At 37.3% G+C, this 72,089-nt stretch overlaps 4 protein-coding genes and 3 long non-coding RNA genes across 9 annotated transcripts; 5 read left to right on the top strand and 2 right to left on the bottom strand.

Moving 5' to 3' along the window:
* The first annotated feature begins 2,317 nt into the window (after positions 1 to 2,317).
* On the top strand, positions 2,318 to 3,757 carry LOC116162882 (NAD(P)H-hydrate epimerase-like). Its single transcript, XM_031476642.1, has 3 exons — positions 2,318 to 2,533; positions 2,584 to 3,092; positions 3,408 to 3,757. Exons 1-3 carry the CDS (start codon positions 2,498 to 2,500, stop codon positions 3,640 to 3,642), a joined length of 780 nt encoding a protein of 259 aa, XP_031332502.1. The 5' UTR covers positions 2,318 to 2,497; the 3' UTR covers positions 3,643 to 3,757.
* Positions 3,758 to 11,718: 7,961 nt separating this feature from the next.
* Positions 11,719 to 13,898, top strand: LOC116162884. 3 transcript variants are annotated; one of them, XR_004143636.1, is made up of 5 exons: positions 11,719 to 12,316; positions 12,379 to 12,614; positions 12,687 to 12,982; positions 13,039 to 13,349; positions 13,404 to 13,898. It is a non-coding gene; the product is annotated as an uncharacterized LOC116162884 (long non-coding RNA). The 3 variants fall into 3 exon arrangements; XR_004143638.1 differs by having other exon boundaries at positions 13,039 to 13,353; XR_004143637.1 differs by having other exon boundaries at positions 12,671 to 12,982.
* A 428-nt stretch (positions 13,899 to 14,326) lies between these two features.
* On the top strand, positions 14,327 to 15,174 carry LOC116162883. Its single transcript, XR_004143635.1, has 3 exons — positions 14,327 to 14,905; positions 14,949 to 15,065; positions 15,121 to 15,174. It is a non-coding gene; the product is annotated as an uncharacterized LOC116162883 (long non-coding RNA).
* Positions 15,175 to 22,753: 7,579 nt separating this feature from the next.
* Positions 22,754 to 24,253, top strand: LOC116162886. The gene is made up of 2 exons (XR_004143639.1): positions 22,754 to 23,791; positions 23,858 to 24,253. It is a non-coding gene; the product is annotated as an uncharacterized LOC116162886 (long non-coding RNA).
* On the bottom strand, positions 24,209 to 52,752 carry LOC116162881 (lipid storage droplets surface-binding protein 1-like). The gene is made up of 8 exons (XM_031476641.1): positions 52,656 to 52,752; positions 27,189 to 27,316; positions 26,954 to 27,139; positions 26,550 to 26,763; positions 26,320 to 26,498; positions 24,708 to 24,953; positions 24,516 to 24,626; positions 24,209 to 24,465 (listed from the first exon to the last, which is right to left on the bottom strand). Coding segments are annotated over exons 1-8 (1,212 nt in total). The 5' UTR covers positions 52,657 to 52,752; the 3' UTR covers positions 24,209 to 24,318.
* A 2,532-nt stretch (positions 52,753 to 55,284) lies between these two features.
* Positions 55,285 to 55,965, top strand: LOC116163144. The gene has a single exon (XM_031476992.1). The coding sequence runs from the start codon at positions 55,285 to 55,287 to the stop codon at positions 55,963 to 55,965; it is 681 nt and encodes a 226-aa protein (XP_031332852.1).
* Positions 55,966 to 69,785: 13,820 nt separating this feature from the next.
* On the bottom strand, positions 69,786 to 71,369 carry LOC116163142. The gene is made up of 4 exons (XM_031476991.1): positions 71,134 to 71,369; positions 70,715 to 70,885; positions 70,592 to 70,670; positions 69,786 to 70,181 (listed from the first exon to the last, which is right to left on the bottom strand). Exons 1-4 carry the CDS (start codon positions 71,367 to 71,369, stop codon positions 70,155 to 70,157), a joined length of 513 nt encoding a protein of 170 aa, XP_031332851.1. The 3' UTR covers positions 69,786 to 70,154.
* Positions 71,370 to 72,089: the final 720 nt, after the last annotated feature.

Genomic DNA, 72,089 nt, shown 5'->3' with positions numbered 1-72,089 from the left:
GACACGTAAACATGACCTAAAGTCACTAAATATAGAAAGTACCGCAATCCATTGGGCTCGTGTGTTAGAGAGAGAACGTATGATTTTTGCCCAAAAATGGCGGAAGTTACCTGATTCTAGTAACTTTAATGTTAGGGATTGTTCCATCTGTTTGGAGATATCTGTATATATTTTTATAAAACATGACAGTACTATGAACTTAGGTTATAAAAAATTACAGCTATTCAGATTTTATTTGTCAATTTTTTTAAGTTGGCAGCAAATTTGCCCAAAAATGGCGGATGATTGCGGTACTTTCTATATCTAGTGACTTTAACATGACCTACTGAACATTCTTCACGTTCATTATGATAAAATTACATGTGTATACGTGGGCGTCATTCAGGAAAAGATAGGTCCTGTTCCAGATAGGACGTTAAAATGAAAAACATAATTTGTGAGGTTTTACACATTCCCTTTGTATTTTTTTAACTAACGCCAACCAATACATTTTCCAAATTTTTCAGATGAAATTAATATTTGCAAAAGTCTTTTTTCTTAGCATAATTTTGTCAAAGTTTTAGTTTCAGGTACCTACGATACATCTAAGACGCTTTCTTTCGATGATCAAAACGCGTTTGGATTGTCAAATCACGTTCTTTTGAAGTGTGATCTTATGATCATGATTGCTAAAATCGTGAACAAACTGAACATAAAAGTTTTATGATCACAAATTCCTAACCTATAAATGCAAGGATATTTATACATATATGATATTTTTGCTCAAATGTTATAGGTTAGTCAATATTTGTAACATAATCGTGCAAGTACTTCCACTTGTATTTAAATTATTTTTATAATCCAAACACAAAATACGTAATTCGAATGCAAATGTGTACTACGTAAACTTAACCATACTTTGATTTGAATTCGCGCGTTCTTTCGTAAAACGTGACCCTACGAATCACGATCTCGAAATCATGATTGCCAAGTAGCCGAAAGAAAGCGCCTCCAATTTAGATTTGTTGTAATTAAACATTTTGTGATTGGAGTAAACGAGATCCCGCTTAAGTCTCCTACATAATAAAATTGTGTCGAGGATATCGAGTCGGAATTTGCTGAAATCGATCACATTGAACGTAATTGGTTTAATAGGTAATAAATATAATACAAACGCCTCCGCGATTCTTTTTGAAATCAGTCTGGAGGGGGGGGGATTATTGATTTTATCTTTCAAGGTATTTTAATTAAAGGTCTCAACGAAAGGAACTGTTTTCTACCCCCTTCTCCCTTCCCACATATCAAAAATGGGGGGGGGGATGACTTTATTCTTTATGGTACCTACCCTAATGTAAGGTCTCAACAAAAGAAAGTCTGCACAATTTGTACTTGTTTTTAATACGTCAGTACAGTTTGTACTTTTATTTCATAAACATTAACAACTCAAAATTTTAAGTAGGGCAACTCCGTTACGGCGTTACTCCGCTTGAGCACCCACGTCACTGTATTGCGTTTTTAAATGGACGTTTCCCGAGCCGCGCCAAAGCATGACTTACCTATTGATATCTCTTTTTGGTGCATGTATTTCCATTTAAAATTCCTTTAACGTAGAGCGTCCTTCTTATAGCGTTTTCGATTGGCAAAACTCACTGCACGAGTGTTGCACGAGAAACTGAAGAAATCCATGTGAAAATTGCTCTCAATGGAACATAAATGTTCTTAAATATTTGCTGTCATTTGTCCATAACCTCATTTTAGATTTGTATTTATACAATGATTTAGGTAATCGACAAATCTGTATTCTAAAAAACGACTGAAACGATTTCACTATTATTTATGATAAACAATGAGGAATATAAATTTGAAATTCCTGTAAAGAACCAATTTTTGGCGTTCACTTTAAAGAGTAAATGCAACTTTTTGTAAAGTAGAAGTTATATGGCTAGTTCATCATCTTCGCTGTCGCTAGATGACAACAAAAAACTCTCCAACGCAAGAAACAAGAAAATTGCCCTAAAATTACCAATAGAACGTAAAAATTGCACTCGTGCAGCACGAATTTTGCCAATCGAAAACGCTATTAGTTCACCACCCGAGGTGACAAAACTGGCTACCCACTTGCCTTCTACCACAACATTATTATGTGTTAGAACGACAAAGATATATAAACTGATGGCGTGCGTTAATTAAGCGCTAATCCGAAATCGAAACTTACTCATTTTACAGACTTTATACAATATACAATATACTGTGCCGTTGGCCTACTTCTAATAAATATGCATTGGGTACGTCTATGGCAACGTCCTTTACGCAGTTTATCCTTTTTCTGAATGTAGTTCCGTGCGCCACTGCCAAACATTGTTTTTTCCATCTTTAACCTCAAACTTTGTTTATTTTGAATTTTAATTGTTATACTATTATTATACTTATTATTGAAATTGTTGCTATGTGGTTATGCAGTAGCGGTTAGAGATAAAATTGCTTTCCGCTATTTTTTATATAATATTGATCAGTGCAAATGCAAGTACATTGCTGTCGGACAGCGGTAAGGCAGGTACATTTTATTTTATATCATAACTATACAATTTCTAAACTATGAAATAGATTTTACAGACACTCTCTAAATCATCAGTGATCAATATGCCACCTAAATACCTAACTCAACAAGAGGCGATAAATGTGGACGTGGATTTGTTTAATGAGTATAAATACAGTGTCGATCAGTTAATGGAATTGGCCGGCTTGAGTTGTGCAACAGCGATAGCCCAATGTTATAAGCCTGAAAAAATTAATTGCAAATCAGTATTGGTTTGTTGTGGCCCTGGAAATAATGGAGGTGATGGTTTAGTATGTGCAAGACATTTAAAACTATTCAATTACAATGTCTCGGTTTATTATCCCAAACGTACCGATAAAGACCTTTACAATAATCTAACGCACCAATGTGAAGCAATGGATATTCCTTTGTTGTCAGAATTGCCCATTTCCAATGAAATAAATAAATATGGTTTAATTGTAGATGCTCTGTTTGGATTTAGTTTCAAACCACCTGTACGTGCTGCATTTGTGCCTATTATTGAATTAATGAAAACTACTACGGTACCCGTAGCTAGGTGAGTAAAATCCAATTTATATAAATCGACCGATACACGAAAACCTTTTTGCTTCTTTATTGATTGAGGGTTGAAATCTCATTTGTCTAACTTATAGAAGCTACAATAGCTCGTACAATAGCCTTCAGATCAGTTGACTGAATGAGTGAAGAATTTTTATTAAGTAGTTAAAAATCAAAAATTATCTAATTTCTTAATTGCACCAGTCAACTGAATTGGGGTTGATCGATCCTAAATGAACCATCCCTAACAATGACGGGAATGGAATAATCATTTGCTGCAAGTTATTAAATTTAAAGGAAACTATTTTTACAGTATTGATATTCCAAGTGGATGGGATGTGGAGAATGGAGAACCTCCTGAAGGTGGAGTCAAACCAGAGTTACTTATATCTTTAACAGCACCGAAGCTGTGTGCAAATAAGTTTAATGGGAAATACCATTATTTAGGAGGACGGTTTGTTCCGCCGTCACTTGAGAGTAAATATAATCTTTCGTTACCTAAGTATCCAGGAACAGAATGTTGCATTTTATTAAATTCTAGCTTATAGATTATTCAGATTTATGCTGCCAGATAGGCGATGATGCAATTGTTTATGGGAAGACTACTTATAGAATTATACCATACTATTTTAATTAAATAAACCACATATGTTACTAATTAAACATGTACTTTTTTCCTTATCTACCCATCGCCATTAGGTTGAAGTTGCTCCTGGAAGTTGGACCAATTGTGTCAATTTGCAATGTATGTTAGTTTTTAGTTGCGCCATTGACTAATACCATAAGCATTGATTATACACACCATGTATAATCATAAGGAAACGCAAGAGTTGCAAACAAATACGATAAACTGGCATTGCTAATTTCGGTCAGGATATGCTGTCATTAAATAACCGTAAAAATAGAAAATCATACGTTCATTAGCGTCCCCTTGTTCTGAGATGGCGCTATTTAGTCGGGGAGCGCCTAGAACGCGCCGCCGGAGTGGTAGCTAGGGATCAAACAAGCCTTTAGATTTTTGTACAATTTTTAAAAACCGTTTGTTGTATCAGCCTAATTCTTTTTTTATATTAATCAGCACGGACCAGCACAGGAGGTAACGAATTTTCATCGATATACATTAGCTACAAATAGGTTAATTAAATTTTTGAAAATGAGCAATTTTAATTTTTTATGAAATCAAATCTCCATGAATTTCGTTATTGCCTTCTTCCTTCGGGTCATTACATAGATAACGCTTAAGTTTCTAGTCATTTTATGGTCACTTAAGGCTGGACAGTACATACAGAACGGAGTATGTAAAGTTGCCTATTGTCAATCCCCAAATTTGGTTATTTATAATATTAATTTGTGTTCGATGGTAAAAACATAAACTTAGTCCAATTATAATGCATATTTTCTATCTGTATAAAACCAGCCACGCGGCGGAAGCTATCTTTTCGCGCTTTTGAGGAAAACTTTTAAGTTGTTTTTCCAAGATAACTTATCTATAAATGAAGTTGGAACAATTTCCAAAATTAAGATACGTTCGTAAACTTAATATCTAGGCAATAACGCCAGGAAAATTTATTTCCTTTTTTCTTTTCCAAAATATGACACCCTAACAGCCCTCGACGTTGCCCTTAAAAAAAAAGCTTATTTTAAAGCATTTTAGTAAACCCCGGCGTTATTGTCTAGCTAAAGCATTCACCTTTCACAGGAATATTCGACCCCTTCTTCATCTTCACTCAGAATTAAGATATCGTGGATCAAGTATTTTCGGGCAACGGAACGGGTGTACTGTCCAGCCTTAAAGGAAATTTTTACTAAAATTCTTCATTACCTATAGCATAGGCAACATACTACAGACGGTCAATGCAATTGTATAGAAATAAACGCAACACCTAATAGTGTACGGTTAGTGTGTTGTCTACCTTGAAGCAGTCGAAATAAATTGTGGTAAAATGTGGTAGACGCACAGAAAACTGTTGTGTGTGGTAAAAGTGTGTAATAGATGGAGTCATTTTTGTAAAATTAAAATACATATACTCAAACCATTGAATAAAAAAATTTTTTATTCAATGCTCAAACCTTATTTCCTCGGCTTCAACGCCGGCCTTTACTTAGATAAGATAAGTGCTCACTTGTATAACATCATAAATTACATGAAATAGGATACATTTTAATTCTTCATTTTTCTCTTTTCTAAACATTTAAAAAATTGATGGAGCGGGTTGGTTATACAAGGGCGGGAAACTAAATTTGCCCTCCACATATAAAATTATGAGGTTGGACAAGAAAAGATTTTATTAGAATAATAAACAATTTTTGTTTTTCCATAATAAATATACTATTATACCGGGTGGTGACTTGAACAACGCACCATAGGAATTGCAATAGTAATTTTTTCATTTCTGATTATTGACTTCTCTAATTATTTTAGAGAGAAAGTCTATTTAGGTTTTTTGTAGAGAAAAAAATTACGAATCCATGCATACTATAGCTTTTAATTTTCTGAACTTTGAATCCAAGAAATTGGATAACTAAAAACTGGCGCTTTTAAGAAAATCAGTGGTGCCATGGCAATTTGAGATCAAACATGGCAAATGCAGGCGCTTTTGTTTGATTTCCTAACTCCATGAAATTACCGACTTTACAAACGCGACAGTTTTTAATTTTTAAATTTTTACTGATTCTGAGTTTATAAAATACGAAACAAGAGTATGTACGGATTCGTTTATATAATTCGAGGTAAATCTTTCACTCACGCCTTTGACGCTCCCGACTAAGGCGACGACGGGCGACTTCAGCGCCCCCCAGACTTGGCGTCCAGGGCCTGGGCCCCCCTCCCCCTCGCCCCTCCCCCTCGCACGGCCTTGCCTACCTTACCTATATGTATCTGTGATGATACCCCATCACAAAATTTTTTGATTAGGGGAGGGCCGAGGGAGCACTTAACGAACTTTATTTTATGTCAATGTGTAGGGTCAACATAGTCCAGTCAAATTAGCTCCAAAAGTATTCTAAACTGGATGTTGGCATTTCACACAACAAAACCAAGTGTATTCTATGTAGTTCCCTGCCCGGAAGTTCTCGGAACATATTGCTATACACAAAAAAACCAAGAAAAAATGGAAAAATGCAGTTATCTCGTCAACTATTGCTCGAGCTCATAGAAATGAATTTGTTTAGAATCGAATTTTCAGTTGGTACAGAACCGTTCATTTTTAAATGTTATTGTTTTTTCTGGAAAAATACAAAAAAAGTAATCCCAAAAATTAACATTTGTTTTTGTTGATACGCCCTTCTCGATGCTTTGTCTTTCAAACTGGATGACTCCCAGAGCGTTTTCAATATTTTTATGGATGGTGGAACCGTAAAACAACCTATTCCAACAATTGTCTGTTGTCCCGATGAGTTTTGCAAATCGACGGACTGTGGAATTAGTTTAGTGGAAACCCCAGAAATAGACCAAGAAAGTAACTTTATAATAGGCCCTTGGCACTCTGTTTAATAAAAATCATACCAACTGTACCTATCTGATAGAAAAATCGATTCTAAACAAATCGTTCTCTTCATTTTTTCCGTAAGAGGAATAGTTAACGAGATACCTAATGAAGTCAAATGCAAAAAAACGATATTTTCCCATTTTTTCTTCGTTTTCTTCTGTATAGCAATATGTTCCCGGAGTTTCCGGTCAGCTAGACTGCCATTTACAGATTCAGGGGATTTTTTGCATACAATACACATGGTTTCGTTGAGTGAAGTGACAACACACTAAACCGGCAGACAGTAATAGATACAAAGCTATAAACCATCTCGAGGATCGCTATTAAAACTTTGCTTTGTGACAATTTTCGTAGGTAATTGCACAAGTCCATCAAAATGCTCTTTTAACAAATTATGAAAATAACCGAATGCAGTTTTTTACTGATAAGATACTTGAATAAACAAGTAAAAAGGTTTTCGCCCTATAGGCAAGTAACTGCGGCGCATTTTCCATAAATTGATCAATACTTCCCCAAAGGCCATACCTATGTGCGCTAAGTTTTTCATTACTACACGCATATATGGTTAAAATTTTAAAGAAATATCTTCATAAATAAAGAAGTTGACACTTACTGCGCTTATTAATCTGATATTTACAATATGCAATACGTTTGATTTTATTATAAGTATCTTTGGTTAAAATTTCAAAGAAATATCTCCATAAATAAGAAAGTTTGCATTGCGCAGTCTGCGCATGCGCACATCTGATTTTGACTATATGCGATATGTTTGCCTTTACTACAAGTATCTGTGATTAAAATTTCAACAAAATATATTAATAAATAAAAAAGTTAACATTGCGCAGCCTGCGCATGCGCAGTTCAATCGTCAATATTTTCTTTGACTCAGGTGCCAGAGCGATACGCTACCGAATGCAAAAAGAACGAACTAAATATCTTGAAAACTGTAGGAGTAGTTAAGGCCTCGGACAGACGGACGGACAGAGAAAGTGGCTGCAATAGCGCACGCAACTTCGTTGGAAAATGCGCTAAAAATTATCAGATTTATTTTGATGCACGAGTGTAATTCCCGAATAAACATTACACTCACCTTACCTACTTATAAAATTGTTAAGTGTATTCAGAGCATATTTTAAGGGATTTCCACTGGGCGACAAGGACCTGTACTGAGTGTACTCACCGGGGGGTCTGCGATACCCCCCAGGAGAGAGGGGGGTCCGGGGCCCCCCCGGAAAATGTTTGCACAAATTAAAGGGAAAATCACAGATTTTTACGTGTCTTTTAATGAAATAGAACTTGGCGTTGGCGTAGGTTTAGTTTTAAAAGTAAATAATTAATAAGTAAATAATTGATTACATGTACTATGTAGGTAGGCTACTATAAAATACCTTATTAATAACGAAGAATTAACCTGGAATATCCGTTAGTCAGTCACTGGTCAGTTAGTTGGAGTCGAGTCGACCGACAACATTCCCCCAACACAGTGCACTCTCGACTGGCGGCATTCGGCAAGCCGGCAAAATCGGAGCGCTAGCGTCGACTTAGCTGCGCATGCGCTACTGACATACTTTCAAACTGCGCGCCTTTTCTCATGTGTTCTACACTTGTACCGTGTACGGTTGGGATTTTTGGCCCAAAAGAAGTATATGAATAATGACTCTCGACTCTCCCCGACTCATTTTAAGTCAGAAATCGCATATTATGTTATCAAAAATCTCTAAACCTTCCCCATATAGTTTTATTCGTTGAAGTTTTTTAAAAATAAAAAAAACTTCAACGAATAAAACTATATGGGGAAGGTTTAGAGATTTTTGATAACATAATATATTTCAACCCCCATTTCGAGGAACGATGGATCCAACTCAAAAAAAAAAAAAATCAGAAATCGCAGTTCCATTGTTACTCGCTTGTTTACTAAACGGAAACTGAGAATATTCTAAAATATTTACTCAATGTCTGTCATTTTTTAAATACTTTTAAAATTCCGATAAATGTAAAATGTGAATTATTAAATTATTAAAAAATATAAATTTGCCGGCACCACCCATAGCCACTGGGCGACAAAATCTCAACACTGGGCGACACAAGTGTCACCCAGTTAACATGTTATTTTATGCCCTGAGTGTATTCCCATGCAGGTGCAATTATCGCAGGGCTCTTTCGTTTTCTGCAATGCAATTACCGCTGTAATTGACCGATAATTGCACACCTCATATGGGATTTATTACATATGAGGCAAATATTCATACGAAAATTTGCTTACGTTTAGGTTTTCTTTATCCAAGTAAAATGAAGTTAAATTGCTGATTGCAAGATTTATTCCACAAACGGAGAGACAAGTAGGTATATAAATATAAACAAACACGGAGATTACACTTTTTTCGAGAATTCGAAAAGTGGTGCAAGTTATATCGTTTCTTATGCACCCAAAGACAACGAGTAATACGTAATTGCGAATATGAAGTGATATTTGCTTTGTATGTGTACCTGCAAAGATTATCAGCACTTCGCCCAGATGTAAATATGGGGATTTCTTGCGAGAGTGGGACAGCTTTCTAAAAATAAAGTATCAATACTTCTTTCCCTAGACAATTTGCAAAACCATTCCAAAATAAGAAATCTGTAGAAGAACCAACACATTGTTGTATGCGCTAATAGATGGAGCAAAATAGAGGGATAGCAGGTTTTTAAATAAGGGGACATTTGAAACAAAACTTGGCGTGCTTTTTCCCCTTAAAGGTTGATTCTCACTATACATAACGTTTCCATACCATATCCTTTCCATAACCATTCCGTAAATTATTATATCTATGAAATTGACCTTTAAGCAATAGATAGCCAGCGTATATGCAAGAGTTGTTTCGCGTTTAAGTAGTTCCATAAAAATATTTATAGGGGGCTTTCAAAGTTAAGAACGTAACTGATTCATCCGAAGCCGTCTTCGTACGAGTTCGAATCATATCATAAATACAAAGAGTGATTATTGTCTAAACACGAGACACATAAACATGACCTACTGAACACTCCTCACTATCATTGGGATAAAATTACATTTGTAAGTGGGCGTCATTCAAGACGAGGTAGATTCTATTACAGTCAGGACGTTACAATGAAAGAAATAATTTGAAAGTTGTACACAATATTCCCTTTGCTTTTTTTTAACCAGCGCTAACCAATACATTTTCCAGATTTTCGGATTAAATTAATAATTGCAAAAGCGTCTTTTTTCTTAGCATAATTTCTGAAAACTTTTAGTTTCACGTACCTATCTACGATACTTTAGCAAATCTTCAAATATAATATCACAGATTTAAATATACTATAAATCTGTGATAATATGCACCTACTTATCCAGGCATATTTACATTGTAACCACACATTTATCTAATTTAGATTTGTTGTAATTAAGCATTTTATGATTGGGATAAACGAGATATCCCGCTTAGCCTCCTACATAATAAAATTGTGTCCAGCTAAAGTGAGTCGGAACTAGAAGCGTCTGTGGTTAAAATTTCAAAGAAATATCTCCATAAGTATGAAAGTTGGCATTGCACAGTCTGCGCAAAATATGGAAAATACGAAACTGATCGAAATGGGCAAATATAGACCATAACGGCTATCAATTAGCGTAAACCCGAAGTCTCTAGGTGGCCCAGGGGCCGAGATCTCGATGGAACGGATGGACGGACGGACGGACAGATGGAAACACGAGCACATAAGCTTTACCTCACTTCGTTGTGTTACGATAAAAAATTTAATTTAAAACAAGATGTGAGTATTCGGTATTTTAATTTACAGTAAGGTAACCAGATAAAAACATCTATAACACCCACACAAGGTTGCGCTTAAGAATGACACCGATATCCCATACAATAGCCCTTTATTCTAAAAATAACTGTGCTTTGCCATTTCGCGCGTCTTCTTACCCCGCCAGGTAGTTTGTACTATTCTCATAAAAACATAGCCGCTGGAGGACGCAGTCGACTTATTTGGCGGGACGAATTATGAGAGTCTAAAATTTATACAGCGCTGTCTATCTAGTGTAGTATGATCTTTGCTTTAAGTGATATGTGCGTAAGACATTCAGCCGCGCGCTAATACACATTCTCCTTTCCGTTCACATATGGAAGGCGAATGTGTATTAGCGCGCGACTGAATGTCTTACGCACATATCACTTAAAGGTCAATTTCGTAGCTTATAATAATTTACGGAATGGTTATGGAATGGATATGGTATGGAAACGTTATGTATAGTGAGAATCAGCCTTAAGATTGACCGTCTGTAGTATATGTTGTCTGTGCCTTGCCTATAGTGTCCCTAGAGGTGTTTCGCACTATATTTACATCGAAAGCTAAACGTTAGTTCAGCGGTTCGTCTATAGATGGCGCAGAAACATATACAGGACCACGGTACTCGGCAGTCACTATCTCGAATATACCGCTCTCGTTCGTTCATAAGGCAAAAAGAACTCGCGACCCTGTAGGAGGTCAGAGTAAATGTATAGATTTTGGTTTTTTCAGTAGGCAGGGACGAACGGGGCGGTTTCTTAAAGGGGGGAATGCTTTTCCAACTTTCGAAATTCAAATGCTTAGACTATTGGTATTCTTTTGAATTACGCCAAATAGAATTTTGCACTCACACTGTACACTGTAGGTACCTTGTAGCGCCTTGCGATATGTTGCCCTTAGAGGCCTTAGATCATACATTATACCGGGTGGTGCCTAGGGCAACGCAGCATAGGGATTTCAATGGTAATTTCTTTATAGCCAATTTTTTTTTTTGGACAGGTGGGAAAATGCATTACGCACACTCCGGCTGGGAACCCGGAATAGTGTGGGACTCCCCTATAACCCCACCTGAGGCGTCGGCTACTGCGGCCATTAGCCTATAGTTTGCAGAAAACTAATTTTTAAATTGAACTTTATAGTAAATATGCACAACAAACAATTAAACCAGATCACATCAATATACAAAACAACCATAATATAGATATTAAAATTTTAACAAAACATTCATTATTATTACTATCCTCACCATTACCACCATTTTCATTATTTTTATTTTTGACGATCATCTATAGTTTATCAAGCATTCCAATGCACCGCATGTAGGTAATTGTCCTCTCACACTCTTCCCTTCCCTTAAAATTTTCGGCCCAGTTCCTGTTAATCTTAAAGGTGGCACGCTGAACATCAAACTTCACGCAAGTACAGAGTATATGTTCCACCGTCAATGCTACATTACATCTCTCACATACTGGAGCATTCTCACCTTTCAGCAAGTATCCATGTGTGAGAGCAGTGTGCCCTATCCTCAGCCTGTATAGTTTGGTATGGTTATATCGTCCCACCTTCATGTGGAACAGCGGACCTGGGCTTGGTTTGACCCTTCTAAGCCTAGTTTCCGTCTCCGTCCACGCTTCCCTCCATTTCTCCATCAACTGACTCATCACAATCGACCGTCTTGATCTTTTCGTCGAGTCTGCGAAATCAGTCTCGCCCAATCCCAGTTCATCCAATACCTATACCTCTCCAGATCGTATGCCTAACGGTCTACATGCTCTTAATCGCGCAGTTCTTGTTCTATCTGTAAGTATTTGGTGGTTTGGATGGTTTTCCTGCAGCGATATGTTCAGACAATACTGAGTGATGATCTGCTTTCTTCGCAGAGCCAGCGGGTGAACGTTTGCCTCGACGTGGAGGGCATCAGTCGGACTTGTTGGAAAAGCTCCAAGTGAGTATCGAATCGCGAGATTCTGAACTTCATCAAGTTCCTTGAGCTGAGTTTTACTACAGGTGGAGTGGACGTTACAGCCGTAGTCGAGCTTTGAAAGTATCAGAGCCTTATAAACGTCAAGAAGCGTTTTTGGATCGGCTCCCCACTTGTGATGTGCGAGTACTCTGATAATGTTTAACAATTTTCGACAAGACGTTACCAGCCCTTCGACATGTCGTTTCCACCTCAGCTCGCTATCGAAAACCAGACCTAAAAATCTGACCTCCTGGGGCACAACTATCATTCGGCCATTCAGGTATAGTACAGGATCGTAGTGTGGCCTGCGAAGCCGACAAAAATGTAATGCCTTAGTTTTTTCTTCTGACAGCTCGAAACCCACTTCCTTCGTGTTCGTAGATATGGAGTCGATCGCGTCTTGGAGTTTGCGCGTCGCACCACCGACAGTTTCATTCGCGCAAGCTATCATTAGGTCGTCCACGTACAGGCGTTTATCGATCTCGTGCGTGACACCTCGTGTAATCTCGTTTATCGCTATTGCGAAAAGCGAACAATTCAACGTCGAACCCTGCGGGACACCGTTCTCCAAGACGCGTTCTTTGGAGTAAACGTCGCCAATCCTAACGGTAAAACTTCGTCCCTCGAGGAACGACCGGACAAATTTGGGTAAGTTTCCACGTAGATCGTATTTGTGCATCTTTTCTATAATTCCGTGTCGCCAGGTCATGTCGTACGCGCCTCTAATGTCGAAGAGAGTTGCTACCAGGTGTTTGCGCTCGTCGAATGCCCGCAGGATATTATCGCCGAGCCCGACAAGATGGTCAGTCGTCGATCGCTCCTTGCGAAACCCGGCCTGATATGGTACCAGCACTCCGCTACTCTCCAAGTAAAACTGGAGTCGCACGTTAACCATTTTTTCGAGCAGCTTTCCCAAACACGACGTCAGGCTGATTGGGCGGTAGTTCTTCGAGAAGAGTGGGTCCTTTCCCGGCTTCGGAATCGGGACCACAATGGCCTTTTTCCATTCCCGGGGGTAAGTATGTGTTTGCCAGCAAACGTTATAATATTTTAATATGATCCTTTTCAGGTCATCGGTGCAATGACGAAGCATCTCATTGTGGATACCATCTTGCGGATTCTCCAATATCGTGTCGTCAGTACCGCGAAGGAAATTGGGATGCCTGGTACGAGACGAGATCGACCAGATATGGCCCCGATCTTCCCCCATACCTCATTCGATGTAGCGTCCGGTGTGATAGTAGACACGTAACGCTGCCAAGACGTTCTTTGGGCATTGAGAATCGCTCGTCGACACTGCTCTCTTCTTTTTAAACTCGACCAAGTTTTCGTTACTAGGACGACGTTTAAATTGCCTCAAGGCCTGTTTTTTAACATTTATTTTTTGTTTTATTTCAGGTGTCCACCACGGAACCCTGCGTTTGATGACACAGGACCTCGATCTTGGGATGCATTCTTCCGCCGCTTTCAAGATGGAGTCGGTAAGTGATTTTACATTTGGGTTTCCCTCGTCGGGAGGAACGAGTTTTTCAGAGAAAGCTTTCCAATCAGCTTGCCATAGCTTGAACTTAGACACTGTCCTAATGGGAAAGTTTCCACCTCCGATCGTGATAACGATTGGATAGTGGTCGCTGTTGAAAAGATCGCTCTCCACCTCCCATTTGAGGTAGGTGTGCATGGTCGGCGTGCATATAGACAAGTCGATCGAGTCGAAAGTGCCCGATCGGACGTCAAAGAAAGTCGATGCGTTCTCGTTTAAGATACTGAGATCTTTGCTTTCTAGCAGTTCCAAGAGCTCTTTACCGCGAGTGGTGAGAGTTAAAGTCTCCGACAAAAATGAACGGTGCTGGAAGCTGGTCGATAATTCTTCCTATTTCTACTACGTCATAATTTGTGTTTGGAAGATATACGTTGCAAAGCGTAAAGCTGTTGTTAAGATCGAGTTTTACAGCCACAATCTGGTAATCTGTGTCGATTCTAATTCGCTTGTATGGAGTGCCTCTCCTTATGGCAATAGCCACTCCACCGCAGGCCCTTCCTGGTGATCGAAAGTCTTTCCGTATGATCTCAAAACCGTTCATGGAAAATTTGCTTCTAGGTTTTAGGTGAGTCTCTTGGAGAGCGATGCACAGCGGTATAAAATAAATAACATTTAGTGTATATGGGGACAAATACAAATACACGACATTGAGCAACGATACTAAACAATTAAGTAAATAAATAAATACAGACATCGATCAAAAAATATCATAGGTTTTATCACAGATTCTATCACTTACTAGATGGTAACCCAGGCCCTCGGGGTTTACCCTTGGGCCACCCCTTTTTCTTTTTACCGCTTTTTGCCTCTTCTAGGCCCTTCATCTACGGACTCAATGCTTGAGGTCGCGGATGACGTCAGAGAGGGTTTGCGTTTTGCACCCCTGGATTCGGCATCCATGGGTATCGGAAGACGAAATTCTACTCCCTCGCGACAGAGATTCGTCATCTATGGGTACCGGAAGACAAAATTCTACTCTATCGTCAGCAGGCCGCGATAGAGACTGTTTCACGTGTGCGATCATCTCTGAGGTAAGTTCCTTCATTTCTTCCCTAATAATCTTTCTGATTTCAGCCACCAACTGTACCTGAGACGGGATAATGTTTTGTTGTGTCGAGCCACCATTGTGCATAGCAACATTAGCATACAAATTATTGGTCGTTACGGTACTACCAATCGTCTTGCTTCCGGGTAAGTTACCCTCCGTGTAACTTTGATTTCTTGAATTTGCAGCTCTTGTTTATAGGTACATTTCACATGACCTGGAGTTTGCAGGGTGATTTCCTTTACAGTTTATACAGCGGCGGTTTTCCACATACACATACTTGAGGACTCTGACACTTTACAGTAGTATGTCCAAATTTCTGTAACAGCGCATCGGTGGAGCATAATATAATGCTATGGGTGGAGGGATATACGGCCTCACTCTTAAAACATAGAAAGCTGCATCTATTTTCGTAGGTAATACGGTAGAATTGAACGTAAGTATAATGTTAGGAGTGTCTACAAGATTTCCACTGACTTTCCTCTTAATCCTTTTCACAGCAATCACATTTGTAGTATAGGCAACCTGACATGTATGCATGTATTGTAGTACCAGTGTACACGCAACAAATAAACCAGTCTTCCTCTAGCACTCATGCCTTACACTTCTATTATTACAACATTCTCATCCTTAAGACCGTCTAGTATTTCTTCTTCACTGCAATTTAAAAAATGACGGCAGTAAATAACACCCTTAGTCTAGAGACGTTTCATGCGGCTTGACTTTCACCATAGAACAACAAACTACTTTCACTTCAAATTCCCCAAATCGACCAATTTGCATCAGTCTCCTTGACTGTTTGTTACTCACCAATTATTAGTTCCCCTAATTATTTCAGAGCAAAAGTCTAAATACGTTTTTTTAGAGAAAAAAATACTGCATCTGTTCATACGATTACTTATAATTTTCTGTTTTTCAAAACCTAGTCCAGGGAATAGAGGGTTTTAACTTGCAAAATGAGAAGTAGTTCCAATTTCTTTTGCATGTCATAGACAGTCATCTGGTGGTTAAGAATCTAAGTTTTCGACCTCCCACCCCTTGTGCTTCCTCCGTACCACCCCCAAAGCCCCTGAAATTTGGTTGGTTTCTTAGTTTTTCAATCATGTCTTTTTAATGGTTCACTTTAGAAAAAAATATAATATACTACTATATACTATATAAAAAATATAGTATATCTAATATACTTTTGAAATTAAAAAATTGTCTCACTTCAGTTCAGTAGTTGTAACTACTTCTCGTTTTGCAGGAAATGGTCCATTTTCAGTCTCTATTTCCTGGACTAACCGTAGAAAACCACAAAATAAAAAATTACATTTGTATAAATCAGTGATGCTTTGGAATCTTTTAATAAACTACAAGCGCATCGCATCTAAGTTATCGTTGTTTGACGTCGAACAATTTTCATATTTAATTCTGTTACAACTATCCGACGCGACGCAAGAAACAGCGTCTATGAGGTATTGAGGTAATGTTTTTTTTAGAGATTGTAATGCTGCATCTGCATCAGATACTATTTTGTATTATTTTCCGGAACCAGAGTACATAATCGAAGAAAAAGAAATTGATTTGAGGAAGAATTGCTCTTAAACATATATTCGGATTTTCCGCTGCTGCAGCCGAAGCCTGAAACGATGAATATATATTGTCGTTTTCCTTATGGTTTTGACGGACATTTTGAACATTATTGCACTTGCAGGGATTTAACACTGTTCCTGTTCTTTGAAACTTGCTCACCATTCTGTCTACTGTGGTACTGCTTGAAATCGTTATTACTTGGCGGGCATAAAACAACTTTAACATTATTCCTCTTTCTCTTCAGTTAAATACATGATAAACATTTTGATGATTAACTAATTTATAAAAAGTATAAATTTAGTATACATCAAAGGCAAATAATGAAAAGTTATCGCTGTTTTTTTAGTTAATTCCAAGGCATATCTGATTTATTGTAAAATGAACCTTTTTATTTTGTCGATTTCTACGGTTTTGAAAAACGGAAAATTATGAGCAATAGTATGAACAGATGCAGTATTTTTTTCTCCGAAAAAATCCTGTTTAGACTTTTGCTCTAAAATAATTAGGGGAGCTAGTAATTGACTATAAAGGAATTACCATTGAAATCCTTATGCTGCGTCGCGCTAGGCACCACCCTGTATACTCAGCATTATATGATGCTACATTGCTACGAGTAAAATATGTATAAGATCTGGCTTCATTTTCCGAAAACAAAAACTTACTAAATCATGAGCGGTAAATTCGAATACAGTAGAAACACGCAAAATCCAAGACTGAGACTGGGTCATTGTAAAACGTAATGGCTTTACTATCTATGCAGTAAGTCGGCATTGCTGTTTAATCCTTCATTTGTTTCTCAACGAGATATGTGAAATGTAATAAGTTCGCAATGAGAGCAATCAAAGAGTGAGCAATTAATTTATGATATTACATCCTACTGCATGCGATATATAGTATGAAAATAACCTTCTTGTGTTTGACAATTTACTTAGTATGGCATGTTCCATTAATTACTTTTCTTGCCCTTACAAATTTACCAAGTCGGTTCCATATTATGCCAATGGCCGAAAAAACAAACGCCACATTTATTTCTAAAGTATTTTAAGGTTTGGATTTAGAGAGTATAGGCAACTGGTGATGCACATGTAATTCAATGGGGCGTGCATTGCCTCTGAACTTCATTCACCATTCCATAAGCAAGGGGTGTATATGATCGGAAAAATATGCATTAGATATAAATATAAATATAAATAAAAATATAAACTGATATTTTGTCCATTAATATATGTTTAAAAAATCCAGAAAACATGCGTCAAAAGAGTTCATAGTTTAGGAATTAATTGCAAAAATTAGGGAGCAATTTAAGCAATACGGGTGTATGGGATCAGTAGCGTGAATACTTATCTATATTTTGGCAATTCATGTGAAGCTCAAAAGTTTTCATAAAAAAAGTGGTGAATGAAGTTCTGAAAAATGGGCATGTAAACTGGAGAAATGGAAATAAACTACGCAGCTGTGACTAATATCGCGGTCAACAGTGTAGCTTCTTTGTCACAGAGGGTGCCACCAAGAGTTTTAGGAAGTCAGTAAAAAATACGATAAAGATATGAAATAGGTAAGCGCTTTTATCTTGCGATGGAGTTGTTCTTACTTTTTAACTAGGCTAGTACTAGTAACTGTGTAATGGGGATAATAAAAGACCAAAAATTTACGAGCAAAAAAAAACTAGCAGGCTATGTAAGTTGCCTATGCTAAATCATTTAGCGATTCTCTTTCAAGGTTGAACAGAGCGTGCGTGTAATAGAATTTGCTGACAGCAAGAAAAAGATCGTTCACTGGTGTATTTTTATTTTGTCAACTACTTGCTTCGACATTTATTTGGTTTCTCTTTCCTATTCATTGCAAAAGGTACCTCCTCTACCTATCGTTTTATGAAATAAATAATAGAAATGGGGATAGGTAACATGTAACATTCCTTTACAACAAATATCAAAATTTTACGTAATTTTTAGAACAAAGGGCTGTTGTATATTGTTGTTGATGTCTGGCAAGATGCGACCTTGTGTGGGTGTTTATTTGTAATGCGATTGGTTTGACCTTCTTCCCTATTCTTTATCTTTGCTGATTGCAGATTAAAATACCGTAATTTATAATCCATACCTTGTTGCAAATTAAATTTTTTGAACTTAAGTAGTTCCATTGAATAAAGCTCTTTATTCAATGATAGTACCTATTACATATTAGTATTAGTTTAGTCAGTTTAGTGTAATGTGTAATAATTGACCTATACAGGGTGATTCAAATTCAAAGGCCACCATGGGGATCTCGGGAACTGTAAGAGATAGGTAGAGGTAGTTTACATTTGACAAAGTTACCCTTGATGGTAACATCATCTATTTTTAATAAGAAATAACGTTAATTCGTAAAAACGCAAGAAACTACTTACGTACGTTATTTAAGACAAAGGCAAAAAAGATATTTTACAAGCATTAAAAAAATTGATGTGTACATTTTTGAAATCAGAAAAAAATTCTCTATCAAATGACACAAAAAGTAAAAATTACTTCCATAAGAAACAAAGTTGATGAAGTTAACCGGAGACGAAACGTCAAACTTCAAATTTAAAAGTAGCATCTTGTAGAGGGAAAAAAGGGGCCATAATAATGTGTCATTTATTATTAAATATCTTTGTAAACAACTATTAACTTCAGTAAAAAACTAATTTACAAAAGACCATCCCTCGAATGTAAGACATGGGGAACAAATGTATATTTAGGTATAAACGGCAAAAAAATTTTAAAAAAATTGTTATACCGTATGTCCCCGGATTGACTTTACAAGAAGAAAAACTTACTATACTTTTTGACAAAAATGCATTCTCCATAAAAGCTTTTGCTTGTTCTAATTCGAAATTTCCCTACCGTTTCAGAGAAAAATACAAAAAAACGAAAATATGGTTGAACTTTTTCCAAGTCCTAAAAGTCAAAACGCGTCTCTACTGTAATAACATTTCGTTAGTTACAAAGTCTTCGTTACCTGTTATTTGAATAGGCACTAGGATCGTTATCAGTATAACAAACACACTTCGTAATGACATTGAATAAAAACCTCTTTATTCAATGGTAACAATGAAAAAGAATTGAATTTCCAAAGGTGTTTTCTTTGAAATGTCGGCGTTTTACCATTAAGTGAAGGATCAAGAGATCTTAATTTTGAAAGTCTCCCATGCCAATAATTACGCGATTTTTACTTCATACGTTACGTTACAACGGTTCATTATTCTCCTCAAGTTATTTGTGGTAGAGCGCTAATTATAATTTTGTTAACCTAGCAGTCTGTAAGGAGCCGTGAACGACCTTGCGTTTGTGTTTTGTATTTTCTTGTCGTGTGGTTATGCAAATCAAATTGCATTTTTTTTAAAGCTCCCTCTGTGTTGTTTGGGGTCCACTTAAAGAGAGTATAATGATTTAAATATTTGTATAGAAAACTGCTGTAGTTACGCTATTCATTATTAGGTACCAGCACATTCTAACGAAAAAAACTTTGTCCTTTACTATGGGTACTTCTCTTTTCAGGCAATCCCAGCCTTAAATCAGCGATTCCCAACCCTATACCCCCAGCTCTACTGTTACCTGGATATATACGCCATTTTAATTTGCGCTAAGGTAGACCTGGGTCCTAGGCAGTCAAGGAAATCGCATCACAATCAACACCCACACAAGGTCGCAGCTTGTGAATGACATCATACTACACAACTATGCTTTAGTTTAGCAAGACCAGAACAAGGACCTCAGCAGGCCTTCCCCGTGCATTCATTTCATCGAACTTGGAGTGTACACTCCTACAAACAGACCAAGTTCGAACGTGGAAGTGGTCACACGCAAAGTTTGCATCGTTCTTGGTGCGGAGCGATCAAGAGCTTTGCCAATCCTAAATTCTTGGCGCGGAGCGATGCTGGGCGCGCGCGTGGATGTGGTTGTCGCTCCTGGAGGTAAGACATAAGCGAGATACATTTACGTATTGTAGTGTACGAGGAACGTTGTTTTCGCGTGCAGAATCGTACCTGTATTTGTTCGCCAAGTTTGTGCGAACGATCAACATTCTGTTTCAAGTTCGAAGACATGGCGTTAATTCAAAGTTTGATGAAATGAATGCACGTGGAAGGTCTGCTTAGTCTGCCTTGTTCCCCCTTTTGGTAAGTGTTTTCCCCTCTCTTTTGACATTTACTGAAGACTAAGTGGCGCCTATCCGGATTACTACTTTACCCTTTTGCTTGTTAACAAGAGCCCAGATATTCAGCCCGGCCCACCTCTACTTTGTCTGAGCTTACCGTGTGCTTATCTCCAGGCAATTTTGTTACGTTTGCCCAAAGTGAACTTACCTAACAATAACACTAAAGTCACAGCCGTCTATAATTACAAGCCGTGCTGAGAATTATGGCAACACTGCATGGTAGGCCGATTTCCTAATTCAACTTGACAGATTTTGGGTGTATTTTATATGTGTTTTGGGTGTAATATTCCAATTTACCTGTCTTAACAGAGCGAAATTGCGACAATTTGTGTTACTCCGTACGGAATGACCAGAAATTATTATTCAGGTAAGTTGCTAAACGAAATATATCGATTTGTTGTCATAACCTCTAAAGCAGGCTACTCCTTACTGGACCCTTTACAAGCACTTGTATTTGTTCAAAGTACCTGTACAAGCTCAAATATGACCTACACACTACCTGGTACGTAAGTACAGTAAGTGTTTATCGTGAAAAAATACAATTAGTTTGTATTTCAGGTATTCTAGCACAGACATGTCAAATCGATTTTCTGAAGGAACCTTTCAACTTATTCCCAAGAGTTCATGGTACGGGAATTTGAAGTCTACGGGGCTCCCCTCTTTAAAAGCTTCGTACCTAGACCCACTGGAGTAGCGACTGGTTTAAAGTCTGCCATTCCGAATCACACCTGGTCGTTGATATAACCTCGCTGATGCGCAGCGATTTACTGTTCTTTTACCGAAATGAAGTGCTCAAGCGTGTGCTTCACCTCGGCCTCTTTCGACAGAAGTTCACCAATTTCGGAGATCTCGATGGAAAACACATTATGGTGCAGTTACCAATTTACAGCGTTCCGAATTTTAAAGTCAAATAAAAATGTTATTATCCATTTTTGTAAATAAATAATATATATGCACAATTGTAAGCTGCCTAAGTATCTTACTTCTATATTAAAACCGCCAAGGCGAAACACAGGAGAGAGGAAAATGCCATTTTTCAAGAGCAACAAGACGCCATTAAAACTTACATCGGCCCACCGATTGACTTTCGAACAACGTTGCCAAACTTTTCAGCATGGCTTGTAATTATAGACGGCTGTGATAAAGTGAACCATTTCGCTGTCCTTTTTTTAAGCACATATCTAAAATATTTATGTAACGACACCTATGATATACACCGTATCGAAGATAAGAATGTTTATTATGGGGATCTCCGAAACTATAAAAGATACGACGATGGTCGTATGGGAATAACTTCTCACCAAGCAGTGAAGCGGTCGATGAGCGTAAGTGCGTACGTGTGTATCTTAACATGTGTAGGAAGGGGACCGATCAATTCCATGTGTATGTGATGGGCTGGTTGATGTCACACAGGAGGAACTGCCACACGAAGTTCCTGCAAAAGCCTAGGTCTGGGGACAGCAACTTGGTACGGTAGGTGTTGATGGTGCCATGGTGGTCCTATTGGCTACAAAAAGTTTATATCTTGTCAGGGGCTTGGTGACGGAGCAAGCTGAGGACGGAAAAAAACTGACACGTTGGCGCCTATATCCATTAAGAATGGGGTGGTGGATTTAACGAGTAGGCGGCAAATGTTTTTGGTGTCACACACTGGATGGCGACGAGGGAATTAGGCCGGCAGTTTTGTACGAACAGGGATCCGTGCAATGTTTCGCTCGGACGCCAAACCGTCGGTGATACCAACATTCGCAAGAGCGTGTATAGCTGAGTTGCTTCGGAAATGCGAGCGTTTTCACTACCACTAACGGTTGTCGCCTCGATTTTGTGTGTGGATGGTGTTGATTCGAGCTGTGAAGTGCGCGACTGTAGATGTAAGGGGAGAAATTGCGTTTTCCAATTAGGCGGTGATTATTCCAAGGGTTTCGCTTTCGGTCTGCGATGACGCGTTGGTCGTATACCTCATGCAGCTTGTCGGCCATGGTTACGAGGTGTTCTAGGCGTTGAGTGAAAAATGGTCAATGATCCAGATTATCGGAACTGATCGTTAAAATGGCCTGGTGCCGTTGTGGCAATGGCTTGAGGATGGCGTGGACCGTTGTGTAATAACGCATCGTATCATTGGTGACACCTACCACAGATGTGCAATTCTGCCTCGAGTTGGTGGAACCAGAGGTTGAGGTCGTTCTTCCAAATCGGTGGCGCTTTCACTGCTACACGGCTAACGGATGTGTACTGGTCTAGGTGCTCGTCGGAAGGATCCTGGGAACCATTCGGCATCTTGGAAACGGCTTCCGTGTCGATCGTCGCGTCGGTTAGCTGTTATCAGCTGTCACCAGTTATTTAGCGTGCGGTGACGCTAAATAAAATGCTGTTGCGTTTTATGGAATATTTACAAAATGGTAGCCGAAGTGTACCTACGCGGCGAGCGCTGTCGTCGGAGAGAGCGCGGATGCGGGTTTTCTGCCTGGTGGAGCGTGGTGCGAGATCGAGCTGGTAAGGCGAACTTGTTCTGCAGGCGGAGAACTGCTTATTTCTTGGAGCGCCGTCGAAGCAGGAATTACCTTTGCAGAGTTCGGACCTCTAATTTTAAACGTTTGCGGTCAGATGCACTACGCTCTCATCGGTTGGCCGTTTTGTCCAATGAGGGCGCAGCACGTTTTAGTGGAGTACGAACCAAATTGGATAAAATTCAAACTAATGTCAAGTTGAACTTAATCGATTCACCGTTCTCAGTGAGGGGGCGTCCGAAGTGGGTACCGACAAAGCGAATGTAGTAGCCCCCGACAAGATCTTACTGATGGTGGAGTCAAAACTGGCTGTAGGTTTCACTTCCGTCGTAACCTACACCAGGTCAAAATTAACATTACAGTCGGTGTTGAGTGGCCGATAGAATTATTGCATGCCAAAAGTTTTGACTCGACGAGTTGATGTTCGAAGGATTACAGGACCATCTTCGTAATTCTCTATCTTCAATCGAGGATCTCTGTTCGGCCGACTACGCCAAGTTAATGACTTCTTTTTTGCGATTCGAAAATTTATAACTCTGGTACCCGAAGCAAGACTTTTCAGGATTTCTGTGATTTCTTGTTCCTGTGCTCAATAACGAATGCAAATTCAAAGTCAGGTAAGACTTCTTTTCTTGTGCCGCTAATAGTACTTTACGTAGTTAATGTTTCCTGTTGAATTGTAGGTACCTATTGCCAAAAGGTTAGGTCAACGCGTTTCGTTTCTGCGACCCCCTGTCTACAGGGATTCCGAGGGCGGGTTATTTTGGGCTTTGTAAAGCCTACTACTCAGTGAGACAAAAGCAATTTAAGGGTGGTTAAAGTTTAGCAATGCAACCAAAGGAATGGAGGTAGGAGTATAGACTTCAAGATAATGAAAACTCCTTGACAAAATACGGGACCGTAGTTTACAACGGATCTTTCCGATAGTGTAAGGTGCAGGAAAATAAGTAAAATTGTACCTAATTATACCATAGGTACATATTAAAAGTATATTAAAGATATTTCCCAAGTAATAATAAAGAAAACAATATTAAGAAGCCTATACATCGTGCATGATACTAATAAAATAACTAATAAGACCAAATGAATAAATATCAAATATACCTACAGCTATATGTAAATTAAACTTGCTTTCGCTTAATTCTTAATTATCGATACCGTTAGCCTTACTTTTTGGAGGTGGTTTTTTGTGACACGAATTTTGGGAGTGTTTAGAATGCTTCGAAGATTTTGGTTCGCCGGTTACATTATTTACTTCATCCTTGTCTTTCAGATTTCTTGCTGCCTGCTCCTAAAACCCCAATGGTTAGATCGTGTTGCTGTGAGCATTATTTACCCTACCAGTAATTCAGTAGCATATACATTCAGTTGGTGGAGTAATGTAGCAAATCTATGTACTTGATTTCGGGCTGTTGCGTAAATAGCTTTATTTATGCTTTCCAAGTGTCCATTCTGAAAAGTATGTCACGAATTCAAAATCATAGTGACGGGGGAAAAAAATGCAAAGTTCAACTTGTAACGATTGGTACATACTTTAAAAATATCTTGCACAAGATGTATGCATCTGGAGGTAAGTAGCTGCATTTGGTCTGGTAACTGCTTGACAACCCCAGTTGTAAAATTGACGAAATGTACGACTCTGCGCGCGGCTTCCCGAGTTAACATAAAAAGTACTTCATCTATCGTTTGAGGTGGAACCTGATTTTCAGGTTCCGATTTACTTAAGCTTGCCCATATCTCCTGGCCTTTTTGTAGAGCAACTTTTGGATCAGTTGCGATCTAAAATCATACCACATAATGAAATAGAAAAAGTTATAACCAAATTACGTGTATGGTTTAATCTAAATATCTTGGGGTAGGAATTTTTGGCTATATAATTCTTCACAAAATGATAAAATTCACTCAAAAATCTAAGTATAATGACACAAGTTCTATTCTTCTATCTGATATGGTTGCCCCGAAAAAAATTAAAGAAGACACGCAAGATCTGGAACTTTTGAAAGCGTGATTCCAAACAAAACCATTCATTTTGGACTATCCGTTTTTTCGGAAAATTATAGATATCTAGCCTAAAAGTCTCGAAAACAGAATTTCAAAAATTCGAATAATTTGACAAAAATCTATTTGAATTTGAAGAACCTGTGGAATTTGAAATGTGACATTTGAAGTATTGGAAAATTCTGAAGAAGAGGTAAGGACAGGTTTCTCACAAATCATAGCGAAGAATGGTTGTTATTGTTATTTGTTAACACGTTCTAGCTTGTCGCTACGATTCGCGAAAATTGATGCGGGTAATCGGGCATGCGGCGGCCGACAATCATCCAATCCAATTTCAATAAATCGCTACAATGATCTGTTCACATGCGGCGATAAATCGTAACAACTCAATCATATTACGATGAATTGCTAGCATACATATATCGTACCGTGTACACCAGGCTTTAAAGGAGATGTGCGAGAATTTTAGATTGGAATTAACAATTGAGCAGTGACAAAGATCATACTTTTGGCAGTGAGCACTACCGTGTCGACAGTATACGCGACTTTTCCTTAACCTACCGATCATGGCCGAGTACGGTACAAACGTCACTTGATGCGACACCATTGTCTTTTGGCCTTGAACGAAACTGTTCACTTTCTATCCACACACGAAAATAAATATTTTCAATGTTAATAAAGGTCGAAAAACAATAAAATGGGTTTTGAAGAACGAATAAGCTAATTTTTGAGTTATTTGCCAAAAACCACCTAAAAGCGTGGCTTTCGTGTTGAAGAATTGACACCTTTGCTTGGGGATAGATCGAAAAGATCAACCTTAAAAAAAACCTTATGTACTTAGAACCAAAATTGCTAGAATTAGCCAATCTACCATTTCCCTGACTTATTTTCAATGAAGCATTTTTCACCACCGAGAAAGGGCGGCTTCCACCCCCACGGTAAAAGTGTAGTAGAGGGTAAGTAGAAGAAACTTCAAATTTTCTTGTTTGGCAAAATTATACGGTATCGCCGTATTTTACTTTCAATAACTGAACTACGAGTATAACGACCTATAAAAAAATAATTAACGGAGGACCCACCAGTTTTCAAGAAATTTGACTAAGCGGCCCTATATTACACAGAACAAAAAGAATCAGCGACTTCTTACCAAGTCAATAATATGCAACAATGCCTGTACAGCTTCAGTACTATGCTCTTTTAAAGCTTTAGCTTCAAGCAAAGTTCGTTTCGTCAGCCTTCGCTGAAATTTGCGTGATATTTTATCTACGTGGTATATAGTATGTAAAGCCTTTTCCGCTGGGCTGTGTGCGGTATCGCAATTCAGTACTGGAATGGAAGGGATTATACTTCAAACAAGTTGCTGATAGTTTTACCAACCTTCCTTGTCCGAGTCATTTGGATCTGCTGGTAGATACTGATCCAGATACTTTTCGGCCACATTTAGTGCACTATCTAGCCTGTCAGCTGCTATACCGGTGTACTTGCTTTCCAAAGCAATATTTGTTACAGTTGTCGCTTTTTGTACTATGTCTGCAACTATCGCATTTTTCAGTACAACGTCGTTTATGTATTCCTTAGTTTTGCAATAAATCTGAAATTGAAATTTATTTTAATCTAAAATTTGAAGGAATCTGTTTAATTTATGGCTGCATTTAAATATTTCCCTAGATTTTGATAAAAATCACAGACGTTGATAGGATAAATGATCTCCACACGATTGATAATAATTCTATAGTACGTTTAGGTGTAACACCATCACGAGGCGAATGAGAAGATGTTACCTGTTCCGGGGGAAGAGTTATCAACGGAATCGTTTCCTCGACTTTTTCCAAGCCCTGGTATAATATTTTATCAATACTAGTAATTGGCCCGTTAAATAAATTTATAGCTGGCATAGCGGTAGATACGACGAAATGGATCGACCCTTCTGCTTGACCGAATGTCCAATTTAAAACATTATTTGATTCCTAAAAATTCCATGCTTATTGGATAGGCGACAAAGAAAACATTGCTTACCTTAATTTTCCCGTACATGTGTCCAGCATAATTCAATCCAAATTCGACAACAGGTATTTGCATCAATCGGTCTACTGTTTCCAGCTTAAGCATTTGATCTTTCTGAGTAGTATCCTTATTTTCTTCCACTGGAACAGATAGATTACAGTTATAACGATGTTTTCATGCTATGGTGTTTGCGGTGGTCAGAAGTAAAATAAATATATTAAACCGATACAACGAAATATCGAAGGATTCTCAGCATTACAATCACTTTTAACGACAATTTATTTTAATCTTACAAAATACATTTTACAGTTTATAAAAATGCAGCAAACTCATGTCTTGGGCATTGAGATAATACTCTTAATCTTGTTCCCAACAATCTCAGTGCAAGAATAACGATTTTGAGATGTGGCCAACAAAAATAGATCAAATTCATATTTTGGTCATTGAGATAATGCTCTTGGTCTTTTTCCCAACGATCTTGGTGCATAAATAACGATTTTGACATGTCTGATCAAAATCCACCTGGTCGCCAAAAATGATTCAAATTCATGTCTTGGGCATTGAGATAATGGCCCGTATGAATAAAAGTGAGCAAATGCTTATACTTGCAAAATTCAAAGTAAATACTCGTAAGTGCCCCTTCATACTGGTTTGTTTAGCAGCGCTGCACTGTGTCCTGTCCTGCTGCTTAGCAGCGCTGCTAAGTCGCTCAGTGTGAAGGAGCACTTCCTAGTATTTACTTTGAATTTTGCAAGTATAAGCATTTGCTCACTTTTATTCATATGGGCCAATGTCCTAAGTCTTTTTCCCAACGATCTTGGTGCATAAATAACGAATTTGACATGTTTTGATCAAAATCCACGTGGTCGCCAAAAATGATTTCTATTATATTGAGCGCGCAGTTTTTCCTGTTCCCGATTCACTCGAAGTCCTATAACTTTTGTTTTTGTTGAACCAGCTTCCTGAAAATCAATAGCGTCCGTCCTTAATGTCCAAACTGCCCGTACACTAAATTTCAACATAATCGGCCACTTTTAAAAAGAGTTAGAGCGCACACGGATGGACTGACGGACGGACGACAATAATAGTTATTTATGTATTAAGGGCATAATAGTGATGTTTATATTCTCGAGGGCGACAAGTTAAAAAGCTCGAGGGCCTATGGCCCGAGAGCTTTTTAGTCGCCCGAGATTATAAACATCAGTTTATGCCCGTGGTACATACATAATTTTATGTTTTACAAATAGTTTTCTTCGTCTAAATTCGTTTACAAAATAATTCATTATGTTTCATCGAGTATGCGTGGTTCCAATTTGTTAATGTGATTGAAACCATCCAAACGTCCATCGTAATTTTAAATAATTCAATTCATCGTGAATGAGCAAGAAGTTCCAGAAACTATACGAAATAAGGCCAATCTTGTGATTTAGTAGGTACTGACAATTAATAATTGACGTTTCTAATTTTCAATGACCTGCAAATATTTGTTTGTTTTGTCATTAAGTATAAATGAGTTACTATAGGGTGATACTTAATGCCCTAGGGCATAAAGTGGTACAATGCTATTATAGGTTAGTAAGACATAAAAACTATAAAGGATCTGAAAATCCTTAATAATGACCCAAAGGACTAACCGTGGTTTCCAACAGATGCAATTTTATTGTTCTCTATATCAGTGCATTTAACGCGTTTTCTCAATCAAATTATGGGTTTATTTCAGCCAAAATGATCGCTAGAGTAAGTAGTGAGTAAGTTTCATGTTTAAGTTCTGGATAATCAAAAAGCAACAAACCTATAATATTTCTAAGCAGAATAAACGGCATAAGTGAAAATTATGAGAAGCGAAAAAATACATTTGTTGCTAAAACTTTGTAAGAGACACAAAAAATTCCTTCCTTGGTGCAAGCGTCGACACCATAACGAACCAAATAATAAAAGAAGGATAAAGATCTGAAAGCGATACTCATCGAGACGGACGGGCGCACAAGGTGGCCACAGTAACAAATTTTTTTTATATTTGTGGAAATGCGCTAAGACCTTGTACGACCTTCTGTTAAAATTTTCGAAAAATCCGTGTACAAAAATTAAAAAAAAGTTCAATCTATGCAACCGAGATCCATTCCTTGACGTGATGTCTTCAATGCGTTTTGTAAGAAGCATCTTCAGGTAACATTTCGGAAAAAAAGTGGTAGGTATACAAGTAAGAAACTTAGCGACGCATGCACAACCTATTCTATTATTTTTGATACGTCTTTTCAATTTGATTTTATAGTAAGCATCTTAGCGTACAGAATTTTTACACAAAATAAACGGCAAAGGTGTAAAATTACAGTAGGTCCATGAAAAAAATTGATTTTCTATGATAACGTTTTTTAGTAATAAACACAGAAAACATTCCTTCCTTGGCGGAAACCGCGACACCATAAAGAACCAAATAGCGAAAAAAACAATAGCCCTTATGAGATCAAGTTCTATTGGCGACACATCCATAGGGACGGACAAAGTGACCATAATAGTTGTTTGTTTTGTAGAAATGTGCTAAACACACGAAAGATCTTCCTTCCTACTCAAACTTGTCACTGTTTCAAAAATTTCTGAATTAAAAAAACAAGTATTGGAAGGCATTGGCGGTTCTGTCTTTGTCTCAGCGTGAAAGTAGCCAGTATACGATAGCCAGTATACGCACCAGTACATCTTAAAACAACGAAAAAAAAAATTGCTTGATATTTTGATGTTGTACCTACTGGCTGGCGGTATGTGGAAGCTAGTCAATACACTGGTTACTGGATATCGATAACCAGCACATTAATATACATTTATTCACGATCATATTGTAATCAGTCTCATAATTGTCATTTTGAAGGATAAGGAAGTTGTGTTTTACAACACTTATTTTTCCAGGAGGGAGGAAAGTAGATTCTCGAGGTTAGTAATGTTCGATTCGAGGTTAGTAATATTTCATTATTCACGATCATATTGTAATCAGTCTCATAATTGTCATTTTGAAGGATAAGGAAGTTGTGTTTTACAACACTTATTTTTCCAGGAGGGAGGAAAGTAGATTCTCGAGGTTAGTAATGTTCGATTCGAGGTTAGTAATATTCATTACCTACCTCGATTTAGTTGCTAATATCCTAATGGATGGCGCTCTCATCGTAACTGTCTGACACAGATGACAGCTGATTTAGATGCAAATTGTTCAAAACCGCATTTTAAAAACAATTCTTATTCTTATAATGAGTAATATGGATTATTTTAAGCTCTGTGCTTTTTTTTGTAAATTGCAAATGAACGACCAAACGCGAAAATGTGAAATAAGTAAATGCGGACCGAAGTAAACACAAGTAGGAGTTGTGATTAACTTTAGCCAGATTACGGAGATGATGGTTTGTTTCACGTAATCTAAAACTAAACGATGGCGGTGCTAAATGGTTAAGTAAAAACAAAAGCAAAAAGAAACCGTTAATTATTGAAGGATAGGTAAGTGTATAAAACTCGAACTTGAGTTTAATGAAATTGATTGTTACTTTAGAGAGCCCATTACTGTTTAAATTTCTGGGTGGAAAAGTTCAATTCTTGTCCATAAGACATGGAAACATTGGGTTGCGCTTGCGACCCATGAGAAGAGCAAGGGATGGCAATTTATGGCATCATAATGTTGCATATCGGAGACGTCGTATAGCACTACCTGAAGAGGATACTGCCATACTTTGTTATTTTCGCGTGCCCGTAAAGCGAATGAGCCACTGGGCGACGTTATGGGCGACGAAACCTTCTGCTACCTCAGCCGATCTACAGCCACCGAACTGTTTTAAGTTGAAGAACTCCACTAGCACTTGCTAATATTGTAGCGATGAGATGCCAAAAACAATGTCCGTAGGTAATGTAGGTAATTTGTCACATTTTAGAAATAGATAATGCTATTTTTTAGGGCTATCGTATTGGAACAGGTGTTTAGTGACTACCTGATTGGATCTGGAGAATAAATCTTTCGTTATTGACATCTACACAGATTATAATACTAATATTGTAACCCAGTCTAAATCTGTAATCATAAAAGATCGCTGTAGGTACATTTTAGAATAATAAAACTGACATGGTCATTAGGCATTACCGCTTTAGGTTTGAATGTGGATCACAACATTATTTGGTCGTTCATAATGTGGATGATTTCTTTACCTTTACCTCATTAAAATAAGCAAGTAAAACATGAAGTTTTACCTATACTTTTTCCTGCCCACCATTGTTCATTCTCTTCAAAAATTCATTCGGGGAGTAAATTTTTTACTACACTCAATTTCCCTTATTTGAGGGGATGTACATTGAAATTCTTTAGTATGGCCCATTTTTTAACATGCATGTTAATATGAATATTAATTAGGTAAATTTCCAAATCTGTATTACCGACAACATTTTATGTAGGGCAATAATATTGCAGATGGCGCATAAGATGAATATACTATAAAGTATTTAAACAATGGTATAAATTTAGTGAATTATTTTATTTTTGATAATGGAATGATTATAATGATGATCGTGAATAAAATCGTATACGAACCTCGACGAAAGGTTATTTTTCTTAGAATATAATCACCCTCGGCGCTGCGCGCCTCGGGTGATTAAAATTCTTCGAAAAATAACCTACTTTCGCACTCGGTGCGTAATATACTATTACCTACCACGATTTAGTTGCTAATATCCTAATGGATGGCGCTCTCATCGTAACTGTCTGACACAGATGACAGCTGATTTAGATGCAAATTGTTCAAAACCGCATTTTAAAAACAATTCTTATTCTTATTATCAGTAATATGGATTATTTTAAGTTCTGTGCTTTTTTTGTAAATTGCAAATGAACGACCAAACGCGAAAAAGTGAAATAAGTAAATGCGGACCGAAGTAAACACAAGTAAGAGTTGTGATTAACTTTAGTCAGATTACGGGAAATGATGGTTTGTTTCACGTAACCTAAAACTAAACGAGCGCGGTGCTAAATGGTTAAGTAAAAACAAAAGCAAAAAGAAACCGTTAATTATTAAAGGATCGGTAAGTATATAAAACTCGAACTTGAGTTTAATAAAATTGATTGTTACTTTAGAAAGCCCATTACTGTTTAAATTTCTGGGTGGAAAAGTTCAATTCTTGTCTATAAGACATGGAAACATTGGGTTGCGCTTGCGACCCATGAGAAGAGCAAGGGATGGCAATTTATGGCATCATAATGTTGCATATCGGAGACGTCGTAGCACTACCTGAAGAGGATACTGCCATACTTTGTTATTTTCGCGTGCCCGTAAAGCGAATGGGGGCCACTGAATTGGCGACGAAACCTCCTGCTACTGCAGCCAATCTACAGCCACCGAACTGTTTTAAGTTGAAGAACTCCACTGGCACTTGCTAATATTGTAGCGATCATATGCCAAAAACAATGTCCGGTAATTAAATGTAATTTGTCACATTTTAGAAATAGATAATGCTATTTTTTAGGGCTATCGTATTGGAACAGGTGTTTAGTGACTACCTGATTGGATCTGGAGAATAAATCTTTCGTTATTGACATCTGCACAGATTATAATACTAATATTGTAACCCAGTCTAAATCTGTAATCACAAAAGATCGCTGTAGGTACATTTTAGAATAATAAAACTGACATGGTCATTAGGCATTACCGCATTAGGTTTGAATGTGGATCACAACATTATTTGGTCGTTCATAATGTGGATGATTTCTTTACCTTTACCTCATTAAAATAAGCAAGTAAAACATGAAGTTTTACCTATACCCTTTCCTGCCCACCATTGTTCATTCTCTTCAAAAATTCATTCGGGGAGTAAATTTTTTACTACACTCAATTTCCCTTATTTGAGGGGATGTACATTGAAATTCTTTAGTATGGGCCATTTTTTAACATGCATGTTAAATTAATATGAATATTAATTAGGTAAATTTCCAAATCTGTATTACCGACAACATTTTATGTAGGGCAATAATATTGCAGATGGCGCATAAGATGAATATACTACGTATAAATTTAGTGAATTATTTTATTTTTGATAATGGAATGATTATAATGATGATCGTGAATAAAATCGTATACGAACCTCGACGAAAGGTTATTTTTCTTAGAATATAATCACCCTCGGCGCTGCGCGCCTCGGGTGATTAAAATTCTTCGAAAAATAACCTACTTTCGCACTCGGTGCGTAATATACTATTTACATAGGACTATTTAGTAGTTCTACTGAATATATGTGTCGTAGACAAATAGTTATTTCAGGGAATTTTCCCGGGCAAATGCTATCTGGCTGGGCAAATGACTTCATCAAAATAATTTCTATTTAAAAGTCATTTGCCGAGGAAAATAGCATTTGCCGAATCCGTTGTTGGGCAATGACTTTTAATATTGAATGAACGCGTTGTGTATCTTCATCGGTGGTTTTCTATTATTGTATTGTTATTTCGTGAGTTTCAAGGTCAGATAAGTCAAACATTACATTCTTAATTGTTTATTTAAATTATAATTTTGTGTTACCAAACGATGTTTTTATTTTTACGCAGGTAAACTTACCCCGAAATTTCCGTACCCATTATTAATAAACCTTTTTTTTGTTAAAAACGCATAAAAACTAATTACTACATTTTGTTATTACTAGAATTTACGTTTTGTTAATTTTATAAGAAGTTTGTGTTTTTTAATAAAATAATAATCAAAGTGGATCGATCATATTAATATTAAAATTTTCATTTGCCTAAAATGGGCTTAGGCAAATGGTATTTGATTGGTTAAATACCATTTGCCTAGTCGAATGGCATTAAAAAACTAAAAAGAACCTTTTGCACAGGGAGATAACATTTTCCCGGGAAAATGCCATTTGCCTGAAATAACTATTTGCCTACCTACGACATATGCACAATCACTTTGTTTGATACCTTTAAGGATTGCCTTGTACTGGCTACTATCCAAATGCCGCTAGCCAGTACACGAGAAACTGATAACCAGAATATAAACAAACAGCAGTGCCATTTCGTGCTGTTTAAGGATTGATTAAATGTACATTCAGTTTTCTGATACCTTTTAGGATTACACTCGAGTACTGGTTACATTCAAAAATCTCGCTAGCCAGTAGGTACAGGGGATATTAAGGTCCGGCACATAAATAAGCAAAAACACAATTTGATACTTCCTAGGTAGTAAATATAGATTGAATCAATTGAGTGGTACCTTTAAGGATTACCTTCCACTACTGGCTATCGTCCAAATGCCGCTAGTCAGTACAAGGGAAATTCATATCTATGATATACGCATTAAACAAACAGCAGTACCATTTAGTACTGCTCAAGGACTGATTATTATATGTGCTTTCAGTTTTTTGATACGTTTATACGATTACACTATAGTCCTGTCTACCTTCTACATCTCGCCTCGCTAGCGAGTCCAGCAGATATTGATGTACGGTACTTACATAAATAAACAACAGTACGATTTTGTACTACCTAGGTAGTAAATGTAAATACGTAAGTAGTTGTGTGATAACCTTAAAGATATTGTAGCGAACATTCCAGAAATTTCCACAGACATCAAGGCGCCATGAAAGATTAGTCATCGGCGATAAAGTACGAAAGCGGATGCTTATTGCAGATCAGAGGAATTGTTAAAAATGAACGTAGACTACATAGAAGATGGAGAATCGATGCTGGTAGTTAGAATTCAAGATACAAAAACCAAAAGTCAAGAGTTGTTACCATTGTTGAGGCGGAGAAGAACTCAGTTATTTGGCATTATATAGGAAGAGCTGGATGTACTCTAAGGCCCTTTATAAATTGTGCTTTTCACATTACCTGTTCTTTCTGAATGTTTTACAAGAAATCAAAAATGAAGGATTAAAATTTTTTTAATCCCTAGGGATTAAGATTACCTATTAATGCAAAAAATTAGGGATTAAATCAATAAAAACGTGTCGGCATGGGAAAAACAATTTTTTTAACTAATTTATAAACAAGTATAAATTTAATCACGTCAAAGGCAAATAATGAAACGTTGTCGCTGTTTTTTAGGTAATTTCAAGGCATATCTGATTTATTGTAAAATGTACCTTTTCATTGTGTCGATTTCTACGGTTTTGAAAAACGGAAAAGTAATCGTATGAACAGATGTAGTGTTTTTTTTCTGAAAAAAACGTATTTAGACTTTTGCTCTAAAATAATTAGGGGGGCTAGTAATTGACTATTAAGAAATTACCATTGAAATCCCTATGCTGCGTCGCGCTAGGCACCGCCCTATATATTAGGGTCCTGCAACAGTGTGTCTGTATTTCCTAGCTCATACCCATCTCGTAAAAAATTTATAAATCGGTCTGTGTAAATGTCAACTATAGATAGAACTGACAGAATTTAGTTTAAGTTATACTATACCTACACAGGGTCATTCTTGACGAGCGTCAGTTAGAAAGATATGGAGAACCTTTGAAAATGAAACTAAACTGATAAGTCCTCTTAGGGTTTCGGCACATGATGAATTGAACTAAAATATTTTCAAGATGGCGCCACTTCCGCAAATACCGGACGTATAGCCATCAACTTTGTTTTTTTACATAGGGAGCCCCCATTTTTCCTACATTTTGGGATTCTACGTCGAATTTCGAGTACAACGATACCCCATAGTTGACCCTTGGCTCCAATAGCTTTGTCGATATTCAAGTTTTTATGTCAAACATTGAATTTGCGGGGGTAATTTTAAAAATTTATTATTTGAAAACGGTGAGAGATATTGCAAAACAGTTTTCACTGCTTTATTAAGGAAATATCGAATTTTCTTATGATATGCGTAACAGCTCTAAAACAGTTAGACTACGTCACTTTTTCAAAGCTCCCAACTTTTAAATTTAAAAAAAAACCCGCAACACCATTTGTTCAAATGGCACCCCCCATTTTTTTCTTCACTGTTCACCTTTAATTTGATACAAAATGTCAAAGGCTGCTTCAAACAGTTTCCGAGATATTTCATGTTTATATCGTTGTATCGTTGGTTCTCCATATCTTACTAATTGACGCTCGTCAAGAATGACCCTGTATAGGCAATAATATTTAGTTACACGGGATCTTTACACTACAAGATTTGTAGGAAATTTTCGTCTTGCTCACCACATATTTTCTCGTAAACTGCACAGTTTTGGAGATATCGGCGGAAAACCGCTTTTGACGGTCATCTTGGTAAGATGGCGGCCCCGGCGGCAAGTTTAGAATTGTGCATTTTATGAATTTTAGTTCTACGCACTCAAGCATACAAAATTTCTGTACTTCCCGAGTTATTTCCAGGTAAAAATCCTCAATGACTGGCCTATTAGCAGAACCTCTAAAAGTCGAAATAATTTCCAAACCGTATGTTATGCTGGCAAACTTTTTACGGCACAAACGAAGCACTAACCAACCCACCTAGTCTCGACATTTGTGCCTTCAATGTGCTGCTAACTTCACGGACCCGAGCATGATGGTGTGTAGTATTAAGGTGGACCCTCGGATGGACCCTTACTGAACATGAACTGGTTTTCTACGAAACGGGAGGCGCACAAAATAGGCACAAAACATACGTTTCAAGTCGATCCGATTGTAAGGGGTGCTACGATGAAGTTTGCACCTGCTTTAGTGTGTACGAAAATTATGATCTTCCAGTATTAAGTTGAATCCCCAACGAAAAATTTTGATTTTCTCGTAAACGAGAAGCGAACAACATTTGGGGATTGGAGCACAAATTTGGCACAAAATGAGCACAATATTTTGGCGATGGAACAAATTGGGGTGTCGATTTAAGGGTGCTAACTTAACCTAGTATCATATTATTTCCTTCCAAAAGGAACCACCGATAAATTTATAATTTCGATGAAAATTGTAAAAACTAAAAACACGTCTAGGTATTTAGATAGCTAGAGGGAAGTTGAAAGGCAGGTTTTAGTTTTAGCATTTACTCCACATCCCCAACGAACCATACAATAATAATTTGCATATACACGAGTGAGACCTCATTTTAAAGGATATGGATATAAAATTTCCCTTTACAAAAATACCAGCAACATCACATTTGGTCTGGTTATGAATTAATTAAAAAAAACCAAGGCAAACATAAAATAAATGAACTCTCATTATGTTTGTTGCTTTTCATTGTTTGTTGTTTATTTGTTATTAATTGTTCTGTTTTTGCTCTTTGCTTTCGTTGTTAGAGTTGGAGAAACTGCGCGAGCATTCAATGAAACTCATTGAATTTCAACATCAAATTGTATATTGACTGTCTGAAGTTTGAGCAATTATCAAAATACATTATATACAATCAAAACGTGAAATGTATAAAATTTATTTGTTTTGTATCGTTTTGGTTTTTTAAAAATTAATTCCTAACCACACCAACGTGATTTTGTCGATATCCATGTAAAAATAAATTTTATAGCCACATGGGAGGGTGCATATTAAATATTTTGAAACGTGATTGCTAAAACTAAGGTAAACATTTTATTAAACTTCCATCTAGGTATAGCTATCTAAATTGACGTGTTTTTCCAATTTTAATTTTTTTAAAATTAAAAGTCGGTACAAATTACAATTGCGATGGTTCGTTTTGAAATGAAAGCCCTCCATAGTTTACCGCATTTTTTAAAAACATGTAGGTATTCGCATTTTTACTCAATTTTCGTTTGTTTGTGATCACAAGTAGTTTTGTTTTTAAAATAAGAGTACATCTTTATTTAAAAATGCCCAAAAGAATTTGGCACAATGTCCCCAATCTCTTACAAATGATATCAATAGCCAGTAAATAAAAATTGCCAAATTGTTTTATTATTATTGCTGAAACCTTTGGAATCCGCAAGAAACATGGTCTATCTTCTCACAGTTTTTGGCAACCAACCGCGTTGCAGTCCAATATGTTGCTATCGATTAGAGCTTCGCAAAGAAACTTTCAAACAGGTTTTGGTTTACAAGTGAGATTTGGAAATAAATTTATAAACATTGAGAAAACATTTGAACTACGAAATAATGTGAAATATAAATTATGGAATCGGTGGATTTGACAGTAATCCAAAGTTCAGGATGAGTAATCCCAACTTTTAATTTGTGTCGGTTTAAAATAAGAAAATTATTCATATACTCTTATCTTTCGTGTACTTTGGATGTCTGCCTTTCTTAAAATAACTATCACTAAATCTAAAGTGAAAAGTCAAACTACACATAAGAGTACAATACTGTCTGTCTTACAACGTCAAAGACCAAAGAGTACTAATTTTTGATAAACATTGGAATATTTTGTAATGTTATGACTAAAATTTAGTTTCCAGTTCAAGACAGTTTAACTTTACGGCATCAAAAAGTATGAAATTGAGCGTTGTCAGATAGGCTTCGCTTCAATTATTACCGTCGCATATTATAGGGTCATGATGAAAATATAGGAATTATAACGATTAATTGCAAGGATTCCTTCTGTACAAAAATATGTACCTACTCCTATGTAAATACACAAGACGTCAATACCTAATAGTTTGCACTCAAATTTGTTAGTGATGTAGTTGAACGTTTGCTGTAGGACTTGTACTATTTGATTTTACAGGCAAATGTAAAAGATAATATAAATGAAAAAAAAAGTGAAACGTCACCTACCTATATTGTGCTAACATGTATGGCGATACTATTATTATTATTAGTAGGTACCTACATTAGCCTTTAATCAAGAGGGGTGGTAAGGTTGTAGAGAACTCAGAACAAAAGAAAATAAACAAATATTCTGAACCTCGTTCTGAACTTACTGATCGAATCATTTTCTACCCTCTTGGTGTAGAGACATTTGGAACTTGGGGCCCTTCAGCTAAGTCATTTATTATGGACATAGGACGGAAAATTTTTGAGAAATATAGAGATAGTCGTTCAAGTGAATTTCTTAAACAGCGTATAGGTAAGTCTAGAAATTCAGAGAGGTAATGCAATATCCGTTCTGGCAACAATTCCATATCAAAAATGTTTCAACGAAGTTTTTTATATTTTACATTGAACTTACTTTGTTAAACGATACTATTTGACATACAGGTGCAAATCTTCGTTTTAGAATAGCTTAGGTCCTAGTGGTCCTACAACATAGTGTGAAATAAGACATGTGGGTGGATTTTTTTGATATACTGTGTATTTAGTAAGTTTTCGCTATACGCGCAATGCAACTTCCAGTGAAATGCTATGATCATTGTAATGCCATCATTTACTCAGGAAATGCCCTCGAAGGAGTTTACGGTATTGTGTACAGATGGCAACACCTATGAAACCGACGAGTTGAACCAAACTTATTAAGCCCCATTCCAACGTGATCAATTGATTGATTTCTTTTATTATCTTTATGTCCTTCTATGTTATTGTGACCTCATAATTGTCCAGTTTTTAGATGTATAATACCTATGACGCCCAAGGGAATTATCATAATTCCCAAGGGTGTTATTTTTCTGTCATTCGTTTCTATCACAACATTTAAGAAAAACAGTCATTATTTGAAGGATTGTCAAATTTTGTACGGTCGGTGTACTAATTTAAATTAATAGTCATATATGTAAAAGAAGTTTATATGTACATAGCTATATTATGTTAATAGTTACCTACACAGATATTATAGACAGTTGAAAGACTCCCATGCTCAAATCGTACATATACTTATTTACATATTTGTGAACAATCAGCTCGTTTTTTTAGTATCAAGTAAGTACTTGGTCCATAAAGAATTGTCCAAACGTCCAGAAATCGCAATATTGGCATATCGAAAATGTATCACGATTTTTTTTTATAGTCGGAAAGTAAAAATGGCAAATGCATAGTGACCGTCAGAATCAACCGCCAGCCACCTGCGTAAAATAGAATGTTTATATTTTTGAACTAAAATTCAAATTGTAGTAAACTGGGACATAAAACGTTGAAGGCACCACGCCCATAGCCGACGTACAGCTCTCGTGCCCGATGCCCTCGGACTGGACTTTGTCGGCCTCTGGCGTTATTTCCATTATAACGCCCTTGATACCTTAATTACTATTATTTTATTACTATAATTTCTTATTACGCATCCATACAGAAGTGCAAAAAGTAACACCTGTAGTTTGATCAATATACCTACTTCCTGTTTTTCAAGTAACAACTGATGTGTGTGTGTGTTGCCTAAACACACAAAACCTATGCGAGCGCCCCTAGTGTCCATGAACCGTAACAGCCGTGGGCGACGGTCGTCTTTAAAATGATCTGTGTTTTATCAAATTTACTGCGAAACTGCTCAAACTTTTGTAACCACGCAATTCACGGAGAATTGTGAAGCAAATTATACCCCTGCGATTGAGGCATCTATCTAATTATGCAATATACTGGAACGCGCGTTCCGTCGTCCAGCGCGATCCGAGAGAGAGGGCTACAAGGGGGATCTCTGTCCTACTCTCGCACATGTATAGAGCGGCCTATTTGATATGTTTTGAATTTATATTACTGATCAGTTTCTCAATGAGTGACAGTGACAGAAATCCCCCTTGGACTATCTCTCTCGACGCGCTACGTTTCTATGGCAGAGACCTGCAGTGCGCGTTCCAGTTTTAATTATAGTTCAGTGATCGGGCGCGTCCCCAGGTGGCGGTTAGGGGGACGCCCATCCAGACACCTGAATGATCGTAAAGTGGTGTGTACTTCGGTGTGGGTAGTGAAGATTATAGTGGCTCGCCAGGGCTAAAACCCAGACTGGCAGCCACGATTGTCTCCTCCTCCTAAGTCAAGGTGTTAGCGACCGTGCCGAGGACTGCGTGGCACTGGAGTGCAGTGTCGATAACGGTGCCCCTCGGATACAGGGCTGCCTCTGAGAGGTGGCTCCCTTCCTTCGGGAAGGGACTGGCAGCCAAGTCCTGGGCAAGCGGTTCTGCCCAGGTAACCTAACGGTCCCTATTATTATGCCCTTGGGATGGCCCTGGGAGGGTCCTCCTCGTATTTGGTGTCGGTGAGGCATCCTATCAGGCACTCCAGCGGCAGAACTTTCAGGCACACGCGGGGGTCTCGCGCGTCACTTTTGTGACGAAACCGAGTGCTCGATTAAGAGGTATGGCCCAGGAGGAGGACTATCTTAATTATAAGATGGACAGCCAACTGAACCCGAGGACTTGCATTTATGTCGATAAACGGATCGAGTCATCGAGTCTTATCTAATGGCTGATTTCTGTTTCAGGAATCTCGTAGCTCTAAGACTGCAGCTGAAAGATGATAGAAGACAGAGCAGACACTTGGTGGTCTGCTCAGCCTATCTTCCGTACGACTCGGAAGAGGCTCCACCAACCAAGGGGCTGGATGAGTTGAGTACTGTCGAAATAGTGGGCTCCCTCTTGAGGTTGGCTGTGATTCAAACGCACACATGTTGCGTGGGGCAGCACGGACACGAACTTGAGGAGCCACCACCTTCTGAAGTACTTACAAACAACTGATTTGACTGTTTTAAATCATGGACTAGAGATTTAGTCTTTATATGCAGTAATGGTGGAAATGGATGAAATGCTAGAGAAGATTAGATGGAATCCCAAGAGACGGTAACTAATTACGTGCAGTTCAGAATTGTTAGATCTAAAGCTTCGCAGCTCCTAAAACCTGGCAATGCTTCATCACTCTGGGAAGTCCTACTTGGATAACCGAGATGGGGCGAGGAACGTGCACATTCTTCCAAACGGACGTCTGGTAGCGACTTCTCCCTACCGAACAAAGGGTGACGCCCACCGTCGATGGAAACTATGGAATGAGCTACCCAAAGAAAAGAAAAAACGCCGCCAAAAATATGCGAGCCAAGTCGATACCCTGAACAAGTTAAGTTTTATGTAGCTAGTTATGATACCAACCTTGTACAGTTTTGTGAGGAACATTTCTGCAGACGATATATCCGAGGATATATCTTCTCGCTGAGGAGTATGGTGCCCAGCGTGAACAGCAAAGAAGAGCGCTTTTGAAACACTTTAAATGCCGTGTGGCGCAGTGGAGTTGAAGCGCGACTGCGGGAGGAAGGGTACCTGGTACAGATCCGGGTTCTGGCATTATTTGTAACTGTCTAGTGGGTTTGGCTGGTAGAGCAGCCTTGGCTGAACTCCCACCTACTTAAAAATAAAGGGCAAAAATAAATAAAAATAAATAGATGCATCCAAGCTTGGAAATTCACGACAGCAATGACATGCCATCACTTCCTGTGGTATAGCGCAAGAGAACAGGATATTCGTTACTACTCCCTTTGGCCAGTTCCTCTGCACATCATTGTGGATAGGAACAAAGACTATCTTTCTTGAAGTACCGGTCAGCAATCAATCAAACTTAGTTTGCCAGTATTTTCTCGAAGTGATGAAGAAGCAAAAGGAATACATCTGTATCTGTAGGCGTTACCCTAGTATCCGCTTCCTCGTGCAAAGCTTCTTGGTAGGAAATTTCTGTCATCTGTCGGTTAGACTTTTCTTTCATCACTGAAACCTCCAGCAATCAGCAGTACGCCGTCAAGGTGATGCGACAAGAACTCGATCAGATTTGTTTTGTTTTCCTCAAATTTAACATCGCGGATACCTATCACACGACGCACAGGAACCAAAATGCTTGCCAAAACAGAAATAATTTAATAATTACATGATGTGAAGAAATTTTAACAGTGGCCACCATAGCACTATAAAACACATAATAAAAAAAGGTTTCCACTTATACGAACTTTGACGTTAGAAAAACTATGAAATCATTGTTTAAACATTTATTCGCCTTACGTACATCAGGAATACCATTATAATCCGTTTTTAGATCGAAAAAATCGGTCGCATGAGTGAAAGGATCAACATTTTCGGAAAATGGACGCCATTCTGTTGAGATTTCGAGGTGCCAAGTCCAAATTAGTAAAAAACGCCTATTTGGTCAAATGTTGTCTGAAATGCCTCCAGAACTTCTTAAACCGCTGTTTTTTTATAAAAGTGAACCAGTTTATTTAGGAGCCAAAGCTGCGCAATAGCGAAGCGATAGCGACACAATTTCGACATGCCGCAAGTAGGCGACAATACGGACCGTGGGCGACATGGAGTTGTCCTACCAAAGCAACGTGTTTTTTACATTCAATTTAGTGAACTGAACACTGAACAGCGTCATTAAGTAATGAAGACAACGATGTGATAATATTAATAATAATATAAGAAATAATAAACAAGAAACACCGACCATAATAATAATTCTCAGAAACAACCCACTCGTATTCAACCGAAACGCAACAACCTAAACAGCACTACTAGCTCACAAAATGCTGTAATATCTCCACCCATAACCCAAGCAACAACACAAATACAACCTCAAGAACAAAGAAACACCATAAATACAAGTAAGGCAACATGTACCACAAAGACAGGTCCACCTAATAAAGTTACACGTCCTAGCACAGTTAAAAAACACAAAACTCCGTCCCACAAACACACCACGTTATCACAACCCACTCGTATTCAATCCAAACGCAAAGCCAAAGAAACACTTACACAATAAACTCCATTTAATAAAATTACAGGAATTATTATAATGATTTTTTGTTTGTTTTGTTTTCCTCTTTCCTGATAGCGTTGGCTATTGTGCCCATCAATAGGTATGTTGGTAAGTATGAATTACATACTATCCCTAGATTTAAATGTACGTGTGTGATTTTTTTTTTTTTTAGGACCCTACATAACCTCACCAGACACAGACACAGACACTAATCGTTACTTGATTTTAATCCGTGCGATTAGTTAACCAGGCTAGACCTGAGCTCTCACAAGAAACACCGACCATAATAATAATAATAATACACCAATATTGACACACAACCCTACTACACATACACACCAACAACAGTCATAGAAAACCAAGACAAAAATATATTGGGATCGAACCATACACACTGACAAAACAATTACACACAATCGCCCAGACATCACATACACAGACAAGCATAACAAAACAACATACCTAATCGCATCAGCATATCAAACGACGACAACATTCATAAAAAACACCCCTGTGGGTTCGGGGATAGAATAGGCCCACTCCCGTCCTGGAGGTCGTAAAAGGCGACCAATGACCGAGAGACGACTAGTCCAACCGCCTCTCGTAAACCCCGTCTTTGTTCCAACTCCTAGCTTACCTTCCCGCCCCTCTCCTCATTTTTTCCTGTCTACCTAACCCGAAACCCTAAGGTGTGAGCGTGCCGAGGGGATGCATGGTTCTGCGTGAGTGAGCCACTAACGCCGGTTACTTCACCTAAAGAGGCGTGTGGTCCCTGCGACAAAGGGAAAAAAACACAAATGGATAGACAAACCAATAAGGAAATTATACCCCAGGTGGGTACGGGGCTTGACCCTCACTCCCATCCCGGATCTCCGGGCTGCTCCAAGGATTCGGGGGGGGGGGGCACCTATCGGTTCTCTTCCACTCAAGAAAAGAAAGGTCTTGACGTGGACCTCCAAAAATCAACTTCGAGTGATATTTTCGCTCGTAGTACAAAGCTGTGTAGAACTCCTCCTGAGGAGTCGAGTTCCACAGTGGGAATAAACATCAGTCCGACTAATGTAAACATGGAAGACACAATAATTGAAAATTTAATCGAAATGGCACAAACGGAAACGAACCGAACCACAACAGAGGATAAGTCAGACGAAGAAGAAGAGATCTCAGAAGTAACGCGGAAAAGAAAAAGGCATAAAAAAAGACATAGTCCAAAAAAGAACCAAACGCAGAACAAACAAAACGAACCAACAGAGAAATACCATATTATCAAGATCGACGCTGATGGCTATCAAACCTTATCCCCGTTTGCAATACAACGAAAGATATACGAATGCGTGGGAGGTCAAATAGAAATTAAAAAAATGGGTGTAGGAATATTAGGAGTTCGGGTAGAAACCGAAGCACAAGCCCAAAAACTAAAAGAGTTGCACACCATACTAGGGAAATCGGTAGAAGTGCGACCCAACGATAGGTTGAATAAATCAGTGGGAGTAGTGTTTTGTCCAGAATTTTCAGCTTGTTCTGAAGAAGAGTTAAAGGGAGAACTGTTAGATCAAGGAGTCATAGACGTATACAAGATGTCGAAAAGGGTAGGTAAAGAGATACAACCATCTCATACCTATAAACTTACCTTTGGAAAAAGTGTCCTTCCACAAGATATAAGAGCAGCGTACCTTAAACTAAAAGTAAGACCGTACATTGGACCCCCAAGGAAATGCTATCAGTGCCAAAAATTTGGACACCTAGCAAAATACTGTAAAGCTGTTCCCACATGTAAATGTGGAAAAGGGCTACGCTCAGATGAAGAAAGGTGCGCAGACCCACCTAAATGTGTGAACTGCGGAGGACCTCACACAAGGGATTACACCGGGTGTCCTATATTCATAAAAGAAAAAGAAATCATGCGAGTTACCACTATCCACAAAAACTTATCATTCCCAGAAGCCAGGGTCATGGTATATGGCAAGTCATACAACTCTGCAAATGAAACATTTGCCGATCGCGTTAAAAGGATCCCTCAAAACAAAACGACAGCAACGACACACGACATTCAGCAGCAGGACCTGCCGAATAAGAGCACTGTACATATCCCCCCTATCCAAACTGGAAACAAAGACGAAAAAACTACCAGAAAGATGCCTCCCCAAAGAAGTCTCTCGAACTGGACGTATGACCAGAGCGAAACAGATTTGGAGATGGAATCAGTAAATAGTACTGCGAGTGGATCAAAACCACTAAATTTAGAAGGGGAACACAAAAACAATAATTCCGATGGACCATTACAAGAACCTACACCACCAAGCTCCAGTCAGAGCAAAAGACCTAGAGGATATCCCAAAGGGGTTCCCCGATTGAGTCAAAGGAAGAACCCTGACATTACAACATACGAGGCGCAAAAAACAAAAGTAACACTGTTATACTTACCTGTGATAGTGATACTTATACTTACTATTCTGTGATATTATAAATTTATTATCCTGTGATATTGATTAATCTTTGATAAGATACTGTAATATTAAATGCTTTATTCATCTACTAACATCTGTGATAATCATTATCTATTTATGTTTATTGTTTATGTCTACAACCTATTTGTTTAAGCTCGTTTATATGTTCATAGTTTATTTACAACGTATTTATTGCCACGTATAATATGTGTGTATCAAATAAGTGAAAAAAAAATGAATAACGACTCAATAATTCAATGGAATATTCGGGGACTCAAAAACAAATATCACGAACTAAAGCAAATAACAAACGAGCATAACCTTGTAGTGCTTGCCCTTCAAGAGAGCAAGCTGAAACCAAATGAAGATTACACATTTAAAAATTACAACATCTTTAGAAAAGATGCTAAAATCAATGATGGAGGAAGAAGCCATGGAGGAGTCGTCATAATGACAAGATACGGGATACACAGCAAGGAAATTGCTACCACCACAGAACTGCAAGCATGCGCTGTTAGTATCTACACACCTAAATAAATAAATATATTAAACATCTACTTACCTGATCAAACATGGAAAAAGGAACAACTGCAAAGTTTAATTAAACAAATCCCACGCCCATGTTTAATACGTACTGGGCGACTTCAATTGTCACGAGAAAATTTGGGGATCAGCATACAATACCGCAAAAGGGTTATTACTAGAGTCCGTAATCAATGATTCAAACCTGACAATCCTTAATAGTGTACAAAGTACGCATATCAACGAGGCAAACGGAACCATGAGCGCAATGGACTTATCATTAGCGTCGCCAAATATATCGTTCGCCGTAACGTGGGAAGTAACAGACGACCTACACTATAGCGACCACTTCCCTATTTTAATCGACCTTGGAGCTCGTAGGGCTGTACATAAATCAGAACCGAAATGGGCTATTAAAAAGGCGAACTGGGAAAAATATCAAAGCACACTTAACTCCGCTCAATTTGACCTCACAAACAATAACATAGTCGATAATTTAACAAAAGCAATACATCAAGCCGCGATAATAGCCATCCCAAAAATAGCAAACATAAAAAGAATGTGTCCAGTTCCATGGTGGTCGCCTGAAATTGCGGAAATAAATAAAAAGAAAAAGCGCTTGCTGCGGATATACAAAAAACATAGAACTGCAGAAAACCTAGGTATTTTTAAACAGGTGAGAGCACTTGAAAGGAAAATGAAGCGTGCTGCACAACTTAAGTCTTGGCGCGAGTACACATCCACGATTACATCCCATACGGATCAGGCACAAATGTGGCGTAAGGTAAAGAACATAATTGGAATAATACACCAATATTGACACACAACCCTACTACACATACACACCAACAACAGTCATACAAAACCAAGACATAAAAATATATTGGGATCGAACCATACACACTGACAAAACAATTACACACAATCGCCCAGACATCACATACACAGACAAGCATAACAAAACAACATACCTAATCGACGTCAGCATACCAAACGACGATAACATTCATAAAAAACACCAAGAAAAAATTGAAAAATATACACCCCTCGCGCAAGAAGTCCAAAGAATATGGAAACAGGATAAAGTTTTAATACTTCCCTTTATTATATCTGTTACAGGTCTCACACACATCACATTTACACCAAACCTACAAACACTACAACTACCACCACGCACACACACACTAGCACAAAAATCCGTTATCCTCAAAACATGTAATATAGTGCGATCTTTCCTACACTGGCAATAAAATAACAATAGGTATCAGTGGTACTTGGTGTTCACACCCGTCCATTGATGTAACTCCACAAAAGTGAGAAATTAAAAAAAAAATTAAAAAAAAAAAAATAATAATAATAATGTTTATTAGACCATTAGACCATTTAACATGATATTGATCAAGTCAATGACAGAGGTTGTGTAAAATATCACATAACTAAATAATATATAACATACATAATTGTATTACTAACGATACCAAATGTAATTAAGTACACGAATCTGACAAATACTCTTCCACTGAATAGTAGGTAACACTGGGACAATAAAAAATGCATTACCTGAAACTTAAATTGTTTATGTCGGGTTTCAGACTTGAAACATTCTGGGAGTTTGTTAAAAAGTAATGAGCCCATATATCTCGGATTATTTTCTGACATACTTAGTCTATGCGCAAGAATGCAGAAATCCTTACCACGCCGTGTATTGTAACTGTGATTATAGTTATTAACAGAAAACTCCTTTGGATTTTCTTTTACAAACATCAGAATTGCGATGCACTGTGGTACTTACGAAAGAGAAAATATTCTACAAAGTCTAAGAAAAGGAAATGGAGGGCGCTTGATTGCTTTAGTGCTTTCACTGCAAGAAACAAAAAAACAAAATGTTTGTTGCAAAATGTTTGTTGCTGCTAAGGGACTGATCAGTGCATCTACTTTTTAAATTAAATGTTTGTTCATTTTTCTGTTGTGCCATGATATTCATTTCCGTGTTCCTCATTAAAAATGCAAAGTACCACTGCCACACACCTTCACAACTGAGTTGACCTGTCGAGTGTCGAGTCGCACTGCAAGTGCAAGTCTGCAACAAGAAAGGAAGAAACCGACATAACTACACGAGAGTCTTCTTTACTGAAGTGGTGGTGGGGTATACGTATATACAGTGTATACAGTGAATTTTTTTTAAATGCGAACATAGGAGTTTGCATGCAATGTAATTTCCCTATGTTCGATTTTTAAAAAAACACATCAATCTATTGAGTAGTTCAAATGAGTAGTAGATACAATTGACAGCTGTCACATTTTTGAAAATACCGCCGTCCAATTTAATTACGAAATCGGTTAGGTTATTGCTTACAATGCCAAGGAGGACACTTCCAACATTTATTGTAATTGTTTTCGGTATTTATTTTCTTATTTTCTTCATTTATGTATTGAATAGATCAAATTAGTAGAATACTAGGTGCACAAGACCTACAAATAATTGAAGGTTGGTTCACAATGAATTGCGATGTCAGCGCGTGCCATGTGAAGTCAAGTTATCGTAAGTTTAAGAAAATTTATCCTAAAGTTGCTATGGCCTCACACGGCTTATTCAAAACAATCTTACCGAGTGCTCTTCATCATAAAGACTATCAGTTGCTGTTCATAGTCACACAAGTTGTACGATTTGGAAATGTGAACCGCGCACACCTCATAGATTGATGTGTTTTTTTTTAAATCGAACATAGGGAAATTACATTGCATGCAAACTCCTATGTTCGCATTTTAAAAAAATTCACTGTATAAACCAGATACATCGATTTTGAGCGAGAAGGCCATAAGTAAGCACGTAAGTAAGCACCTAAGTAAATAGTGACACATTCTTATTCAAAATTTCCTATTTCTAATTAGGCTAACTAACCTCAAATGGTCTAATCACAGTGATACAATCAAATCAAGCATCATATACAATCGTATCAGATTAAATATCGACAAGTTGGCTGATATCTATGAAAGATTTAGGTATAGGGCAATAATAAGCATATGAGTGAATAGAAGACCAAACCAACAAATAAGCTAATGTTGCAAAATGTTTTACTTGGGATTTACATCAACTACAAAACCTTAAAATTTCTTTTCCTTATTCTTTATTTTTTATCTCGGCAACATCTCATAACACATAAAAGGATGAGACTAACAGCATTATTTTCTGCATAGTTCAAGATGTTGGCAGAATCAGTTCCTAGTAGGTATTAGCATTGAATAAAAACACTATTTTTATTCAATGGTATTAGGTACGTTCAACCGTTTTAGAATGGCAGGCTCTTGAGGACTTTAATGGCTTTTAAAGATTCCAAAACCTAAAATCTACAGACCTTAAAGGACTGAGAAGCTCGAATGAGGGTAAAGGCTTTAAAAGCTCAGAAAGACTCTATAGTCCTTCTGTACAAAGCTCTTAAAAGCCTTATGAAGACTCTTGGATATATTAAAAGTTTCTTACAGTCTAATATTGACTTTAAAACTAAAAACCAAAAAATAGAGAATAAGTAAAGTAAAGCTTTATAAATATCTGGAGGGCTTTCGCCCTCACAGGCTCTTCATTAAAGACGCCTACAGACTCTAAACATCTTAAAGACTTATAAAATCTCTTCATAGCTCAACGAAACTATCTAGAAGGTTCTGGAGGATTTTGAAGACTCTTCAAGACGTTAAGCGACTTTTAAAAAATCCCTAACAGATTCTTAAGAACTTAATCAAATGGCTAAAATCGTCCTATAAACTCCTTAAAGACTTTGGAAACTCTCGGAAACCCTTAAAGACTCAAAAGTAATTTCTGAAAGCTCTTGAATATCTATAAGTTTCAAGCATTTTGAAAGACTAAAAGCTAATTAGGTAAAGGCGTTCCCTGAAAGTTTCTTGAATAGTTTTAAAAACCTTAATTGGCCCTTGAAAACCGTGATACACTTGGAGCCTTTTATAAGCTGTTTGAAACTGTTGGCAACTCTTGGGAACTGTAAAACAATTGCGTGCCATATGTATATTGATAAATGAACGCGTACAACGACTGGACCTCGGACTGGACCAACAACTGAGCCTGAGATGCTATGGACAGTCGATGTGAAACATAGTGCCTTTTGACAACCTGCTACCTATGGTTAGTGAGGTACCCTAAGCAAGCAGGTACGTAATAAAACGCGCTTTGTCACCAAATCAGGTTGTAGTAGATGTGATATGGATATCATTTATGTTATCCTATAAGCAACGATGTTAAACAACTATGCCCAGATTTAAAGCCCGACTGTGCGAAACACTGAAACTGGACACGTGCGTATTTATTTGTATTTTTTCAAAGACTTTTGACAAATCCGTAAGACGCTTATGGTGATATTTGCAACCTTCCAATCTTCAGAAAATATCTCGGCTACGATAGAACTGTTAAGCAAGAACACAAGGTGTGGAGTATAATCAACAAAAGAATAAGCATGTTAATACACTAATATACCGCCAATTTAGTGTTTATAAAAAAAGTAGCGCTTATATATTCAATTCGGTCGATCGGTCGGTCGGCTGCACACATTTTTGAAGTATCTCTCGAAGAAATCATCGTAGAATGCTCGGATTTGAAGCATTAGCTTTATGTCACAATTCTTTGCATGCAGATTATATTTCAGCACAAAAAGTTTCCTTCATAATGAAACTGTAGCATAAAATGGGTTTACTAATAAAACATCAATCCGTCGCACAAAAACGCTCGTAAGAAGTTCGACGCATCGAGAACTTTCCAACTTGTTTAGCAATCTTAATATATGTAAACGAGCACATTGCAAATGTGTTGCCTAAATATATTATGTCAAGACTACCCTTAATTAATATTAAAGTAATTAATATTTCTGTCCGTTTCTATCATATTATGGAGAGAGCGCATGCGCACTCTCTTACATCGGTGCGTACACCACGAGCAGCTGTTACGCTGCGTCCTTCTCTTTCATACGGAACAGTACGATTGTCGCAATTTTAAGTAGCACGCGAGAGATAAACATTGTATTGTTTCCCTGTGAAAGATTTTCTTCATACCGCAATACGTAGGGACTAAAAATCACAACAGCCACGACAGCTACGTCCAAATTTTTGCAATTTTCTCACCAATTGCGGTGGGGAAACGAAACGGAACAATGCAATAGAAGAATTATATATTACATTTTGGGATATGTGGTGATGGCGGTGAGTGCTCAACATCTCTATGGCTACAGCTCCATTTCGTTGGGGAATATCTCAAATTGTTTGAAAATCTGGAGCCAAAATACCTATAAGTAGGTACCTACTACTCGAATAATAAAAATAGTGTTATTTTGTGTAGTTCGGATATGGCTGATTTTTTATTGTTCGAAAAAAAAGTTAATTGAAAATATCGCTACTCCTGCATTTGTATTTAATTTTCATAACAAACAATTTTAATTAGAGAACTGGAAAAATATTTACTTTTTGCGATTGAACGAATAAAACAATAAAACTATAAATAACATTGAAATATTTCCTTTTCATTTATTCAACAAGTATATTATCGTCTCGTTTTGGGATGTTGCTTTAGTTGTAAAACGTGGATAGCTTTATAGGCATAATTTCTGTTATTTTCCGAAAGAAATCAAAGTGTTCCACAACTCTTAGAAAACGATTTTACATTTTACTTTTAGTTTTACGTAAGTAAATTAAGTGAGATTAATTGCAGATTACAATAATCGTTTGTTAATGATGGTGTAACAAACAAATCATTGAGTAATTAATTCCTAAACGATAGCAATAGCTATGGTAACGAATAGAACTGCATTCGTACGGTTTTCTGAATAAAAGTGCTTGTGCATACTGCAGATTACACTCGTTAAAGAATGATGGCACCCGCACCCTTATCTAGCTGCTATTAACTATACTAGTCTTATATTTGGTAATTTAATTCTCATTTATTGTCAAAAGTGGTACCTATTTAATTAGATTATACTGGGGAAAGTTACTTACTGATTGTACACTACACAACGCGTTTCTTTGAGCACTGGTAGCTTACTAACAATCAAGGATCATTACGATTGTACCTTAACCCCAGACGACTGATAAATGTATTTGTTAAGTTACATTTTTTATATCATGTACATTGATATTAGGGGAGCAGTTAAGAGATAAAGCGCTTGTTATAACTGAACGAAAGGTATTTTAAAAAAATCTCTATTTCCGGTCGGGATTTGTTCGCAAATGATGTGCGAATTCTTCAGTAGACAAAAGGTACCTAGGTACTTTAACCATAATTTGGTAGTCGGTTCAACCATTGCCTGTCGATAGATACAGACATACATATGTTTGTCTTATGTATGGATCCAGATATAACGGGCGATCAAAAATGAGTTGCTGCGAGTCGCCTTTGGAAGTTCATTTCCCATGTAAACAAAAATTCCAAAGGTGACTCGACCAACAACTCATTTTTGATCGCATAGTATTTTTTAAATTAAATATTGTAGATAAGTCAAAGCTCAAAGCTAGTGAATTTATTACTTTGTTTACAATGCTAGTAAGTATACAGGATGGCGTATAGAAAATAATACACATTTTATTGTTATTTTCGGATAGATAAAAGGAATTTTTTAGCGCTATGCTCGAAACATCTACAGTTTTAAATTGAATACTTAATCTGGATTTAGTTTCACATTTTACATTGAAGCTGCAAAGACGATTCCTTTATTAACGAGTACCTAAAGCTAGAGTTGATAATTTTGGACTTTCTGTCCGTCCGTCCGTCCGTCTGTGTATCTACATGATAACTCGCGAACGGTTTCGAATTTTGCAATTCTGTTTTCAGTATAATGTTTATCATCAATTCATAATCCAAGGAAGAACTGATTAAATTTTCATTGGCCCAGAAGCTCGTTTGCTATATTTGTTACAAGTTTATTTCATTTGGAAGCCGTTGGGACTATAAGTTATAACCTTTAGGTGTTTGATACTAATATACCGTAACCGTTATGAGGACTAAAAATCCTCACGGCGAAGATATCAATAAGACAAAAATTAAAGTTTTTCACATTGGAAAAGGGCAACAGTGGTCCTTGTACCGAAGATGTAGCTCGGAGAGGTCCGGCCGATGGATGGAGGGAATATTGGCCGAGATATTGGAACAGTAGGTACGTAGCATCATCTACATCGCAATACGGGAATAGGGGACCAAGTATTCGTTACTGAAAAAGAAAGTCGTAAGAGGCAAGCGGAGATCCAGACAGGTGGTTTATCATAATCAGGTACAGGTGACAAACACGTAAAAAAAGGCGAAGCTTTCATTGAGAAATCCTAATGTGTCGCAGGACTTGGTGATAGGCCCGTTATTGTAAAATGTGGCCTATGATCGAATGTTACGACTGGGGGTCATGTGGGAAGCTTCCATAACGCATAGGCGAAAGTAGATGAGCAAAGAGACTTCTAGACCAGGAAGTGACGTCACGCCAATGAGAATCGAGTATTGTGGTCACGTGGTGAGGTGTGAGCCAATGGGAGCGCGTGAGTCGGCCATTTTGTGACGTCACATTTTGTGTGTTTTGCTTCCGGTGTTTCTGGACCAGGAAACGCGTCATAGCTTGTGAAATATTTGTCTGAAAAAAAGGCTGCGTCGAGGATTTGAACCGTCGATACGTGAATTACGAATCTGCCGCCTTAACCATCTGAGCTAAGCGAGGCTTTGAGATATGAACGTTTAGCAGTTCAAGTATTGATAGAATGAGGGGGGCGCGATTGCAGGGGCGTAGAGGGTAAATCGTATGGGGTAGCAGTAGGAGCGATTCGATATGAGGATTTAACGCAATGATTTTTAGCATTACCTCGTTCGCAGTTTTATACCTACACCTTTAAGATACACTGCGCATGATGGATTTCTTTTAATCCCCTCCAAAGTAGTTTTAAGAGAAGGTATAAAAGCATTAAGAAAGTAAGAAATCGATTTATATCGAGATGAGTGCACAAATACAACAAGAATCGCAAATTGCGAACACCACGCAATATTTTCAGTTACCAAATAATTGTGGCAGAAATCAGACTCATTTTTCAAAAATTCATCAATTCTTTTTAATTCGCCACTTGCCCCAACAAAATTGGTGCCATTATCGCAATATATGTTAGCCGGTTTACCCATCCTACCAATAAATCTTTTCAAAGTCGCAATAAAACAATCTGTCGTTAAATCAGAGACTGCTTCAAGGTGTATTGCCTTCGTGGACATACATATGAACAAACACACATATCCTTTAATCAATTTAGCACCCCTTGCAGATCTAGTGCTTCTGTCGCGTAATTGAAAGGGTCCTATGAAATCGCATCCACTATTAACAAATGGCAATAAACAAACAATTATCATACATAGATTGCAGTACATATGTCCACTATTGAACTTTGTAATGCATTTCCTTTCATAATAAATATGTTTACGAAAATAATACATTGTAAATGCATACAATGTGTTTTATTCAATAAGTCAAAGTTCGACTATTTATATTTATAAATCGAAAAGGATGCGAATTATCTGTTTATCGTTAAGGACGCAAAAAGGGCTCCGCATTATAAATACCACTTTATCGCATCATTTGTTCTCAATGTGTGTACGAGCAGCAAAATGACATCGACGCCGACCAATATTTCAAAGTGTGAGTGGTTGTTAAACGAAATTCGAGAGTATGTGCCAAAAGTTCCGTACGTAATTCCGAACGATGCTATGAAGTTGTCGATCTACGGGAGGATTAACAAGAATTCACCGATACAAGTGGCGTTTCATGCGCGCGACCTTTACGTATACCCAACCTTACCCACCACCAGATCGTTGGTTTGGTCGGTAAAAAGCAGCACCGGGTTTCAACGGCCTCAATGGCTACTGATTGCGTTCCAAACTAGGAAGCGAAATAACAAAGAAGCAGATGCGAGCGAGTTTAACCATTTAAGCATTTCCAATATAAAAGCAAACATTAACAACCGAAGATATCCGTATGAGCAGCAAAATCTGGTCTTTACCGATAACAAGTATGTGGACGCTTACGAAGAATATTTAAACTTTCGTAATCAATATTACGACTCGCCGCAGGAGAGCTCCCTTCTTAGCTACAAAGAGTTCGAAAAGCAGCCTATCTTCATTATCAATTGCACCCGTCAAAACGAAAGCGTCCATAACGTGGTGATCGATTTGAAGCTGGAAGTTGAAGCATCATCTGCACTTGCAAATGAAACTATCGCTTACTGCGTAATTTTACATGATGTATTAATCGAGTATGAGCCGTTCACTAGTATCGTACGCAAAATTTAGTTTGTAACATGTGTTTATAATAATATTAATAATAATAATAAAGACCACCTATTACTGTAATATTATTGATAAAATAAAAAAAAACATGTGAATTACGTAATCGAATACGATGTAAGAAACATTGGAACCAGCCATGGCAGCGCACTCACATCGATGGACCCGCGCCGCTAATGATTTATTGTAATGATTGTATTTCGTCAAAGCATATTCCAAAACCAATGTCATATTAGAATGTAATATTAGAATAATGCGTCTAAAAATAAAAATAAAGCATAAAGAAGATAAGCTCATTTCCTTTCTAGTTAGCAATATGAATAATTATTTTTCATTATACCTCTCCGAAAGTACTGTCTTTTCATGTATCCCAAGCGCACCGAAAGTAGGGCTTTCCCGTGCGAGCGCACTGGAAAACTTTTTCCCGTGCGCTACGAATAATCAAGTTTGCCATAGCTATCCCTATCCCATGCGTTGCCATGCATACCGCGGCTTGACTTTGATATATATGTCAACCGATTTTTTACCATTGTGTTAAAAATGGATTTTGGTGAAGTCGAAATTCCCGCTCATATATTAAGAGAAGCTGCAGAAACCAGTTTCCAACTATTACCAGCGAAATGAAAAGAGAGATCCGAAAAGGAATATGAAAAATTTTGTAACTGGTGCGTTGAAGAAATCGTGAAAAGAGTACGTTATGGAGTATGTTTTCAATGATTAAGAATATTCTTGCGGTAAAAGAAAATGAAAACGCTAGCAAATTGTGCAAAACCATCGACTTTTTGAAGCGTCAGACCGTCGGCTACATCCCAAAAAAATCAAAAGTTCTGTATAACAAGGGAGCAATTTTTGAATGAAGCTGCAGAGATAAAAATGGTTATTACTTACTAAGGTTATTTTAGTATTCGGAAATTTGTAGCAAGATGCAGAGGAGACGATACAATTCGATCGACTATTGATGATGTGTTGAAGAGAATGGCGGTTTAAGGGTCATAAGACAAGCAACAGAATTTGTTGTCAAATTGGATTAGAACTTCAATGTAAATAATTATTCTCCGTTATTTTCGGAAAGGTATAATGAAAAATATCGTTCATTACACGTCCAGAAAGGCTTTTCCCGTGTTTGCATGACTTCCCGTGTTCGGCTTCGCCTCACACGGGAAACGTCATGCGCCCACGGGAAAATCTTCCTTTCTGGACTGGTAATGAAATATACTATTTCGCACACGAGCGTCGTACGTATTATTTTATCATTTTAACGCGCTTCCCCGCCAAATAGCCTCTAGCCCCTATCGGCGACGCACCCTCGCGTTATACCCTTCTACAACTCGCAAACATCTCAATGCTCTCCGTAGCGTTGTGACTTGTGAGCTTATACGGCCTAGGGGTATCTACCGCTCCTACTGCTACCCCCTACGATTTACCCTCTACGCCCCTGCAATCGCGCCCCCCTCATTCTAACAATATTTGAACTGCTAAACGTTCATATCTCAAAGCCTCGCCTAGCTCAGATGGTTAAGGTGGCGTTTACAATGTATGGTAAACTAGTACAAAAGTGTCATTGCGATTTCCACAATAACTTTGTTGCGAGGTAAAAGAATGACCTTCTGTAAACGATCGATTGTAGTTAAAGGTTTAAACTTGTGAATGAAGTAAATTTTGTAACAAATTGTTATCAGTGTGGGATAAAAATGGAAGATAAATATGGCTAATTTTTAAGATTCTTATTTCTTAAATAACAGTGTAAGTACAGGAATTAGCTAAATAATTTTTGTTTCATGCAAATGTCTGAACATTATATATTTGAATGAATGTTATTTCAACCAAAAATGTTGACTCTAAAGGCCGTTTTTGTGGAAAGAAAATTTCTTGACGACATCTATTGAGCCAAGGTACATCGTCACGGCAACGTCATGATCTCCAAATGTATTCATCGTTATCGGGTGCGATTCTATGCTACACAGTTTAGCAATTATAAGAGGGAGGTCGCTCACGTCATTAGAGGGCAAAGTACATTTTATTCAATGAAAGTACGTAATTTGAATTTCGTACGTAGGACGCATGGAATTTTAATTTGATATTTGATATTGTATTGTATTATTGAAATACGAATTATTTCCTGAGATGCTGTTTTTCAAAGTAAAGCGTGCATATCTTTTACATACGATAACCAATTGGTATCAGATTTTGCATACGCATGCCTTTAGTGGTGCCAAGTTAAACTGTACAAAATTGGAGGGGGGGGGGCATGTACTACCCTTCACGGTATTCTAATGAAAGGTCTCATCGAAATAAATTGGTTTGTACAAAGTATAACTTTCCCGTGCGACTCTTTTTCGAGATCAGTGAGCGGCGAGGCCCGAGGGGGAGGGGGGTGTTAAAAATTAATGTTATCTCTCATTGTATTCTAATTAAAGGTCTCAACGAAAGGAGCCGTTTTCCGTTTTCTACCAACTACTGCCCTTCTTTCTGTCCTCTAATCAAAGTACTGGGTGGAGAGGGGGGGAGTGGAACTAGTTTTATCCTTCATGGTACTCTAATGAAAGGGCTCAACGACAGGAATTAATTTCTACAAACCATAGCCTCGACCTCTTATCGTGTTCGGGTATATTCCCTTATACCTCAAGAACAGATTGTCGGAATAGGGTACTCACAAAGGGCGATTGAGACGTCTGCAGACGTCATTAGTGATGTCATATGCATATGCATGCCTTTAGTGGTTAAACTTCAGAAAATGGGGGGGGGCATGTACTACCCTTCACGGTATTCTAATGAAAGGTCTCATCAAAATAAATTGGTTTGGACAAACTATAACTTTCCCGCGCGACTCTTTTTCGAGATCAGTGATTTTTACTTACCTGGTAAACTGTGAATGCAACTACTTAAGTAATAACAGTTTTCACAGTGACCACATTTAATAATTAATAATTAAACGAGTTTATGTAAAATATGTAACGACTTTACTTGTTAATTTACGAAATAAAAATTCACTGCACTAACGCGATGGAACACTAAATATACCTACTTGTGTCGAGAAAACTCAATTTCCTGTACCGATACTCGCATTTCATGATATGTAATAAAAAATAAACCAAACAGAATATATCTCTCTCAAGTTCATATTACCTACATTACAACAGAGCATTATCGTCAATGCGTTCTTATGCCAGACGTTTTATTATTGTATTTATTTATTATCTCTATCTTGTTCTGGGCCCTCAACAGGTTTGCGCCCAATTACAGAGTGACCCGCATAATGCTTTTTAGAGGTGTCTCTGCAGAAGGTCTAATTCTCATCTCTGCCACAGATGAAAAATTCACCTCAACCCAGGTTGGAACACCCGACCTCCGGATTTATAGCCCAACTCTCTACCACTGAACCTCCATTGTAAGCTAAATGCCTAGTTAACGTTTTCTTGGAACGTGCTTAAGTCGTCCACAAACAAATGCCCACTAAAAGGGATTAAATTTCTTTGGGATGCGCTAAGTGAGTCAGTACCTTACATACCTAGTTTCTACGACTGGCCTGCAGAGAGTGGAAATGAACCACCACTGAAATTTTGCGTCTTATTCAGTTTCATCAATAAATTTATTTGTTATTTAAAATCTCATCTTTTTAAATTTTTGTCTTTTTTGCGAAATTTTTGTCGTAATTGCATTTTTTATTTTGCATTTTCGCTGATTTTTAACGTCATTAAAATCCTAGCACTATTTATAAGTATGTGCTGTATTTAGTTTCTTGCACCATTAATAAATTATTAACACGTTTCTCTTCTGCAATTAAAAAAAACTATATTCTAATTGATTTTCGAGAAAGGAATACTTTAAAATGAAGCAAAAAAATTGGCCGGTAACCTATGCAATTACACCTGGGCCGTAAGTACCCAGTCCGCCCCTGCGCAAAGGGCACTGTGCATGCTGATCGATTAGGCTCAACTTTTGGAATTGTGTTTTATATGGTTAAAGCTATGCGCATATTGAATTTCATGCAATTCGGTTCATAACTAACGGAGGTGTCAAAAGGGCCTACTTTATTTTTTGGTCTACATACCAATTCATGAACTCCGATCTACAAATTTGATAAAGAATCCACCTGCAAAATTTCACCGTAATCGGTCCATTCGTTTATGACTTATGTGCTAACGGACGGACGGACAGACACCGCAAAATTATAAACTCGCTAGGAGTTCATTAATAACTGTTTTATAATGACATGATAGTCAATTTAGAAATAGAATCTTGGATTTAAATAATACAGAGGTTGATGTAATCCTGCAAAATTTTCGCTAGTTCTTCGGTTCGTAGATATCCTTCATGAGGTTGCAATGAATTATAATTATAGGTCTATAATCTAACTCATTTATTTAATTATAAAGGTTTAAAAAATGAAATGGTTAGTACTTTAGTAGGTAGTACAAAAATTTGCTCGCGAGCATGAAATGGAATACGCCGCAGCCCGGAATTATTAAAATAAATGCACTGTTGAACGAAATGTTTTTACCAAATTATTTACAGCTTTATTTACAAATTTTTGCTAAGGTGCGCTAAGAACTTATATCATTTTCAAATTTTTGAGATCTAAGCGCAAATAGTAGAATTCGGTGCTACATCCTAGATACTCATATAGGATGTAGCAAAGACACAACTATTCTTTCCAATTTTTCGAAAATTCCTAACCGAAGACGGCGCATGCCTAAACGAGGGTGCAAAGAAAATTGCGACAATTTTTGACATTCCCTATTCAATTTCGTACAAGGTCAATTTATTATTTTTAGAGAAAATAGGTATTTTTACTTATTTGGGAAGATAAAGCACTTGGTAATACAATTAATTACAACGAAATTAATCGCGGTAAACGTCAGCAACCGAGAAAGCTGAATATGAATTGAATACAAATGCTAAAAACCCAGTTCTATAAATTACAGATATCAAATTACAGCGATCGTCCTCGGTATATTATTATCTCGACAGTTGCGCCTTATCTGTTTATTTTTACGTTCGAATATGGTAGGTCGCGGAATCTTGTGGTGGATAGCGACACTATTCTAATATTGCGGGCGGTGCGGGGAGTGATTTCCAAATTCTTCAATGTAAACACCACCTTAAGGCGGCAGATTCGTAATTCACGTATCGATGGTTCAAATCCTCGACGCAGCCTTTTTTTCAGACAAATATTTCACAAGCTATGACGCGTTTCCTGGTCCAGAAACACCGGAAGCAAAACACGCAAAATGTGACGTCACAAAATGGCCGACTCGCGCGCTCCCATTGGCTCACACCTCACCACGTGACCGAAATACTCGATTCTCATTGGCGTGACGTCACTTCCTGGTCTAGAAGTCTCTTTGCTCATCTACTGGCGAATGACATAAACCGTTGTATCTGTGGATTGACAGGTAGCGGGCGCTATACGCAACAACAAGGCGGCGGTTCGATGGACAAGAGTGTGATCTTAGGTATCCCGAAGGGAGGCGCCACAAGGCATAAAAATTGTAAAATCTCGCAATCCAGGACGAGTGAATAAATCTTAATAAAAAATAATCGACTGCATTGTTAAAAGGTCAAATCAACAAGTTAAAAAAAAAAGAATTGTGCGATATTGATTACAACAATTTATAACAATTTATTGCAAAATAAGAAGGACAAGGGGAAAAATTGTTAACAGTAAAGATTTCAAATTTATACCCAAGAAGTTATATTTACATAGTAACTTTAAGCATTGAATAATAAATCTGAATTATTATTCAATGCTTTAAGTCACTTATTAATACTCGTATTTGGCAAAAATAACTTGTTACAAAAAAAATTATCGAGTATATATATATAGGTACATTATTCAGAGACTGACATTACATTATTGTTGTCGTCGTCGATCTCATTGATATGGATTGTAGGTGAAGGAATAGTACACACAGTTACCTTTGCAATCTAAAGCAAGCAACTTAATCAACTTTTCCTGTACCCAGAAGAAGCTTTGCGTCTTATTTTGCATGTGCAAAAAATTATTTTTTCTCCAACCACCTGAATAAGACGCTATTTTGTGACAGTGTTCGGTACGTAAAATTGACGTTTTGCGGATTAATCGCTTTCACCATGGCAACTGTACAAAAAGTGGATACTTTTGGTCCTAGTACCAAAAAGAAATTGACCTTGAAAGTTGGCCAATTAAAAAATTACAATCACGGAGATATGTCACATTGACATCGTTTTACATTGCAGGTTGTAAGATATTTCTATACATACAAATCAAATATTTTTGCATATTCAATGCAAGTAATGCTGTTACCTATACGTATGTATGTACATGTATTGAAAATGATTTACGCTCGCTATTTTTATTTAAACCATGTGTAACGTAATTTACATATTCGATGAACGTAATTTTAATACGTATACAACCCGCCGTCGCGCGTAACGCCATCTACTTCAGACCCATTGCACTATTATCTGTCATTTTGAATTCAAAATTTGAAAAAGTTAATTGCAATTAATTTTAATTAAAAAACTGTATGGTAAGTTTTTTATTTCAATACAAAATATAACAATATTAATTGTGTATACAATAGAAATGATGAAACTGATAGCGACATGGATTGCACTCCGCCAGAGATTTTAGAAACGGCAGAACATGCTACCTCAAGATTTGTTCCCTACAAAGTCGCGAGAGGTGAGAAGTAAGAAGTAAGAACGAATAGGTTATAAGTTAACCTAAAAACTAGAGTGACATGACACGTGAGGACAAGAAAACAGAAGTTCTTATACTAGTAGTGAAACTGCGACTGAATCTAAATTCGAATATAATTTGAAGTAAAGGGGGTTGGAGAAAAAATTTTATGTTTTATTCGTACAAAAAAATGCGTTTTCGGGACTCGGAAGGTTGCTGGACTCCGCTAACGCGTCGTCCAGCAACTATCTTCCTCGTCCCGAAAACTGACATTTTTTGTACTAATGAAACAAATAACTATTTAGTAAATGTTCTGGAGCTGGTACCTGCGCCATTGTTCGCGGTATCAGTATTCCGCATTCATCTCTCCAGCCCCATTCTGGGGATATTTCTCTTCCGAGCCATGTTTAAATTGCAGATATACCCTTTTGGAGTGTCCAAAAGCGGCATCTGCACTAGGTAGCAAATACGGCAGTTTAACTCGGGCATTCTTAGCAGTTGCTTTCAACAGTTTTTTTAATACATTTACCTATTATAGGTCTTTTATGTTTTGGGGAGAAGCGTAGGTATAAATCAAGAATGCATGTAACACCAGAATTACAAATGTAATTAGAATCTTTGCATTCATTTTTAGCGCATTTCTACAAAAATAAAAAAAATGCGCCGCGTTTATTGCTAAAAAAGTTTTTTGTTTTTTTTTCTTCAGGAGGGGAAATGCAATGACGCACTAAGTGTGGTGCTCCCCCAGATACCGGGTATACCCACTAAAACCCCTCCCGAGGCATCGACTACTATGGTCATTTGCCTTATTAAATATATATAAAAATAGTATATTGAAAGACAAGTGTTACAATGCGACCTATTGTAATACGACTATCTTGTGGCACGAGTGGCGACGCGAAGCGTAGCCACGAGTGTCCGCAAGATAGGAGTATTACAATAAAGCATTGTAACACGCGTTTTTCATACTATTTTTTCTATTTCGGTGCTTTAATTTAATTAAAAAAATCATTATCAGAAACTATAGGGAACATTAGAACTAACATGTTTTATGTTGGGAACACTTTTTATGCCGTTAAGTTTTAGGTTGGCAGCGTAGTAAGACTGACATTTTGAAGTTCAAACATGGAAGTACCCAACGAAGTACCTACTTGTACTAACCAGTAACTGCCAACTTAAGAGATGAGTTACCAAAAAAAAACGACTATAATCACTGTCTTTGTGCAACTGTTTTCGCCGAAAACAGTTGTACAAAATCATCATTGTGACACCGAAATAGAAAAAAGTTATTGTAAAATAACCAAAAAACCTTTTTTTTACATGTTCCATACTTTTACACTTGTGTGTCGTTTATTAACGATCCTAGAGATCGTTTATAATTTTGTATTGCTGTCTGTCTGTTGGTCTGTCCGTCAGTTCCTCTATCTGTCCGTGTGAACGATAACTTTGTTTAGAAATGTCCGATCGCTTTGACATCTCCGTTACTTATGAACTGAATTGCATGAAATTCAATATGGGCATAGCTTTAGCCATATAATACGCAATACCAAAAGTTGAGTCGAATCGATTCAAAATTCACAGTGCCCTTTTCGCATCTCGACCATTTATAAACCGAGTTGCAAACTTTTTTATTTATGAAAGTATTTAAATGAAATTCTTTTTTAAATTTAAACCTGCATCCACCTTTCGGTTTGTTACGTTCCTTTTTTTTCGTTCAGTTTGTCGTTATTTGTCGCCTTCGTTTAACCCCTTTATAAGTTTTATTTTGATTTTATTTTAGGTTAGGATTTATATTTTTAGAATTAGGGATTTTTGTTTGGGTTTCGTTGGTGGTTGTATACCAGTGGCGTACCATTGTATAGAATTCATTTTATTTCTTTTAGGACTGTAAGTTACGTTTGGAATTCGCCGTATATTTTTTTTGTATCTGTGATGCCGTTTTTACCCTCGTCCTATTTCTTTTGGCTCTTTAATCTTTTCCTTATGATTTTCTGCTCATTTATCTTTCACCTGCTTTCTACGTTCTGTGTCGCTTCTTTGGTTTCCTCTGTAGCGTCCTCTATCGTTTGTGTATTGTATTAATTTTTTTCCCGCTTTACGTTTATTTTCCCGCCTTTTTGTTATTTCCGCTTAGTGTCCGTTACTTTTTGATTTTTCCCCAAATTTCGTCCTTGATTGCGTGATCGTCTTCCTTTTTATTATTTCCGGAGGCCATTCTAATACTTATCGTTTTTGCTGTGCGTGCATGAGGTGCAAAAGTTTTCCAAATTTTTTATCCAAGCTTAATTGGGATTTAGCCTCTTTTTATTGAGATCTCCAGAAGCTCGGAGAAGTTTTTATTATATCGACTATCGAGCCGCCCATATTTTGGGGATTTAGCGATCTCGTAAAACACGCCGTATTGGTCTACGATTACAATCTTTCGGTGTGCGTTTCCGTTTCATCGTTTGTAAGTACCCCCTTGTGTAATTTTTGTTGTACATCCTGTATTTTTTTTTGTAGAATTGTATTTAACTCCCTGTAGTTCGTCGCACACCGGATGACTCTTCCTTAAGGCCTCCACCACCTTGTGAGTATTTTTTTTTGGTTTGTTTGTCGTTTTGCGTGTCATTATCTTTCGTTCCCCTTTTAGGGCCTTCTTTTCTGTAATTTAATTACTGTACGGCGTCTACCTACTACCTTCATGTAAGCAGCCCCTAAACGACACCATCAGCCGGATCTGAAGACACGAAGACGCCGTTTACCCCGTTTCCGTTCCCCTAATTCATTGTTCCTTTTCTATTCAGTATTTCCCCTACCGCTTAAGTTTCGTTCCTCTATTCTTAATCCTATTTTCCCCTTGCTCTTTACCGTCCCCTTTTCTCTATATAACTACCCTTAACGTCGCCTGCTGGACTCCGCGAATAGAAACTGCAAGTATTGTATTGAGTTCGCAAATTGTTTGTTATATTTCCCCTTTTGCTTCGCCCCCCCCCCCAATCACTCCAAGTAAATAAATACATAAATAAATTAAAAATCAAGAAAGGTAACCCCACTGCCCGTATGTAATGTGAGATCTCACAATAAGCAGTAACCCAGTATCTTAGTAGTTTGGTAATTATCTATATTTTCATTGAGTGTTACCCTTTATACCATAATTCCTACCTAGCCCCCATCCCTTCTTCCTCCCCTAGATTATTGTTTTCCCCTCAAAAAAAAACCCTAACGCAAACAGTTTGCTTTTATTATCATTTTTTTTTGTCACAATTTTGTTATACCTATAGTTTGTTTTTTTACGTCCCAGGCGAAATTAAATATGTTATGCTTCCTTTAATTGTCGTATTTCTCCCCTTCTTTTGAGCCCTAACTTCCTCGACCATCGGAGGGCTCATTTCTAATTTTTTTTTCTCCTTTCAAGAGATGGCTCTCCTGATTCGCATAATAAGTAAGCTTTGTATTGGGCTGGTATGAAAAATTCCAATGATTGTTATAATGGCCGTGTTGTGAATTGGGTTTAGCAGTATCTGCTCCCCAGTTGCTATGGCTTAACGTGTTTAGAAGGTTTAGGCCTGGCTGGCATCCTCTTATTATTTGCTTTTTGTGAGACTTTCAATTTAGTTGCTTGTCAAAAGTCATACCTAAGAACTTAGTGGTCTCGACAAAATTCAAGCTATGCCCTTGAAAATTTAGCTGTGGTGTATTAATATTTTGCCTTTTAGAAAACATCACACATTTTGTTTTTTCCAGGTTAGTTTTTGGTTCAGAATTTTTTCCAATGCACATGTCAGAGATATTGGTCGGTGTGATTCTGGATTAAGTTTGTTTTTGTTGGGTTTTGGTATTGGGATTATTATAGATTCTGACCACCTCATGGGGAATTTGTTTTGGGTTCTCATAACGTTAAATATCTGTCTCATATGCTCTTTTGCGTTAGCCGGTAAGTTCTTCAACATCGCAATTGGGATGTCGTCCGGTCCAGGTGAGCATTCTTTAGTCCATCAGTGCAGTCTCGACTTTTTTGGAGATGTCTACGTTGATTGGGTCGTATTTGCGCTCCATTGTTATTTATGATGTTGATACATAGGCACTTGGAATAAAGGAAAATCAAACGCCAGTTTCAGAATTTGGTTTTGCGTATGCGCAGTGTCAACTTTTTATTTATGGAAGCATTTAAATGAAATTTGATACATAGGCACTTGGAATCATTGAAATAAAAGACTAATGCCCGTTTGCACCGACAAATTTAAGCGGAGCTTAGCTTAAGCGTCCCTTAAAATCCATGGCAACCATTGTCTCAATAATCGTTGCCATGGATTTTAAGGGACGCTTAAGCTAAGTTCCGCTTAAATTTGTCGGTGCAAACGGGCATAAGGAAGGAAGGTTACATACATAAAACATACGCTTGTTAAGGGTTCTAATTAAGCTTCTAATGGGCTCGTTCATAAGACACAACAGATAGGTACCGCTACGATCGTATCGGAAACAGTTGGGGTCTTATGTCATGATACAGTCTTATGTCACGTTCCTTACTTTGACATATATAGCGGTACTAAAAATGGCCGACTGCTCCGTAAAGAGCGTAAAAGTAGCGACGTAATTATAAGACGTATCGATAACTGTTCCACAATAGTCGTGTCTTATGAACGCGCCCAATTATGACCGACTTTGACAATTAATTGACATTTACGGTAAAGTAAAACCACAGCCGTCTATAATTACAAGCCATGCCGAGAAGTTTGGCAACGTTGTTTAAAAGTCAATCGGTGGACCGATTCAAGTTTTAATGGCGTCTTGTTTCTCTTGAAAAATGGTAGAGGAAAACCTCTCTCCTGTGTTTCGCCTTGATGGTTTTAATACAGAAGAAAGATACTTAGGCAGCTCACAGTTTATGTACCTATTATATTACCTAGGATCCTATTAGGCTACCAATATGGCGGACATTCATACGCGCAGTGGCGTACACACATTTAATATATTTAATTTTTTGGCGGAGAGTACTGAACTTACATACATTTTACTCCAGATAGATTCATCACTTTTTATAAACGAAACCCATCTATCTCACCATTCACTGTCTAAAGGAAATCTGAAAAGTAGATGTATTTAAAAATCATGATACAATAAATATAAGATATGATATTGCGCATGTGGGAGGAGTTATGAATCACGTGTGTGACGTCACGTGGTGAATTTCAAATTAAATATAATTATCTGTCAGTGTAGATTTTGGTGCTTTTTTGGAATTTGTGAATTAGTTTTCAACAAAATGAGGTGTTCCGTGGTTGAATGTACCACAGCTAATGGATCAAAACAGTTTTCAAGCAATCTAATGTTTTTCCGGTTCCCGAATGATCAAAATATTCAAAAGCGTTGGGTGTTAGCTTGTAACCGGCCAGGTCATATTAATGTGAAAACTACCAGAGTATGTTCGAAACATTTTGACGAGTCGTCTTATGAACGAAATTTGCGGTTTTAACTACTGTGCTATAACGCCCGAAATCGTCGACTGTTGAAACCAGACGCCGTACCATTTTTCAATTTGCCACTGGGAAACTCAAAGGATCTGAAAGAGGAATCGGCCCGAACCAGTTGCATTAACAAAAGAAATAGGTCAAAATTAGTTGCGACTCTCCTACAAACCAGGTAAGTTTCTTGTTTTGGTGTATTTGAAATTGGTTTAGAGACGTTTTCAGAAGCAAATCTAACCTAAAGTATTATTAGCTATATTTCAAGGTTTTGTTTAATTATAGGAGTGTTGGTGATGGTAGTAAATTAAAACATCCTTATAAGCGAGTAATATGGACAATTGAAGATATTTCTAAAGCTATTATCATTCATTCAGCTGGTACAAGAGCCTATAGGTTGTTATGGGAAAAAGGATACCCTTTGCCAGCAGTGTCAACGCTTAGAGCATGGTGTAAAAAATTCCATTAATGCCTGGAATATTAAAGAAGGTAGTAAATAATAGTGTTTGACTCCATCTCATATCTCAGTGTTCACGAGATTACTAATTTAATATGTTATGTGTACTTGTTTATTTAATATTTTGTAAATAACTTGAGACTATTCTAATAACAAACATGTCTTTTTTTGTACCTACTCCTTTACACTTCCTGATGTCCGATTTACTTTTTAAATTCTATATTACCAATGTATCTACCAATAAAGAACAATAATTCAATATATTTTCATCTTATCGAATGCGTTTTTGAAACTAGTAAATTATAATTTGTGTACCTACATAATTCAATATTTTATATTAATCATTTCGTTTTTAATATCTACTCCACAATGTTTAGATACTTTAGCATAAGTAGGTATCTTACCATATTATGAAAAACGCCTGCATTTCCTCTTTTTATGGTGCGCTTAATTATAGCTTATAGCATTTTTAAAGCTGGTCTTTAACGATCTCTTAATATTTTTCGGCATATTTTGCGTTTAGGTTTTATAATTTCAACTCTCTTTTTCCCCTAAACCATTATAATTAAGAAATTATAGTATTTGTAGCAGAATTAAGAAAAAAATCCGGCTTTAAATTCAAATTTTATCACCGCGTGACGTCATGCGCGAACTGGACGAATTTGGAACGGCAATCTAGCATATCTTGTTTTATTTATATCATGTTTAAAAATGTTGTTTTACACAGTTTTACATTAGCCTACTCATTTAAACCTATGAAATGTCATTGCTATAACATAAAATAAATTGGCGTTAAAAGTGATTGTAATACTGAGAATATTTCGTTGTATCGGTTTATTTGTATTATATGAAAGATTAAAAGGTTCTTATTTCTTACCGACATACGATATATGGCGGTCTGCCTGTCTGTATTCTGATTTCCGGCTGAACGGATTGGAACCGAATTTGGTCGGTAGGTACACATATTTTTAGATATAAATCTTAAGAGAATTTTTCGAAAGAAAAGCTAAGAGAATTGAATTAGTTGTTGTCATTGCGCGTTTTCTTCCGAGACATGGGGCGAAATGGTGTGCAAATTGTGCATGCAGCGGTTGCTCTCCATCGCGTTAGATCGCCGCGCGTTTTTTCGCTTTTGAATAGAAGTTTTCTGCAATTTTCTGCACAATTTTTGATTTTGACATATAGAGATTATAATTGCACCCACTGAACAAATAACAGCACTTTAGTAAATAATAGAAATGAGAAATAATAAAAAACTCGATTAAATTTTTAAATTACATTTATTTAAAATTAAACAAACATTAAAGTTATATTGAATCACCTTGAGACATTGTAAGAGTAATGGTGGGTTTATAATAATCATTATCATTAGTTCACTAAGCTCAGGATGGTTTCGTTGGTTAGCAACGCGCAATAAACCTCAGTTTCTATTGGCTATTTCGGGTTTTGATAGTGAACTAATGATAATCTTATATAAACCCACCATTAGTCAGTTTTAAATGTCGTAACTCCTGAGACTTGGCATAAACATAAACAATGTAAAAATGTTATTCATTGTGAGACTAAGCCTATTTATATACAAGTTACCTATTTAGAAATAAATGTAGACATATGACGATATAAGGCGTGTTCACTTCTTGGATGCTGGATTTATAAACTGTAGAAAAAATACATATACAATTGTAAAGACGCACACTTGATAACAAATGTTCGAAGTAAAAAGTTGCCATTGATGACGAGGTTTGTTACATGCAGTTGAAAGGTTTGTATGGTAGGCATCGTAATATCCGACTTCTAGGGTACAATAATAATTAATTTATTTGCTTATGTGTTCATACATAGCAGATATGATTTTAGTCATGCCATATTTTCTCATTGGCATCAGTGGCATGATTTTTTTGGTATAAAAAAAATGTCAACCGTCACAGGTCAACTGGATCATATATAATTGAAAAAGTATAAATTGTTGAGGAATCATTATTTTAATCTAGAGACTGTATGTTAATCCATTTCATCATAGACAACTGTTACTTATAAAGTTTTTGTAAGTATGTTTAGAATGCTTACTGTAGTTTTTAAATCTGATTTGTAGTCAAAGTTAGGATTATCTTCAATTCCAATTAAATCTGAATCGCCACTTCCCATACTAAAAATTTCATTAGTAAATACAAATGCTGTATAAAGACAAACCTGTAACGATCCCGATCAATTTCCTGAGCTTTTTCACCATCTCTAAAAACTGGATTCGATCCTTCTGTCGTATTTTTATTTGTTGTGGGTGCTGCCAAACCTATTCTATTCAAACCAGATTCTTGAGAACCGAACTTTGGGCAGGACAGTTTATTCAATCGTTTCAATAAACTAAAACACATAATCGGTTTAAAAAACCGCAACTCTATCTCTATGAAATGTAGTTGACCAACTTACTAACGTCGTCCATTATCATCCTTTGACGTTTTTATTATCGAATATTTCAATTAATTATAAAATGGTTAACTGTATAATTAATTGTAGGTTTATATTGAAGATAAGATTATGCACACCTCGTTTACTTTCATTTTGTGTTAATATCAATTATCAAATGATTGGACTGGACTAAATGTACCTACCTTCTGGTTTTTATGATGAAAGCGATAATCAAAACGATACATAGGGTTCCCAATACAACTGAAACTGCTATTAGCCAAGCCTTATACTTTCCTTCAGAGTCTTCAGGTTGTGTTGGATTATTCGTGTTTAAAAGTTCAATGCCAGCATCCTGTAAAGGCGACTTAATTTTCGCAAAGATCTCAGGATTACTGAGTAACCTGAAATACACAAATTGGACAATTAAAATTTGAAGCATCAGTAGGGATCTTGCTGGTACGTGTTGATCAATAAAAAGTCCTCGTCATATTTTAAAAAACCCAGAGCAAAAGCAGATGTCTAATAGTTTGCTATTTATTAAGCGGCAGAGCAAAGCGATGCAAGCTTTATAGGGGAGTCGATGGTGTTCGTCTGTCCGTGAACACGATAACTGTCAAACGCTTGGACCGATTTGGTTCAAACTTTGCACAGTTGACCTACATGCCACATGTAATAAGCCTATTGAAAATGGCCAATTGGTCAATTCCAATGACCCCGTACGGTCACGCCTCTCTGCCTCGGGCAAACTCTTGAAGCTATTCGGTTCAAACTTTGCACAGTTAACATACAGGGAATTTTTTTAAATGCGAACATAGGAGTTTGCATACAATGTAATTTCCCTATGTTCGATTTAAAAAAAAATTATCAAAGTCCTCGTGTGAGATCGAAGGGACTTCAGCGCATTTTTGTGTGGCAGATCAGTGTTTTATTAGCCAATATTGACTCCACCATCAATAAGATCTTGCCGAAAGCTACCACGTTCACTTTGTCGGTACCATTTTCTCACTTACCGTGCACTCGCAATTCGCGTTTTAAGTTTTGACTCCACCATCAGTAAGATCTCGTCGGGGGTTACCACATTCCCTTTGTCGATACACAGTTCCGACGTCCCGTTCATTCGTAATTCCCATTTTGGTAGATTTCGCTAAAATCCCGGCAT

The sequence above is a fragment of the Photinus pyralis genome, unplaced genomic scaffold (assembly GCF_008802855.1).
Source record: "Photinus pyralis isolate 1611_PpyrPB1 unplaced genomic scaffold, Ppyr1.3 Ppyr1.4_LG2, whole genome shotgun sequence".
Classification (NCBI taxonomy): Eukaryota; Metazoa; Arthropoda; class Insecta; order Coleoptera; family Lampyridae; genus Photinus; species Photinus pyralis.
The sequence above is the reverse complement of the archived record's forward strand: the minus strand, read 5'-3'. Positions and strand labels throughout refer to the sequence as shown.

Excerpts from the sequence above, each read along its gene's own strand:
- LOC116163144 (XM_031476992.1), top strand. The coding sequence starts at position 55,285 with ATGACATCGACGCCGACCAATATTTCAAAGTGTGAGTGGTTGTTAAAC.
- LOC116162881 (XM_031476641.1), bottom strand. Across the intron at positions 27,140-27,188 it reads ACATGTACGGGAAAATTAAG|GAATCAAATAATGTTTTAAA; the intron begins GTAAGCAATGTT and ends TGGAATTTTTAG. Across the intron at positions 26,764-26,953 it reads TAACTCTTCCCCCGGAACAG|ATTTATTGCAAAACTAAGGA; the intron begins GTAACATCTTCT and ends TTTCAATTTCAG.
- LOC116163142 (XM_031476991.1), bottom strand. The coding sequence starts at position 71,369 with ATGCTTCAAATTTTAATTGTCCAATTTGTGTATTTCAGGTTACTCAGT. Across the intron at positions 70,886-71,133 it reads TTCATCATAAAAACCAGAAG|TTTATTGAAACGATTGAATA; the intron begins GTAGGTACATTT and ends TATGTGTTTTAG. Across the intron at positions 70,671-70,714 it reads ATTGATCGGGATCGTTACAG|TATGGGAAGTGGCGATTCAG; the intron begins GTTTGTCTTTAT and ends TGAAATTTTTAG.
- LOC116162882 (XM_031476642.1), top strand. The coding sequence starts at position 2,498 with ATGCAAGTACATTGCTGTCGGACAGCGGTAAGGCAG. Across the intron at positions 2,534-2,583 it reads GTCGGACAGCGGTAAGGCAG|ATTTTACAGACACTCTCTAA; the intron begins GTACATTTTATT and ends ACTATGAAATAG. Across the intron at positions 3,093-3,407 it reads ACTACGGTACCCGTAGCTAG|TATTGATATTCCAAGTGGAT; the intron begins GTGAGTAAAATC and ends CTATTTTTACAG.